General features: G+C 38.0%; 1 protein-coding gene across 1 annotated transcript; it reads left to right on the top strand.

The window, feature by feature from the left end:
* Positions 1-56,732: 56,732 nt before the first annotated feature.
* Positions 56,733-70,855, top strand: CA1 (carbonic anhydrase 1). The gene is made up of 7 exons (XM_015145666.3): positions 56,733-56,890; positions 60,269-60,466; positions 61,655-61,773; positions 65,361-65,456; positions 66,415-66,477; positions 69,114-69,269; positions 70,208-70,855. The coding sequence occupies exons 1-7, from the start codon at positions 56,854-56,856 to the stop codon at positions 70,322-70,324; spliced, it is 786 nt and encodes a 261-aa protein (XP_015001152.2). The 5' UTR covers positions 56,733-56,853; the 3' UTR covers positions 70,325-70,855.
* Positions 70,856-72,089: the final 1,234 nt, after the last annotated feature.

Below are 72,089 nucleotides of genomic sequence, written 5' to 3'. Positions count from 1 at the left end.
CACACACACACACACACACACACTCCACAACTCTCCTCCAACCAAACATAATCCATCCATCTGAGCTCCAAACCTCAATCTTACACACATACTTTTCTACGGTTTTCTTTTTATGTCTTAACAATTTCCTTTTCATCTATTTTCTCTCAGCAGGTAAACAAGCTTACTTCACTTACATCTGAAAACAAGAAGCCAAACAAAGGCCTACTATCAACCTGCCATAACTTTCTCTTTCCTTCTCTCTTCTTTCCTCTATAGCAGCAGTGGGTCTGTCCTGTTAACTCAACTTGCTCCCTTACCATCCAGTTTTCTGCACCCCTGTTTTCGACTTTTTTAAACTTTTGCAGCCCTACTCCTTTGAATTTGTGTTCTCTAAGGTCAACAGTTATCTACTAATAGCATAGACTAATGAACACTTTTCAGCTTTGCTCTGGCTCTCTTCCCATTATTTTGAGTGCTTATTTCGACTTATTTCCCAATTTTTACCCGCTCCTACCCTTTGATCTCATCTGCTGATTTGGCTCTCCCGGTTCCTATATATTTATGTACAGACTCTTCTCCTCTTGCTCTTTCTTCTCCTCCTCAAGGTTTCAAGACAGCTGCTTAGACCTAGCTATGGTCCTTTAGGATTGACCTACATAGCTGACCCTCCAGCCTAGCACACCCAAGCCCCACTGATGGGTGATAGGACACCTCAACTCTCTATTATCTCATCAGATTACTTCAACTCTCACTTACATACTAAAGAATCACAATTTTATGTCTCTAGCTGTCTCTTAGAAACATCCACCAGTATGTCCCACAAGAACTTCAAATTTCACACGTCCCAAACTGATCACCTCATGTTAACTCCATATGTGTGTGCCTCCACCAAAATTCTCTTTCTTTATAAATGGATTTCTTGTCATTCAAATCAGTTATGTTTTTGCTTCAGTACTGCTATGGTCTGAATGTATCCACTCAAAATTCCTATGTTGCAATTTAATTGCCAATGTGACAGTATTAAGAGGTGGGGCCTTCAGGAGGTGATTAAGGCATGAAGGTAGATCCTTCATGAATGTGATTAATGACCTTATAAAAGAGGTGCAAGGAAACTGTTAGTATCTTCAATCATGAGAGGACACAGAAAACGCACCCTCTGTGAGGAACAGGCCCTCACAAGACATTAAATCTGCTGGTACCTTGATTTTGGACTTTCTAGCCTCAGGAACTATAAGAAAATAAATTTCTGTTATTTGTAATTGCCTGGTCTAAGATATTTTGTTATAGTAGCAGGAAGAGACTAAGGCAAATAGTGTTAGTTCTATTACAATTGTCTCCTATGATTTTCTCTAAACTTAACCCTCCCCAATTCATCCCCTAATGCACTGCCAGTTGCACACTAACAAACAAATCTGATCGACACTTTCTTATTCAGAAATCTTTGCTAGCCCTCTGCTACCCAAGGAATAAAGCATACACTGCTTGAAGGAAAGCGAGTCCTCCATTATCTGGCCCTTCTCTGCCTCTCCAGCCAAGGTCACTTTCATACTTTATGCTCTAGAAATATTAAATTCTTTATAAATATGTGCTGTGGAGGGCATTTGTCATTTTGGAAGCTATATTATTCTAGATCTAATATGTTTAAACCATACTAATATTTTAACAGGAAGAATGTAACATAAGGAATTAGTTAAATGGGTGTTGGGGTCTAAAGAAAGCAAAGGTGACAACTCAGGTGACACAGAGATAAAAACTGTGGGGGCATCTGCCATCCCTGTGCTTGGAGCAGCAAAGAGAAGAGGTTGGCCTTATGAGAACCCGAAAGCTTAGGGAGAAGGTCCTGTAGAGTTGGGACCCAAACATCTTAGGAGAAAGGACAGCCCCCCTGGTATGTTAGTAGCTCAGAAGGGAGTCACCACTGAGCTAAGGCCCAGGTCACTGAAGATGGAGCACGGGCAGATTGGAGTTGGCCTCTCAGGGTAGGATGTGGGCAATTATGAGGTTGGTTCTTGGAATGTGGGAAGAAACTCAAAACTGGAATTGACTGCCTCAGACAGGGTGAATAATCATTCCTGGGGAGAGCCTGACAGGCGCAGGGAGCAAATGAAGAAGGAACAAGTTTCTTCCCCATCCCCTAGCCTTCTCATCTCCTTCTAGTGGTCCCTATTGGTAGAATCTGACAGGGGGCCAATTGGCAATGGAGGAATATGGTTCACACAGTTCCAGCCCCAGTGCCACTAAGAAGAGAGCAAAGAGACAATTGCTTAATAACTAGCATCCAGACAACTTTTGTATGTGAGGAAACATCAAGACTAGTAGAAAGTGGAGCCCTGCATCTCATCCTGAAAGACGAAGGAGGTGGGAGGCTGCTACGACCTTTCTGAGCTCCCTGTAGCTAGAGGACTTATGTTCAGCCAGAGGAAGGTCTCATCTGAGACATTATTCCTAGAGTGGATGATGCAATCAAGAGGGGACAGTGCAGAATTCATCAGTTGTGACTCTGGCAGCAGAAGAGTCCAATATTAAGGGGGAGTGGTTCCAGAACAGGCAGTAATGGTGACCAGCAACAGAGGGCCACTCGTGGCAGGACTGCCAGTGGCAGCAGCCAGGGTCCATCTCTACAAGCTCTGGCCATCCAGTCTGTCCTGGTTCTTCCTTTATTATGAGTTTCGTTCTTTAGATTTCCAGAGGGTTTGGGAGTTACACAGTATTCTTTCAATATATCACCTTTCTGCTTAACTAGCATCATTTTCTAGTGCTTGAATATACATTTATATAACTAACAATAGAGTGATCTGAAATGACTTTTCCCTTTTTCATCAGCCTCTATAATCCCAGGGTAGAGAAAAGGGTCTGTTCCGCAGGCCATTTATGGACACACTTCTGTGTAGTTAGCTGATCTCTCTCTGCCCCTCCTAACCTTCATAGTGCTATTATTGAATGCCCAATACAGGCTTTGGCAGCCAACCGTGGGTGGCTCTGGAACCTCTCCAGGGCTGGCAGCTTCCTTCTCTTTTTTACAAATCTGATTTCTCGAATCTCTATGACACCCCATGCGGGAGGCTTCCTAGAGTACAAAGCTGGTCTCTGTGCCAGAACATGCGAGCATGCTCTGCAGGCTACTTTAGAACAGAGCTTAAACCTCTGCGCATTGACACTTCTAAGCCAGTGGGTTGAGAAGACTGATAGCCTTTTAAAACGTCGTAACTCAGGAGAGAGTTCTAAGGAGCAAATGCCATAAGGACATTCACTGACCAAGTGCTTATTAAACATTTACTGTGGGCCCAGAACTCTGTCCCCTGCTCCCTATTTGAGTTTGAATATGCCTAATGGATTCACCACTCCCTTCTTACTGTGCTAGTCCTCTCTGCTTCTGGTTTCTCCAGGAAGAGCAGAGCCATCTATAAAGACTGGTCAGAAGTGAGTTAAAGTTCATTTTTGCCCCTTCCAATTATAGAATCTCTATCTAAGCTTACTGACCTTTGAGACGTTGAGAGTTTACCAGTCACAAAGAGACTCCAGAGGACTGAAACTAGAGAAATAAAGAAATTGTATGGGTTTTGGCAGATCTTCTAGTATAAATTTTGTAATTTTGTGAACAATAGTCAAAATCCTTCCAATATTATACTTTGGTGAATTTACATGGAATCCCATATAAACAGATGGTTACATTTACTATATAAGTCATTTGCATCAAAAATATTTCTAGTGTCCCAACCTATAATGAAGCATAGAGTTACAGGAAAAGTAGAGTTGACAACTTATTTATTTGTTCCCTTTGCTGTCTCTAGAGCAGGGCTCCACAATACATTTTTTCATAACTGAATTATAATAATGTATTTGCATTTTTGTCCCTTCTGCTTCTCTGCACCTCATTGAGGACCAACTCGGGGTCTGATTCACCTTCATGTATCGAGCACTTGGGCCAGTGCCTGGAATCTAGGAGACAATAAATGGTTTGTGAACACATGAATAAAAACATCTTGAGAAACAAAAGAGGTAAAGAGAGAACTACAGAAAGCTCACAAATGGTGCAATTGGGGAACTACTGTAAGGTGAGTAGTAATGTACAAGATGAGAGTCTGCTGTTTTTGAGCATGAGGGTTGGGGGAATTTCAGGTAAGAAAAATAGAAAACATTTAGGGTTAAAATTGTCTATGCAGGGTTTCATGGAAGCAAGTATTGAGGTGGACCTTAAGGGATAGGATTTGAAATGACAAAAGGAATAAAAACATTCTTAGTAGAAAGGCAATTTAAGACTGTAGAATGGAAATTTATAGGAGGTATCAATGATTGTATTATAAGTTTGCTGAGTAGAGTAGTGAATGAAAGGGGCTTTCTCTTGCTTGAAATCCCCCTCTACTCTTTTTTTTTTTTTTTGTAAATATTCCACCTTTTCTTCAAAGTAATGTTCGTAACTCAGTCTCTTTCCTCAGCTGACTCAGACTGACTCTTGTTACCTCCCATAAAATTATTCCTGCATGTTATTTTCTTGTCCCATTTGATACTTAAAGTATACTACAGTGAAGTGGTGAAAAGAAAGTCCCCAAAATGGACATTTCAATATTAGCTCTTCAACTGACTGGTTTGGTGACTTTGACTAATCATTAAGCCTCCCAAGGACTCTGCTATACAATTTGTAAGATCTTTTGCAAAATAAGAGTCTAAAATTTGTCTTTTTGGCCCTCTGGCATCAAAAGGAGAAAATATCAGACAGAGCCTTCAGTCTGACCAGTTTCAGAAACTCATATGCACTTTCTAACCCAATCCATGTCTTGTCCTGGGTAGGGGAGGTCCTCTTGGCCTTCTCTAGCTACACAAAGTATTCATATAGAAATTGACTCTCAAGACAGACTGCCTTGTTTTGAATTCAATGCTATTACTTTCTAAGTGTTTAATTTGGACAAACTGATTAACCTTATTATGCACAAAATAGGGCTATCAGAGTTCCTACTCCATAAGTTTGTAGCAAAGATTAAAAGAGATAATCCATGAATAACTTAGCACAATTATTCTCAGAGGAGAAGCAGAATGAAGTGATTTTCTTCCTCTCTTCCAGTTTGCTGAAACACTGCTCCAAGAATCATGGCTGCCCCTAGAAGCCATTTGAGCCATTAACATTGCTGTACCTGGCATGGTATAAGCTGATCTTGCCCACATTCTTGGTCCCTCACCTTCCAAGCTAATTTCTATGTGTCATTCAACAAGAAATGTTCAGCTTTCTCCACTGATGGTTCATCTTTCTCTTTCTGACTGATGGTCAGAAGAAATAAGATAAATATATATATATATATATTCAACCCCAGGTTCGAGTTCTCCCATCACTAAATGTAGGAGTGTTTCTGACATGTTCTAACGTTGTATTGCTCTATCTCTAAAGATCTTTGAGTTAATCAGTTTCTAATTAATGAGGCTGAGGAGTGGATCACTTAATTTTATAGGCAAAGAAAAAACTATACATTTCTTCAGAGACTAATGAACAAGGAAGTGATACTTCAAGACAAGTGAGCAGGCATTGTGCTACAAAAGGTCCTGAATCTGGGGAAAGAAGAGATTTTTGTTCCCAAATGTGTGTGTTCCTTATGGAAGTAAGATGTATTATATTTAGAAACACATTGGAAAAATAAGATCTCATCCAGGTGTCAAAATCTAGTTAATAGAGTTCTGCTCTCAGAAACAATTAGAAACAAAGGGAGGAATATACAGAAGGAGGGAGTTTCGGAAGGAGGGAAAGACCCAAAAGATGCTTGGTTTGTTTGTTTTTTGATTGAAAAAAAAAAAAAACCTATGTTGCTATAATTGCCTGAATAAAAGTTATAAACAGAAATGCTAGTTTCTGACTTAAACATATTTTAAATAATAAGATTTTCATGTATGCCTAGGTTCTAGAATCCACATTAGTGTTTTAAAATCTGTAGAGTGAGTTTTCAAATCACTGTTTTAATGGCATCTCACGTAAAGAGGAGTAAACAGACTGAAATTTTGAACCAGTATGTTTCATCTTCAGTAACTTGTCAAGGAGGCACCCAGTAGGTAACATGTATTCTGGAAACTAAAGCCAAAACTGAGTTGAATTTGGTAAGGAAAAACGTTCTTAGCAACTATCCAAAATGAGCAAAGTGAAGTTTCATTTTCCTCAACCAATAATGGGAAAATGAATAAAAATAAACCATTATGCAAAAAAGTTCTGGAAAATAATAAAGTCATTTTTTCCCAAATATAGTATGCTTTTAAAAAATTGAATTCACCCTTTGAAAAAATACACAGGCTGGGTGCAGTGGCTCACACCTGTAATCCCAGCACTTTGGGAGGCCGGGGCGGATGGATCACTTGAGCCCAGGAGTTTGAGACAAGCCTGGGCAACATGGCAAAACCCCATCTCTATGAAGAATGCAAAAAATCAGCCAGGCATGGTGATGCACACCTGTGGTCCCAGCTACTCAGGAGGATGAAGCAGGAGGATCACCTGAGCTCTGGAGGCTGAGGTTGCAGTGAGCCGAGATTGCACCACTGCACTCCAGCCAGGGCAACAGAGAGAGCTTCTATCTCAAAAAAATAAAAAATAAAGAAAACACACAACTTTAATTCCTGAAACTTCCCTAACCACCCTTCAATTCAACTGCATTCAACCGATCAAAGAATACAAGTTTTATTATTCATAAATTCAAGAATATATGTTGCTTTATTGTGGTTGTTTTTTCATAATTATAGTGAATTAAATGAGGAAATGTAGCTCTCTCTGGTGTTAAATATGAAATATTATTTTCATATTATATATGAAACATAAATTATCTTAATTCAACTCAGAATGAAGTGCACACTTAAATATGTACGATTTCACATATAGTCATTTTATTTTTAATAAGAATTTATATTCATATTTTACTTTTTATATCTAAAAGAAATATGAAGCTCTTTCTTTGTTTATGTCATCTCACAACTCAATATATGCATAGTTATAAATTATATTCCTTATTCACACTTTGTCTTTTCTTCTTCCCCTTGAGGAGAGATTGTATGAGAAGAAAGCATTCGAAGGAGAGAAGGAACAATGGCTTTTCAGGAAGAAGAGAAAGAAACTTGATGGTAAGAAAAAAGCCCAGGGTGGGCTGGTGCTCTCAGCCTCCCATTGGAGAGGCACAGCACTGATTTCTAAGAAGACTTTGAGAGAGGGCAATTGTCAGACAGAAATTCCTATAGCCCTATAAAATAACCTGACATACAAATGCTGCAAACATGTGTCAGAGTAATCATGTTGAGGTAAGCCAAACTTAAGATGAAAGATTCTGAAGAGGTGGTAGGTACAGTAAATAAAATAAGAATTTGCTTCCATAATTTCCCACTCAAACTGCTTTATTTTTATTGACATCTGTATTTCTTCCAATTTGCTATTTGGTTTTTGTACAATTCACTTATGGTGTTTTTGCCTTGACAGAATTTTTATGCAGTCAAATTTATCAATCTTTTCTTTTGAATATGGATTGCTAATCATAGTTTAAAAGTCTTTTCCTATACCTAGATTATAGAAGAATTCATCCATCCTTTAGTACTTTTATGGATTCTTTCTTTTTTTCTGTTTTTCATGTGTGAGAGGTGAGGAATTAATCTGACTGTATCTTTTGTCAAAAGACATAATTCTTCTATTCAAAATTTTTGATTAATTAATTAATTAATTAAAATTAATTAATTAATCTATTTATTTATTTTTGAGACAAAGTCTCACTCTGTAGCCCAGGCTGGAGTTCAGGGGCATGATCTTGGCTCAGTGCAACCTCAACCTTCTAGGCTCTAGGGATCCTCCCACCCTTGCCTCCAGAGTAGATGGGACTACAGGCGCATGCCACCACACCCAGCTAATTCTTTGTATTTTTTGTAGACACACGGCTTTGCCATGTTGCCCAAGCTGGTCTTAACTTCTGGGCTCAGGTGGTCTGCCTGCCTTGGCCTCTCAAAGTGCTGGGATTACAGGCATGAGCCACTGCACCCAGCCAACTTTCTTCTTTTCTCAGCAATTTAATAGAAGTCTATCTTTACTCCAGTAATTTGAGACATTACTTTCATTAATATTAAATTTTCATATATATTTGGATCTATTTCTAGACTTTCTATTCTATTTCACTAGTCTGTCTGCCTACTCATGTGACAGTACCACACTATGCTAATGATAGAGGCTTTCTAGTATGTTTTAATAGCTGGTAAAGAAAGTCTCCTCATAGCTTTTAATTTTTCCAGTATTTTACTGGCTACTCTGGTTCGTTGTTTTCTTTTTTTATGGGCATTTTGTTGTATTTAGTATTTTGTTAAGATTGCATTAGAGAGAAATGACATCTTTATGACTGAGTCATCTTACCCAAAATTAATGGCTATCTTTTCATTTGTTCAAGTCTGCTTTTGTGTCCTCCTCATAGAGAGTTTGCACATTTCTTGTTCTGTTCACTTTTAAGTATTTATCTTCTTTTGCTATGTAAATGAAGTTTTCTGTATCATTTTATCTTTTAGCTGGCTATTTTTATTTGGCATATAAATGCTATTTCTACATATTAATTTTATATCCTGCTACATTACTGAATTGTTTTATCATCTTAGTCCATGGACATTCATTTGAAAGCTACATACTGCACACATTCTGACAGATGACATTGCCTAATTGAGGATCCTGTACTTTGTTCAAGGGTATGTGATGTTATTTAGAGTTGAAGGAAAATAATCTACAACAATGTTGAGCCTTAAAAATCTATTTGTTTCAAGAAGAAATCAGCATACTTCCTGATTTCAAAATGGTCTATGAAGAAATGGTAATGAAAACAGTGTGATACTGCTACAAGAATAGACATCTATACCAAATAAATAGAATTGAGAGTCTAGATATAAAACCATACATTTACAGAACGGACATATGGAAGCCAGGGCCAGAAAGGAAATTATGATCTGCTGCATAGTTCTGACTTTCAGAAAGGAGCAAGCAAGTTGGCCAGGCGCGGTGGCCTACACCTGTAATCTCAACACTTTGGGAGACCGAGAGGGGGTGGATTACCTGAAGTCAGGAGTTCAAGACCAGCCTGGCCAACATGGCAAAATCCCATCTCTACTAAAAAATACACAAAATGAGCCAGGTGTGGTGGCCGGCGCCTGTAATCCCAGCTACTGGGGAGGCTGAGGCAGGAGAATCACTTGAACCTGGGAGGCAGGCTGCGGTGAGCCAAGATGGTGCCATTGTACTCCAGCCTGGGCAACAGGGCAAGACTCCATCACAAAAATAAAAATAAAAAAGGAAAGAGCAATTTGATCAGTTCCTGGCTACATAATCTTTTTATCTGCCAGTAAACTGAAAGTCTAAAATAAATTTTACAAAAAGAGCTATTGAAGAATTTAATATGAATATTCCATAATATGCATATTTATGGGAATACTTACAATTATAATTCTTCTAAATTACTTAAACTAGAAATATACAGTGCCTTATTAACATGTATTATATCAGATTTCAGGAGATTTTGTTGAAGGTAAGGAAAGAATTATGTGAGAATCACTAAATTTACAAACAAAATGAAAATTTGTAGGAGTTCTTTAATCTTTAAATGGGCTCTGGCCTCAAAATTGAGATTGTCTGTGAAAAACTACCATTCTTCATCAAATATTTGAGACAGAAAAACTAGTGAAGCACAAAAGTTATGCATGCAAACGTACAAAGTCTTCATATTTAAAAAAATAATAGTAGCCACAGTTTGTTGAGAACTTGCTAGGTTCTAAGTGTTGTGTTAGTACTTTAAAACATTGTATTACTGAAGTCTCACAAGCACCTAATGCAGTTGGTATTTAGAGTCAGTACTTTACAGATAAGGAAACTAAATGTGAGACACAGTGGGATCTTTGTCAATGGTCCACAACCACAGCTAGTCCATGGTTGAGCTTGCTACTTTAGCAAACGACTTGCTTTCACATAGCAGGGCTCCCAATAATTAATATTTCTCAACATGTTACCAATGAATAAAGTAACTAAAAATGTAAATTGTGTATACAAAAGAGAAACATTTTCACCATATTGTTTATCTTAGTTTGCTTTAATTTATTATCTTCTAAAAGATTTGACTGATCCTTTTACACCTGTCTCTCTTTTGTCAGAAGCAAACTCAGTGTTATATAAAAATATGATCACATTTCCCAAAAGGCAAGGTGGTCAGAGAAAGCCAGTGATGATGATATGATACTGGACATTAAATATAGCCTTAAGCCAGACTTAAATTTCAGGTGGAGTCACTTGTCTGCCGAGAGAAATGCCATCATCGCTGATAAGGATTTTCAGACTCTAGCTTCAGAGTTCTGAGTTCTGAGTGATAGTTCCAAATGGTCAGTTAAAATCTGAGATCACAGCCTAGTCTGAATTCCATCAAGTCATGGCACTGAGCCCAAGGGCAAGATTGATTGTACATTTGCAGACTTGGCAGCTTTGGAAATGATGATTTACGGTAATCAACTTTCACCTCTTCCTTTTCTCTGAGATTTATGAAGAACATATTTAGTTTTGGAGGTGTTTGTTGTTGTTGTTGTTTTTCTTACAGAAGAACGATGCTTAGCTTTAGTGACACTCTAACTTCAGAACTAATTCAGAAAATCACACTAAAGTCTTTAATGTGTTTGCATAATAACACATATTTAAAGCATTATAATTACGAATAAAGTAGGATAAATCACCTCCTGGGTATTTATAACCAACTTTAGACTAAAGTAAAAGCTGAACATAGAGTTTGCAAATTATTTAGATTCTGTGTTTCTTCTCCTATGGTTTCTGTCTGGCTTTCAGCTAGTTGTTAAAAGCTGCATAGAGTAAGAGAAAATAGCTTTGCAGGTATTATTTTTAAAAAGAAGACAACTTGAAGTTAACATGATTGCATTCCAATTATTCATGGATTAAATTTTCTATGTGCTGGTTGCCTATTCCTGTTAACCTCTGAAGTAGTTTAGACTTCTTTGAGCATGTATCTAAACTTGTGTCCTAAAATGTAAATAAATGTATGTAAAGATGCATTTTAGTGAGCACAGACATTCCCTTTAAGAAATCAACAGGGAAATAACTAAAATATATGGGAAAAAAATCATTGGATTGAGTCAGAGTCCTTTTTCATTTTTGGTGACAAATAGATCAGTAATCTAATTTCTCACCAGGAGATTTCAATCTGTGTATCAGTTAAAGTAAATTTGGAACTACTCTTCCACCCCATTGCTGACTCCTACTGTCTTGATGTTGAGCCTTTTCCTGTCCTTTGAATGTCTGCCTCAGTCCTAGATCAATGCATTGTCATTGCCCCTAACAAGTGCAGTTGTCTATGGCTCTCAAATATTGCCCAGGTCAAATTCTCTCAGCCTAGCTTGTGTCCTCTCTGGTGACCTTCAGCCAGCCTGGTCCTGGCATTTACATAAGAACAGGATATTAAAACATCCCTGTGCATGTTTGAAGTTGATACTCACTGCACAGTTATTTCAGAAACTTTTTAGAACAACTGCTCTATCTTTAAAATGTCTGCAGACAGGTGTCATAAATGGGCCATCCAAGAGTGTCAGAAACCATCAAAGCACTATTTGCAAAGTCAAAGTACTCTAGTGATGTTATTCATGGAACACAGTCTCAAAGCTTGCAGGTCATCTAGTCCAACTCTCTATCTAATTCAATAAATTTTTTCTCCAGCATTCGTGGAAGGGAGCCTGAGGGGAAAGAGCACACGATATTTGTGAAGTCAGAAGGCCTTGGCCTGAGTCCTAGCTCCAGTTCATTCTACCTCTGTGTAAGCAAAATACAAACACTCTGAACCTCAATTTGCACATGTTAAGTACTTGGATACATAGTAAATGCTTAATAAATAATTTTAAATGAATAAACATGACAACAACATCAGTCTCTCAGAGTTGCACTTGCAATTTTCCAAATCATTCTCTTCCTCTCAACTGTGCTGTTGCATATCTTATATTCTGCCTGGGATTGCCTTTGCACCATGTCACCTGGTTAACTAGTACCTGTCCAGAGAAATCTCTCCTGACAAGAGCCTCCTACCCTAGGCACCTGAAGTCTGTCTAGGTTACTCACTTTAAACATTCTGTGCTTACCGAATTAATCACGTGTTACAATCACATGTCTCTACCTACGTCTGCCTACCAAGCTGTGAGTTTCTTGAGGACAGGACATATTTAGTTTTGGAGGTGTTTGTTGTTATTGTTGTTGTTGTTTTTCTTACAGAAGAACGATGCTTAGCTTTAGTGACACTCTAACTTCAGAACTAATTCAGAAAATCACACTAAAGTCTTTAATGTGTTTGCATAATAACACATATTTAAAGCATTATAATTACGAATAAAGTAGGATAAATCACCTCCTGGGTATTTATAACCAACTTTAGACTAAAGTAAAAGCTGAACATAGAGTTTGCAAATTATCTAGATTCTGTGTTTCTAGTACTCCTCAAATATTGAGGACAGGCACTATGTTTTATTCCTTTAGTTCTGTACTTTCCACAGGTGTAGAAGGTCAAGTTAATCACATCTCTCAGTTCAGGGGAAATTGCCATTATTACTGTGAAAGCCCCTTTTTTCTTTTCCCTCTTTGTTACACTACTTTTTAACTTATTCTTTTTTATATCCCCATAACCATCTCCCATTTTTCTCCCCTGCACAAGTGTCCATCATAATGCAACTGTATGTATCTTTTTGTTTGCATGTATTTTCAAAATGAGCTATGTTGTTCTATATAGCTATGTCTTACTTAATTTTAATGAATTGACATACTTTTGTATCAACACTTATTTCCTGACTGGCACATCTTTAATTTTCAATAAATGTCTATGGAATTACAAAGGAATAAGTTAAAAATGTGGTCACTGAATTTACTGTGAATCCGGTTTGGAAAGAAAATTGTGAAATATAGTATGTGAAATTGATGTACAAATAGTCTATTACATTATAAGTGTTACTCGTAATTAGTAATCTTTTAGCTTTTTCTAATATAATTTGAATGGCAGGAAACTCACTAGTTCACAAGAGAGTACATGGTAATCTAAAATAGGGATCCTCAACCTTTTTGGCACCAGGGACTAGTTTCATGGAAGATAATTTTCCCATGGACTGACATGGGGGCGGGGATAATTTAGGAATGATTCAAGTGCATTACATTTATTGTGCACTTTATTTCTATTATTAGTATATTGTAATATATAATGAAATAATTGTACAACTCACTGTAATGTAGAATCAGAGGGAGCCCTGAGCTTGATTTCCTGCAACTAGAAGGTTTCAACTGGGGGTGAGGGCAGACAGTGACAGATCATCAGGCATTAGATTCTCATAAGGAGCACACAAACTAGATCCCTTGTATGCACATTTCTCAATAAGGTTCGTACTGCTATGAGAATCTAATGCTACTGCTGATCTGACATGAAGTGGAGCTCAGGCAGTAATGTGAATGACGGGGAGCAGCTGTAAATACAGATGAAGCTTCCCTCACTGGCCCGCCACTCACCTCCTGCTATGCGACCCTGTTTCTAAAAGGCCAGGGACCTGTACTGTGACCTGTTAGATCAGGGGACTCCTGATCTAAAACACAAAATTTGCGTCATTCGTTCTTAGTGAACCAATGCTGGCTCTCGGTGATTACCTCCATCTTTTGGTTTGTAATGTTTATGAGGGTATTTATGCACAGAAAGAGTCTCTTAGTCTACATTATAGGGTTTTCTTTTATTTTTTATTCTGTTTTTTGTTTGTTTGTTTGTTTGTCTTTGAAATTGTGCTGTCTTGACCCAGTTTGAGACCCTGGCTAAAGGCTGGTAAATCCCCTTTCTCCAGCAGCTGATTAAGTCCACACCTTGACGACTTTCCTTATCATGCTCTCACACTCACATCTGCCCTAATCTGCCCTGGGACCTAGCACCAAACAGCCAGGGATAGTCCCTAAGCCCCAGGGCCCACCAAAATTATTTAAATCATCCAATCCACAGACAGCCTATGAAACTGAGCTAGCCCCACCCTGTGCGCCATATGTAAGCTGCCCCCGATAGCTTGCAGTTACTCAGTTACTCAGTCCCTGATTCAACTCCTGTAAGTGTCCTCCATCAAAAGTCTTCAAATCTTATAAACAATTGGTGCTGTGAGCAGGAAGGTGTGGCCATGATTGTGGACTCTTGAGTAGCTCCTTGTGGGGACAGGGTGCAGGGTGTGAGGGTCTGCTCTTGGCTTACTCATTGGTTCCAGACCCACACCAGCACAACTAGGGATGCAACTGCTGCCTGTCGGTGAGCTGCACTTCAGCTGGTGCTGCTGTGCTGCCGGTGCTTGCCAAGTCTCTCCTTATCCACATTCCTGTGTTGGAACGTTAAAAATGAGCAGTGCTGACTGGCTAAACTCCAAAGCTATATACTAGTACAGCTGGGGCCCACCTTAGACCATTAGGAGTGATGAGCCACTTGAGCTGCACTTTGCAGGGTCTGCATTCCCCATGCTTCTGCTCATAGCCTGTGTTTGGCAGAAGCCTATTCCGGGAGTCTGTAACTTCTTTGGCAGCAGTGTTTCTTTTTTATTATGTGGGGCAGAATCCTGTTTGTCCGAGTGTTTCAGGTAAACTCTTGTGGAGGAAAGTGTTGGTTGGGCTCTCCCACAATACAGAAACGGCGCCAGGTCTCATTGTCAACTTGACCAATTTAACCAATTACGATAAAGGAACTATAAAGGAACATAGAAATTGGTTAAATTGGAGGGGTTCCTACAGACTAATACTGGAGTTCCAGCCCCAGCCATAGATATATTAATTGGCAAACAACCTGACACCCTAGTAACCATATGCACTCCAATCAGGCCATATGATTTAAAACCCATGTACAGCAGAACCCCTCTCTTCACACGTCTAGAAAAAAACAGGGACTGTTGAGAGCTTTTATATTCAGCTGCCTTTATTTTTATTAATTTTATTTTATTTTAAGTTCTGGGATACAGGTGCAGGATGTGCAGGTTTGTTACATAGGTAAACCAGTGCCATGGTGGTTTGCTGCACCTATCAACCCATCACCTAGGTATTAAGCCCCACATCCATTGGCTATTTATCCTGATGCTCTCCCTCCTCCTGCCATCACCCCAAGAAAGGCCCCAGTGTGTGTTGTTCCCCTCCCTGTGTCCACGTGTTCTCATTGTTCAGCTCCCACTTATAAGTGAGAACATGAGGTGTTTGGTTTTCTGTTCCTGTATTAGTTTGCTGAGGATAATGACTTTGAGCTCCAGGATACAAAACCAATCTGCAAAAATCACAAGCATTCCTATACACCAATGGCAGACAAGCAGAGAGTCAAATCATGAATGAACTCCCATTCACAATTGCTGCAAAGAGAATAAAATACCTAGGAATACAACTAACAAGGAAAGTGAAGGACCTCTTCAAGGAGAACTAAAAACCACTGCTCAATGAAACCAGAGAGGACACAAACAAATGGAAAAACATTCCATGCTCATGGATAGGAAGAATCAATATTGTGAAAATGGCCCAAAGACCCAAAGTAATTTATAGATTTAATGCTATTCCCATCAAGCTACCATTGACTTTCTTCACAGAACTAGAAAAAAACTACTTTAAAATTAATGTGGAACCAAAAAAGAGCCCATATAGCCAAGACAATCCTAAGCAAAAAGAACAAAGCTGGAGGCATTACATTACCCTACTTCAAACTATACTACCAGTTTACAGTAACCAAAACAGCAAGGTACTGGTACAAAAACAGACACAGACCAATGGAATAGAATAGAGATCTCAGAAATAAGACTGCACATCTATAGCCATCTGATCTTTGACAAACCTGACAAAAACAAGTAATGGGGAAAGGATTCCTTATTTAGTAAGTGTTGCTGGGAGGAGAACTGGCTAGCTATATGCAGAAAATTGAAACTGAACCCCTTCCTCACATCTTACACAAAAATTAACTCAAGATGGATTAAAGACTTAAATGCAAAACCCAAAAGTAAAAAACAAACAAACAAACAAACAAACAACAACAACAAAAAAACCCTAGAAGAAAATCCAGGCAATACCATTCATAACATAGGCATAGGCAAAGATTTCATGACAAAAATGTCAAAAGCAATTACAACAAAAGCAAAAGTTGACAAATGGGATCTAATTAAACTAAAGAGCTTCTGCACAGCAAAAGGAACTATCATTAGAGCAAACAGGCAACCTACAGAGTGGGAGAAAATTTTTGCAATCTCTCTATCTGACAAAGGTCTAATATCCAGAATCTTCAAGGAACTTAAACAAATTTATAAGAAAAAAAAATGAACAACCCCATTAAAAAGTGGGCAAATGCCATTAACAAACACTTCTCAAAAGAAGACATTTATGTGGCCAAGAAACATGTGAAAACAGCTCAACATCACTGATCATTACAGAAATACACATTAAAACCACAATGAGATATGATCTCACACCTGTCAGAATGGTGATTATTAAAAAGTCAAGAAAGAACAGATGCCGGCAAGCCTATGGAGAAATAGGAGTGCTTTTACACTGTTGGTGAGAATGTAAATTAGTTCCACCATTGTGGAAGACATTGTAGTGATTCATTAAAGACCTAGAACCAGAAATAGCATTTGACACAGCAATCTCATTACTGGGTATGTACCTAAAAGGATATAAATCATCCTGTTATAAAGATACATGCATATGTATGTTCATTGCAGCACTATTCACAATAACAGAGACATGGAATCAACCCAAATGCCCATCAATGACAGACTGGACAGAGAAAATGTGGTACATATACACCATGGAATACTATGCTACCGTAAAAAGGAACAAGATCCTGTCCTTTGTAGGGACATTTAGCTGCCTTTAATTGAGACTTTGATTGTACCGTTCAGATTCTGGCACTTTGGTCCAATTATAGCAGAATCCTAGATGCCAGCATCTTTGCTAGCTGTGCACCCACAAAGCCTTTGACTTAAAAGACAAGCAAATCAAGCTCCCAGGACCCAACATTGTATTCAAATTATATGAATGACTCAGCCTCATTATAACACCATAGAGCCACAAAAATATGACCCACATCAACCCTAGTGGGTATCCATGTGGGAAGGATACCCTAGTCCCACACTGCCCTAGCTCAAGACCATGCCATTAAAGATGGCATGCCCCCTGCCTCCCAACCAACTATGGGCAGTGCCAACTACACTGGCACATGGAATGTCTTGCCATTCATAGGAGACCAGAGGCTCTTGGTTTTCCAGTAGCTAGTTACACTGCTGGCTTCTGTTTTAAAAAGCGAGACCCACAAAACTGGAAGGACTTTTCAGACTTTACAGACACCTATAAAACTGTAAGTTCTGCTCCCTTTGATTGTAATTCCACTCTATACCAGGCTAAGCCCTCATGAGACCAAGTCCAGTGCCTCCTTAATGCTTCCAAGATTCAAGTTCCTGCTAAGCCCACCCACTTCTCCTGCCTAAAGGGTAATCTAACTGAAGTATCCACCCTGTGTGCTCTCCTAGGAGTAAAAGGAGCATCTGCTGGTCTCCCACTGCCAAACCATTCACTCCCTTCCATCGTCTTTCCCTTCCCGTTCTCATTGTCAGTATCCCTACTCCCACCCCCATCTCTTCTGTCCTAACAGCATCTTCTCCTCTTGCCCTCTAAAAGACTACATGAGTAAAATTCAAATCCACTGCCCCAGTTTCTCTGATATTTATACGGGCATCCAAAATACACACACATTTGACTGAAGTAGACTCTTCTGCAGTGACTATCCGTAACTCATCAGCCTGCTTCCACATATCCTACACCACACATTTACCCAACTGATAATTGCTCCAGAGATGAAAAATATTGAGAAATTAAAACCACTTCCAAACGGCCTCTTCTCCTGTATCGGGGTGCCCCCTCATGGCAAGTGGCAACTGCACTTGTGTTTTGTCAATACGTACCACAGGTGGGCTACCCAATGAACAACTGCATGCTCTCACCATATGCCCAACAAAAGCCACTGTCTTCCTCCAGTCCCATTCTTTAGTGATTTCCCTTTACCTAAATCAAGGTACAGTTTTCCAGTCTAAAGATAATGCCACAAAACTATATTGTGTCCCAACCAACAAAGGTGCTTATCCCTCTATTTTGCCCTTCCATTACCCTGAAACTGGAAGCCATGAGATGCATTCTGGCCTCTCTTGGCATTCCTATTTATGTAAATGTTAATTATTCTTTCCCCATCCAGCCAAACATCATTGATGTGCCACATTCGTACCTATAATACTGGGACTCACCCTTGCTCTAGGACTCACTGCGATGGCCACAAGGACCATTGCTTTAGTCCGAGAGTCAAAAATAATTGATGCTACCCTACAAATGTCCAAAACTCTAGTATATCATATTTCTAAATTACAGCAAATATTAGTCCTGCTAGACTGGGGAGCTTCGGCAAAAATGTTTTTTGACAATAAATTTGTCCTTGATTATATATTAACTAGTCAAAGAGGTGCTTGTAACATTATTAGAGCTTCTTGTTGTAGATGGGTTAACACCACCAATCAAGAGGTCACTAACAGAAAGCCTGGATCACAAAAACCATCACCCTAAAGAAAACATGCCTTACATGTTTAACGCACTCTGAAATTCAGTCAAAATATGACTAAAGGCCCTTGCCAAGACTGATGTATTCTCCTGGCCAACACCAAACAAATGGGAGCCTGGTTACAAGTCAGCCTTCCGGGACTTGTCACATTTCTACTTGGTTTCTTCCTTGTTACTGTCATAATAAAATGTTTTCCATGCTGTTTAGTGCAATTTAGGCCCTATTCTGTAGAAGTCTCCTCTACTGTTCAGGCCACTCAAATACCCCAAATAATTGAGTTCAAAATCAACATCAAGATAGAAAGGAATCAGTGACTAAATATATTTCATATATGGTATTTTTATTGATTATGGTGCTGTCTTGACCTAGTTTTGAGGCCTCGGCTAGAGGCTGGTCAGTTTCCTTTCTTGAGCAGCCGATTAAATCCACACCCCAACCACTTCCCTTATCAGGTTCTCACACTCCGGGGCCACTATGTACCCACTCTAATCACCACAGGGCCAGACATCAGACACTTAAGGACACAGCCCATGCACCAAAGCCCGCCAAAATTGTGCAAATTTTCAAAATTATTCAACCTAGCTAACCCCACCCTTTTTGCTATACATAAGCTGCCCTTTCCCCCTCCAGCTTGTGGTATCCAGTCCTCAGGTGCAACCCCCTGCGTGGTCCTCTGTGGCAGCCTTCTCTCATTCGGAAGTGTAAGTAACAAAGTTGAAGTGTTTTGTCTGACTGCTAAAGAATCTTTAAATCTTATAAAATACAGTCCTACCTACATCTTAATTACTATTCAATGAATGAAAGCTGCAAAGTTTTAAAAACCCTTACAGTTTTTCTAAACCTTCTATATTTGTCAAGCAGATCTCTGGAAATCTGGAAATATGAAAAGGATGATATAATATTCTGGCCTCTCTTATTTTTTTTTTTTTTTTTTTTTTGAGACAGAGTCTCATTCGGCCGCCTATACTAGAGTGCAGTGGCACTATCTCTGCTAACTACAACCTCTGCTTCCTGGGTTCAAGTGATTCTCCTGCCTCAGCCTCCCAAGTAGCTGGGATTACAGGCGTGTGCCACCACACCTGGCTAATTATTGTATTTTTAGTAGAGAGGGGGTTTCACTATGTTTGCAAGGCTGGTCTTGAACTCCTGACCTCAGGTGATCTGCCCTCCTCGGCCTCCCATAGGGCTGGGATTACAGGCATGAGCCACTGCGCCCGGCCAATATAAATTACCATTTAAACTTATTCCATGACTAATCTTCAATTTGAGGTTAATTCCCCTAAACAATTAATGCAATTGATAGATTTGGTTAATTAAGTTCTTTTAAATATCATATATTATATCAATTACAAATTCAGTCTACCTGAATCTCGCAAACATTTCAAATGCCTGACACATTAGTATCTTTTATACATCTTGCAAGTTTAAAAAAGGAGGGAGGGGGTTCTAATAATTAAAGCAATTCCAGTAAAAGTAATAATTCAAATGTATGCAGTAGTAAGTTATGTTCTCTTAAACATTCAAACACTGCATATAGACTGAAGAAAATGCTCTTGTACTTTAAAATTGAAATTATACGGTTCATATAACTGATTTTCTAATATATCAGGTTCTATCAAATGCTTCAAACAACTTAACAATCTATCATAGGTTATCCCAATGATTAAATAATTAAATTTCTAAAGTTAATACAAATATGTTAATATTGTGGATTTGACTAACTTCAACATTCTTATAGTTATTTCTTTCTTCTCCCAGTATTTTAAAGCCACTTATGCAAATAAAGAGAATAGATAGATGTATGATCTGACTGGGCCAAGGATACTGTATCAGAGAATCAAGTCCAGGGTTGAAGTGTCAGTTAAAGAATTTGAGAGAGGGGCAGGGACCTAATTAGGTACCACACATGCTCAGGGACCACACAACACAAAAGTCAATCTGCTGGACATCTCCTTGAGGTAACAGAGCTTTCCAAACTCACACCAGTTCATGCAGTCCGGTATATCATGTGTACCCTTACCTAGTTTTATTTATTTATTTATTTATTTATTTATTTATTTATTTATTTATTTTTGAGACAGTGTCTCACTCTGTAGCCAGGCTGGAGTGCAGTGGCGCGATCTCGGCTCACTGCAACCTCTGCCTCCCAGGTTCAAGCGATTCTCTTGCCTCAGTCTCCCGAGTAGCTGGGACTACAGGTGTGTGCCACCACACTCGGCTAGTTTTTGTATTTTTAGTAGAGACAGGGTTTCACCATGTTGGCCAGGATGGTCTCGATCTCTTGACCTCTGATGATCTATCTGCCCGCCTCAGCCTCCCAAAGTGCTGGGATTACAGGCGTCAGCCACCACGCCCAGCCCCCTTACCCAATTTTTAAAGTTACCTCTTTTACAACTTTTTTGTTTTTTTGAGACAGAATCTCACTGTTACCCAGGCTGGAGTGTAGTGGCATGATCTCTGCTCACTACAACCTTTGCCTTCCGGTTCAAGCAATTCTTGTGTCCCAGCCTCCCAAGTAGCTGGGATTACAAGTATGCCCAAGTAGCTGGGATTACAAGTATGCATCACCATGCCCGGCCAATTTTTGTATTTTTAGTAGAGAAGGGGTTTCACCATGTTGGCCAGGCTGGTCCAGAACTCCTGACCTCAAGCAGTCTGCCAGCCTGGACCTTCCAAAGTACTGGGATTAAAGGCATGAGCCACCATGCCTGGCTTCTTTTATAGCTTATAATTGTGTAATTTGATAGGTGAAATTCCCTCTACAGGATATTATTTACTACTCGACTGAATTTAATGTCTTTATTGCCTGATTGGAGTCAACTTGCTTTTTACATGTTTTATATCCAGTTCAATATCAATAATCCTATTATCATTTTATTGACTATTCCCTACGTGATTAACACTATCTACTGAATACTGTATCTTAGAATATTACCTACATTTGCATCAAGCTCATGATCTATAACTCACCTACATCCACCGTTCTAGTTTTGAAATTTGGGATAACACGTGCCAGGATATAGTTGTTCTGCCTGAGTCTTCGCTGCACCTCGAGTTATTCTGAGTTTCATCCATCTTATCTGAACATCTTCTGTGCTCTGGATTTTATTCCTCTCCAAGAGACACAAACTCATTTAGAGCATGTAGATCTTCCCTTGGGATGTTTCTATGTATTTTATTCCTTGTTTCTATCATGCCAACATTTGTTCGAAGCTTTCTATTTGTTCTAATTTTTTTTTTTCAAAAGAAAAGGAAAAAACCAGGACTTTTATGGCACCACTGGTCAGTGTAGGGCAGGTGGGTGGGACACAGCATTAGATGTGCTAGTTGGGCAGAACTGTGCTGTTACTTTTCTGAAAGGGGTAAAAAAATACATAAAATAAAACAGTGCAATGCCAGGACAGGCCAGCATGAGATAGGTGAGTTATTCCCTCCGTAGCCTTCCTTCCAGGTTGTTTTATGTGTCTTTCCTTAATGTGTCCTTACTGTCTAATTAGGTTTCTCTCATTGCCCTTATCTTAATGTTTTACAATTATCTAAGGTGGAATAACACAGTGGAGAGAAGCAAAAATGTTGGAGTGAGATAGACTTAGGCAGAGGTGGCAATATTATAAAAATAATGATGCTTAAGCTGCAAGACCATTCATTGGCTTGATTTACTTCCAAGATCCCAGAAGGGCACAAGAAATGTTTTATATAAAATTTGCAAAAGATATTTAACCACAATCAGTCAACCCCATTATCATTTTACTACAACTGTCCGGCATCATATTTCCTGTATCAGGTGTTGTTGGAGAGGCTGCGGGCATTTTTGAGACCGAAAGGGAGGATGTTGAATTGAGAATAATTTTAGTTTGGCTTTAGTGGGACATATTTATGTGGGTATCAGTCATTTCTGTATATTGATAGTTTATTACTAGCCATTCAGGGTAGCACCCACTATGCCAAAACAAATAATGCAGGTCCAGAAGTCACATCGAAAAGTGAAAGTGTGCTTCTTAATGGCTCCCAGGTTCAGAAATTTGTAGGTTATTGAAGAGAAACAGATGGTGAAATGCACAGAGGCAGAGCAAATCCAGGGAAAAAAATTTCAACCATCCAATGTGTAAAACTGTAAGCAGAGAATTCCTTTTTAGAATTTGACCAGAAAACCTAGTTAAGACAGGTTCTCTCAGGAATGTATCTGATAATGTCTTATGTACAATTAAAACCACATAATACGTTACAAAAGTTTTTTGATGAAAATAGTGCAAAATTAAAGAATCCTGTGTATTAAGACACAAACCTATAGCAGTACTTCAAATGTGTGTGAAGTTTTATGAATCCCAATATTAATAAGAACAAACACAAATTTTAATCAACCATGCTTGAAATAAGACTGAAATATCTTTCTATTCTCTCTACAGAAAATAATATAAAATTTTTGTCATATGAAGAGATAATTCGGAATCATGAAATTTAAATATAGATAAAAACTATTAGAGAATTGTGTCTGGCAGTGGCTGAATATAAAATTTTTTTCATTTTGTGATATTTTTGATATTTAACTTTGTAAAATATTTGATTTATTATAAATCATTTTCTTGTTCTATATAGATATTCACTTTAGTCACTAATTTTTATTATTAATTTTGTATTCTTTTTGTGGTGAAATTAAATTTACTACTTTAAACATTTTAAGGTATACAGGTCCGTGGCAGTAAGTACATTGACATTGCTGTGCAACCCCCATCGCGCTTCATCTTCATAACTTTCTCATCTTTCCAAACTGAAACTCCATATTCATTAAACAATAACACGCCACTCCTTCCTCCCCCGAGCTCTGGCAACAATTATTCTATTTTCTAACTCTATAAATTTGACTATTCTAGGTATCACATATAAGTGGAATTACACAGTATTTGTCCTTTTCTATCTGGCTTATTTCACTTAGCATAGTATCTTCAATCTTCATCCATATTGTAGCATGTATCATTTCTTTTTAAGGCTGAATAATATTTCCATGTATGAACAGTAGTACCCCTTATCTGCGAGGATACGTTACAATACCTGAAACCATGGATAGTACCGAATCCTATAAACACTATGTTTTTTTCCTTATATAAACACACCTATGACAAAGTTTAAATTTTAAATTAGGAATAGGAAGAGATTAACAACAATAACTAATAATAAAATAGAACAACTATCACAATATTTCATAATAAAAGTTATGTGAATATAGTCTCTCGCTCTCAAAATATCACATTGTACTGTACTCACTCTTCTTGTGATGGGAGATGTTGCAATGCCTCTGTGATGAGATGACATGAAGTGAATGATGTAAGCATTGTGATGTAGCCATAGCCTTTTAACCTTCTGTGTTCCTGAATCGGTGTAACCAGCCCTTACTTGTAGTAAGCGGCTTGGTGTCACTCATTTCTTGCTTGCTGAAGTCTTCGCAGATGCTCAGTGCTTTCTCTTGCAACAAGTTGTTATCAGAACATGTTTTCTAATTATGTCTTCCACCCACACATTTAATGCCTTTTCCATCTTAACTAAACACCCAGCATGTACCGTAGCTGTAACTTTTACAGTTTCAGTTGCAACAGCAACACTAGCACGAATTTCTTTTTCCTCCTTCACAATTGCCTGGATAGAAGATTTGATTTTACCATAGATCTTAGCAACCTCAGTATATGACTTTTTTCCTTCCCTTATTAAGTCAAGAGCTTTCACATTTTCACTTAAAGGGAGGACTGGTGGCTTCTCTTTGGCACATCCAAATTACCAGTGTCACAAGTCTTGGGCTTTGGGACCATTATGAAGTAAAATAAGGGTTTTACTTACACACAAGCACTGCAACATGGCAACAGCAAATCTGATAACCGAGAAGGTACTAAGTGACTCAGGGGAAGGCAGCGTGTACAGAGGCGATACGATGGGCAGAGGGGAGATTCACGGCACCACAAGGATGGAGTGGGATGCTGTGAGATGTCATCACACTACTCAGAATGGCATGCAATTGAAAATGTATTAATTGTTTATTTCTGGAAGTTTCCATTTAATAATTTTGGACTGTGGTGGATCATGTAACTGAAATGGAGGAAAGCAAAGCTTTGGTTAAGGGGGAAACTACTGTACACATAGTGCCATATTTTGTTTATTCATTGATCTGACCATAAACACTGGGTTTGTTTCCACCTTTGGACTATTGTGAATAATGCTGCTATGAACACAGCTGTACAAATATCTGTAGCAGCCCCTGTTCTCACTTCTTTCAGATATATACTCAGAAGTGGAATGCTGGACCGTAAGGTGGTTCTATGTTTAATTCTTTGAGGAATCACCATACTGCTTTCCACAATGGTGACAGCTCTTCACATTCCCACCAGAAATGCACAAGGGTTCTAATTTCTCCACATCATCACCAACACTTGTTTTCTGCGGTATTTTTGTCTGGTTGGCTTTTCTTTTTGTTTCATAGTAGCCATCTGATGAGTACAAAGTGCATTCTTTTTTAAAAAGGGCCTCCCAAAAACCTGGGTCTTCTCTGTGGTCGGGTCTGAACTTTAGTTCTACCATGGCATATGGTCCATCGTCCATGATTTTGTTTCCTGGCTTATAAAATGAGGATAAAAAAAACATGCCTCTAGGATTGTTTTAAAGATTTGGTGAAATAATATATGTGAAACCATTAGCATGGAATCTACACTTAAAAAGTAACAATCCCTTTCATTATTATTTACTTACACATCTTTCTCCTGTACAACATTTTGAGCTTCTCACTCTTTTTTTTTTTTTTTTTTTTTTTTTTTTTGGTCACAACACCCAGCTTAGGACCTGACATATACTTGGTGTTTAATGGATGTTTGATGGTTGAGCTTAAACTCATCCATAGAAGACAGGCCACAATTCTTTTAGTCACAATGCATATAGAAGTTCAAAAGTTCCTCAGTGAAGAGAAACTGGAAGCAAATATCAGAACCTTGCTGCTCTGTAATTCACTGAGTGCAATTAAGTCTTTATCAACACAGTACAATCTTTACTGTTCTCATTCTCTAAAGTAGCTTCACTCATGCTCAGTAGATGATTTTATTTTTCTCATTAAGTTGTAAATTATATTACCTCTCTAGGTATTGCTTTAGACAAATATTTGTATTGGGTGGATCCTACCTGACTACTGTTGACAAGATTCTGGTGCACCAAAGGGCAAGACAGCCTCAATGGCATGTGATTTAGGATGCTGCCTCAGCTGGGCTGATTTCTGCTTGGGTGTACTACACACGGCATTAAAGCCTGAAATATTCAGAGATCCCATTCTTTGGGGGTTGCCTTAGGATTCATGAAAGCCCAGCAACTGTATTCAAAATTGTGAGCATGTGTGTATATGCACACGTACCTGAGAATATGTGCACTTTCAAAGGAAACAAACCTAACTTTTATCATAATTTCAAAGGAATGCATGACCAAAAGAATTAAGATTAACAGACCTAGAAAGCCTAGGGCACCAGAATCATTACCGAGCCAGAGGCTTACCTTTAGGAAAAGAAACATGTCTTGAAACCATTTGTGGTATGAGTTCAGATCTTAGGGGAGATAGAACCCCCAATTACTAGGACCAAGGCACAGAATCAGCTAACCAAACTCCAGGGATGAAGAGTCATTGGAGTTGACAGGGTAATTTAAATCTCCTTTAAACTCCCTCTACCTGCACACAAGATAGATACAGAATCCGTGGATCCATCCCAAAGATGGCAGTAGTCATTACAGCTGGGAGCTATTCAGAGAGGCATTCAGATATCACACTGTGCCACATGTTAAATGCAGACAACCAAAGGTGATAGAAGAATTATGACATCAAATTTAAAATTCCTAGAAGTATCCAGAATAGTACGAAAATGTAAATTTAACACTTCTAAGATCCATTTAAACTTAACAATGGCAAGTTATATTTTAACCTATTTTGTGTCTTAATCTGATAAGAAGAAATTTGAAATTGTGCATCTTTTAATACAGGACTGATTAAAATAATTTCTGAGAAAAGTCAATAAAAATGAATATTAGCTAAGAAAAGAAAGTCTAAGACATAAATTTTAAATAGTGTATCTGTACATACTTATACTACACGTTGTCATAAATTTTGAGAGTACTTTTTATTTTTAGAAAATTGAAATTACTATTTACTCTCTGTAAATAAAAAGCATTTCTGCTGAGACATGGTTACTGAGTTGCATATTTACAGAAATGAGCTAGAATGTTTTACTCTCTAACTACAATAAAATCATCCAAGGTGATCATAAAGTTCCCATATCTCTTTCTAAAGAATAAAAATAAAATAGAACAAAGCTAAAAGATTTTTGAAGTTTTTTTTAAAAAAACTCCAAGGTTTTAGTACTATTAAAAATGCCTAAGTTTAGAGGGTTTTGATTCAATTTCCTCTGAATTTCACTCTTCCCATGATAACCAGTCACTACCATTTGTATCCCCAGAGGTCTGAATGAAGTCTGAACAAAGCTTACTTCAATTGATTTCCTGCCAATCTGAGATAGACTGAGACTGTCAAAGTGAAGGAAAACCAGTACAAATAAACATATAAAATACAAGAAGCATAAATCCTTATGGGCTTATAAATTACAGGTATTAATATATAACCATCACTAGTTCTCTAGAACAGTCCTAACCTATTCTATGGCTGTGCCATCCAGCCCTTAATGACGGGGTTCAGCTTCAAAGACAGCTGATTCAATTTCCCCCCATTTCGGTTGCTGGCCTAATTCTGAAAGGTTTGATGTCATGTTATTTCTCACTACAGAGGAAGTAGTTTGCTAGCCACATTAAACCCTATGTAGCCAGATTCTAAGGATCTTAACTTAGTTGGTCAGATATTACTTGGCTATTTGTCGAATTGTAATCCTATCCTCTACATGCAAGTCCAGGACTATAACAGTTTCTTAATCATAAGTAAAAGTAATTTCCAATTAATAAGAAACAGACTAACATGGGTAACAGGCATAAGGGATGAATGGAGAACATCAAGATTGACCCACCATAGTGCCAGGGTTCCCATTCATTTCCCTTTCAGGTAGCCATTTGCAGTATACTTTTAAAAGAGAACCCTGTTCACATGCTTTCTCTTAAGTACAACTTTTGCATCAACCAAAGATGAACTAGCTATTATGATACAAAGGACCAAGGGAAGCTGCTCTGGCTAAACATCTCCTTCTTGCTGGCCCTACCAGTCCATGGCATTTTATTGTTTAAAATGCATTTCTTTACTTAAGATCTTTAAAATCACCATGTAAAGCAGATGTGACTAGAAGTTACCACATTAAGCTATTTTCTGTCATTAATGCATTGATATGAATTTGTTTCAAGATGGTTAACTAGCCAAGGTTACTCATTGAATGTTGGAGAGATGCGTCCTAGGCAAGCCGGGGTGATCTCCAAAGTGGGGTAACCAAGAGCATTAGGAAACTGAAGTTGGAAAAGAGAGGGTAGCATGAAAGATGAAATGTGATGTAAATAAGGCTGTAGCAGGGCAAAGTCATTTCACAGATCTGTAAACAAACTGCAATGCTGACCTCTGGTTTCCCTAACATAAGAGCTTTCGCAAAGTAAACATCTTATTTAAAAATAATAGCTCAAATAGCCATGCAATTATGATGCACAGTTTAGCTGAGATGGAGAAGAATCTCAGAGGGAAGAACCCAGAGATTAGGGTTCAAGGCTGGGAGAGAAGTGACTACTTCCTTGGAAATGTTCCTAGGTGTCCTGATCTGCCACTGAGCTACTGCCTTCAAACTCAAACTGCAAGGGAAGCTTTTTTCTAGCTTCCCTGGAAAAAACCCATGACCCCAAAATCCTTCCCTTGAAGCTCTGTCCAGAGACTTGGTACCGCTTCAAGTAGAAAATCTGGGAAGGAGGACCTGCTGGAAAGTTATAAGACTGGCGTGACAGTGACGAGTCCGGAACCTCCTGGCTCTGATGCACAGTGCTTAAACTCCCTTAGAAATGAGGCATTGCCGCGAAGATAGTATAAGGTTATAATTATCTAAAGTTTTCTTTTTTTTTTTCCCATGTTTCTCTTTCCAAAAAAAAAAAAGTTTAAGAACAATGAAAAATCAATCTTGAACAATTATAGGGAAACTCAAAAGAGCACACTGTGCATTTCAGCTGCTTCAGTCACAATGAAACAATCATTAAAAAGATATTATGTTTGTTTCACACAAAGAAAATGTGAAAAGAACACCTCCGTATTTTTAAAGCAATCATGTACCACAACTAAAGACAGGTAAAACTTTTAAATGTTAAATTTGGCCAGGCTCGGTGGCTCACACCTGTAATCTCAGCACCTTGGGAGGCAGAGAAGGGTGGATCATGAGGTCAGGAGTTCAAGATCAGCCTGGCCAACATGGTGAAACCTTATCTCTACTAAAAATACAAAAAAATTACCTGGGCATGGTGGCACACGCCTGTAGTCCTAGCTACTCAGGAGGCTGAGGCAGGAGAATCACTTGAACCTGGGAGGCAGAGTTTGTGGTGAGCCGAGATTGCGCCACTGCACTCCAGCCTGGGCAACAGAGTGAGACTCTGCCTCAAAATAATAATTATTATTATTATTTTAAATTTAATTTAATTTTTTAATTTTAAAATTACAAATGATTCGTAAACATTCTGTCCTCTCTTCTTTCAATATTTTGTTTTTGTTTATTTTCTAATATGTATAACTAGCTGGAAACTTCTACAGTTCATATTCTTTTATAAGCAATAAAAAAATAAGTGAGATTTAATACATAGAAATAATTTTCTATTATTCTTAAATACTTTTGTTTTATTTAATGCTTTTGTTTTATACAACATACAAAATACTACCGCAGCACATGTAGTGTAATAGACAGCTTAGTCATAGTCTTACTTTTTAAAAAATTGTATATCATACATAATCTCAACCCCAGTATCAGATCTATCACTTGTGTACATCTTGCCTTTATTCCTATTCTTGCTTCTGGAAATCTTAGCCATTTCTGACAAAGGGTATACAAGGAATATTTCTAAAGCAGTGGCTCCCTAAGTGTGGTCCTCAGAGCAGCAGTATCAGCATCATCTGGGGCTTGCTAGAAATGCAAATTCTCAGCTTCCATTCCAGGCCCACTGAATCAGAAAGGTGAGGCTGGGCAATCTGTGTTTTAACAAAGCCCTCTGATGCACAGAAATGTTTGAGAACCGCTCGCTTAAAGGAACCACAAAGCAAAGATTTTTTAAAAAGGTTTCAGAACTTATCCCTAGCTTTGTTTTTCTCTTTCCAATCATTTAATTTAAAAGTTTTCTCTTATGCCACAGAGTTGAGTGAGATTCCCCTGACTCCCTTGGTTTTTTTCAAACAAGCGTATTTATTTTCCTCTTAGGAGTATAATCATCATGTAGATCGTACAAAATAAAATAACTTCTCCATGTGTTCATCTGGTTAGGAGATTTCCAATTTTATAAGGCAATAAAACAATATTCAAAAGGGAGCATAATAGCTATATTGACATGTCAGTAGACATGTAGAAACTACAGAAATGGTTCTTTTCCTCTTATAAACTTTTCTTATTGGTTAAAACAAGATTTTATTAAAATATTGACTCATTCTTAAGGCAAGAAATTTTTAATTTTTAAATTCTATAATCTGTCTCTGAAATTCTTCAGATTAATATCTCAAAATCTTATAAACTTTTAAATATGAGGTTAAGAAAAATTTAAACAATTTTATTACAAAAAGAATATATGTTATTTGCAACTATCAAACAATACAGATGTAAATCAAGTAAAAATTAACAATCTGTCCTCTTTTAGAGTCATGTTCTCTTCAAGGCAACAAATGTTAGTAGCCTGGTGTTTCTTTCTAATCTCTCTTCACTGAATGCATAAATGTGTAGATGCGAAAACATTTCATATGCAAAATCAGGATCATATTATGCCATTGCTCTTCAATTCACTTTTTACACTTAAAGTATCACAAAAGCACTTGTCTAGTATCACTATTCAATTCCATTCCCCCTTGAGGTTATTTTGAAATGCCTGCTCTTATAAACATTGATTCAGTTAGCATCCTTGCACATTTATTTCCAATTACTCTTGCTAATTTTTCAATTGCACAGACTCCTAAAAGTGAGATATTTGAATCTAACTCTATGTCCATTTATAATTTAAATAAGAGCTGCAAATGAATTATTGGAGCACTTTGTGTTTCCACAGGAATATTATCAGTCTTTTGAATTTTGTCTCCCACTCCCATGGTCTCTCATTGTTTTGATCTACATTTCTCTAAACAGTGGTCACATAGATTATCTCTTCTCACACTGTTGGCCATTGGCTATTTTGTGAGCAAAAGGTCAAAAGTCTTCCTTGGAGGCTAAGGGGGAAAAGTGACCTTTTGAAGCTCCAGGTGAGAAACAGCATGATGGGTGGCACACAGTAACTCACACCTGTAATCCTAACACTTTGGGAGGCCGAAGTGGAAGGATCACTTGAGCTCAGGAGTTCTAAACCAGCCTGGGCAACATAGTGGGACCTCATCTCTACAAAAATAAATAAGTAAATAAAAAGAAAAAAGAAGGAAGAAAGAGCATGGTGGGGCTTCTCCCCTCCTTAACTGTGTAGATTAACAATAGTTCCGCTCAAAGTTGCAGTTCCTCTCCATGGCCGCTACAGTTGGCCTGCAGACGCAAGCTGTACATAGGATATTGGCAAAGGGAATTTTTCTCCAAAGACCAAGAGACATCTACCAGGTTTCACTGATTGCACCCACTCAGGGAGCCAAGGGTTCTGAGTTCCTTATCCCAGGGCAAAACATCTATCCTGTACCTAGGGGAGCCACTGCCCTATGCCTGGGTCTATAGAAGCCTTCATTATTTTGGAGGTCCCTAGGCCTTGTGTATTCTACTGATTGATTCTTACCTGCAGGGCATTAACAAGAAGAGGGGGTCATGGATATGCAATGAAATTGTCATCTTTCCCAATATCTTGTATTTTCTTCATGTGTATGGCCACAGTTGTTCACCCTGAACTAAAAAATAAATTAACAAGCCAGGCTATATTGAAGATGAAGAGGGATTTAAAAATAAGATTTAAAGGGAATCAACCATTTATAAATTTATTTAGAATATAATACAAGCAAAGTGCATAAAATGATTTACCAGTTCTTCCAAATGCTCATTTTAAAGCAAAAGCCCTGTGTACGAACGGATGCAGAACACTGTGGCACAAAGTCCATATTTGGCTTCCCCAGCCTGCAATGTGAGAAATTCCTTTTACCATAATATCAGGGAGGCTCTGTCCAGCCAAGCAGGGTTCACTTTCTTAAGTCATAGAGGTTTATCATGTCAGACAAAGTTCAGAATCATTTAATCTCACCTTTCATCATCCATTATGGTAGAGACGGAGCTGCCTACTTCTAGATTTATGTGCCTGTAATTTTTTCATGTTGTTCTGAAATGAAGCGCCTGTTAAGTTTACTCCCCAGATAATCCTTTGTTTCTGGAAGTTCATAGAAGTTACCCTTTGTCATCACTAATGTAATATCATCTCACAAGCAGGTATTATAACTCAATTCTGAGATTCCCTCACCCTTTTATATACCGGTGATGCTATAACTAATTACTCTGCTTCATATAGGTCAGCTGTATCTCCAACCAGGGCCTGAGGCCTCCTCCTAAGCCCCTGCCCCATCTGACCACCCACATCCACATCTCATCCTGGACCTCTTGCCCACAGAGGGAGAGCAGATGGCTGCCTCCAGAGCCAAGCAGCAGCTGTTGCTGCCAATACCGTCTAGAAGCTGAGCACCCACACCCACACCCACCCTCAGCACCTTTCTCTCCACATGCCCCTCGGCTGGCACTGCAGGGTGGATAATGCTCAAGTTAATTTGATACTCCCAGCCCTGTCAGAGTTTATGAGCTATTAAAAATTGAAACTTATTTATTCTCCAGTTAGGTTTCACATTTCTGGTACTAAGACGAGGTCACGTCTTAGGGAAAGAAATGGTATCTCTTTCCTGAAAATAGTGTACTAAGATTCTGGCACCTTTTCCAGCATGAAATTTTTAATAGCTCAGTGTGTATTACAGTGTAGCTTGATTAAAAATGCTGTTACTCTAGCTCCAGATGGTTTTTGTTTTGGATGTGCTCAAAGTGTTTGTTCACCACATCACTAATGTTCTGTAGAAATAAATTAACAAAATCAACTCACTTGCTTATTCATTCCAATATTTAACAAAAGATTCTGATTATCTACTGAAGAGAATGGAAGAGTCCTAGGATTGATAAAATTCAGACTCTGATTTTGAGAGTCTTACTACCCACCTGGTGGAGAGACAAGTGTACACATAAATATAAACAAGGTTTGAATGTGAGTGCTGTCATAAGAAAGATGTAAAACAAACTCTAAGGCAATGCAAAGATGAAAGACTTTATTCAAGAAATACCTATCATTTGAGATGTACTTTTAATGATAGGTTAGATTTTCACAAGTGGATATGTGTGTTTGGGACAAGAGTTGGGCATTTCACATTAAAAAGCAGCACATCGCGAAGTCCGAAGGTAAAGAGAGAGAGACACAGAATAAACTTGGGGATAATAGCCAGGTGCAGTGGCTCATGCCTGTAACTCCAGCATTTTGGGAGGCCAAGGTGGGCAGATCCCTTGAGCCCAGGAGCTCAAGACCAGCCTGGGCAACATGGTGAGACCTTGTCTCTATTTAAAAAAAAAAGAAAAGAAAAGAAAAGGAAAGAAAGGAAAGAAAAGAAATTTGGGGACAACATATAGTTCTGTTTTACGGAAAAATAAAAAGGAAACTATTGAAATAAAAATCTGGAAAAGTAGATCTGAGGCCCTTGCCTGCTAGGTGGTGGTATTTGCCTTTTATGCAAAGCAGTGGGAAGCTGTTGAAAATTCCCTGACCGTGAATGAGCTGACTGGAACAGGGCTTCAGGGCTATCATTCTTGCAGTAGGTCTTTAGCTGGATATGAGAGAGCAAAGGCTTAGGCAATGAGGTCAGTTAGGATGTGATTTGATGTCAGCAGGTGAGAGGCAATGGTGATGAAAAGAGAAGGAAGGAAAGAACACCAGAGGGGTTGTGAAGATAGAATTGACAGCATTTACCACGAAAGCCTAAGGACAGGGAAGGAGACACAGATAACTCCAAGCCGGTGGGCCTGGACCCTTACCTTCGATAAAGATGGCAACAGTAACCAACACATTGGAGGCAGGAGGGGAACAATCACCAATTCATTTGGAGGCAGGAAGAGCTCAGAGTGTGGGCAAGTCACTCAGGGGGTGCTCCCTTTAGCAGAAAGGCTGTGTAGCTGAGTGTTTAGTTAAAGGACTGACATTTTCACAGATATGCCTTGAAAGTATGTAAATCTGTATTTCTTAAATGGTTAGCAAGCAGAGCCCTCAACAGCATTTATCACCTGCATGAACAGATTTATTGTGCTATGCTCCTGTAAATGGTATTCCAAGGATTGGAAAGATGCAGGCAAAATTTTGTCTTAAAATTCTCTCATTAGTAGTAAAAGCAACAAGGGGTTGCCTGAAGCAAAAGTGTTGAGAAAGAAACAAGTTCCCTTTACTTTTTCCTTAAATTGTAAGTGAATGGGATATGCCACAAAACAGCAACCATGATGACTAAGCAAACCTATTTAGACTTAACAGCCTTTATAAAATAAAACTCACAGCAATCTGACTTGCTTTAGTGCTATCGTGCCATAAGGGAATTGAAGGTAAGCAGTCTACATAAATGACTATATTGATAATCATTCTGCCAAACCACACATCTTTAGATCTTTTTAATTGCTTCTTCTCATGTATCTATTGCTAATATCAGCATTGATATTTCCATCAAAATAATATATGATAAGTTAACTACCTAAAAATTTGAATAGAATCAATAGAATCAATGAATGACCAATTAGAACTCTTTTCTGCTGCATCAACTACAGCCAATTGAATGATATCCATCAATATCCAGAGAATGATATGCTTTAGTAATGAAACTATTTGTACATTATATTATTTCAGCCATCACTAACTCCCCTTGCTCTCCCCCCGCCCACAATTATACTCCCAATTTTGCTTTTTAGAAAGCAAAATCCCTGGATCTTTTTCAGCCCTCAGTGAAGCTAATTTCCTTGAATCCCACCCCCTCAAAATATGCCAATTCAATTACACCCAGGGTCGAAAATCATCTTTTATTTCCCGTTTGGCCTGTTTCCTCCTCAGTACCCCAGCCACCACCACCTCCAAACTCCACCATCACTAAATGAGTCCTTGAGAAGTTTCCCCCTGCTTCCTACCTGTAGTAGGCTAAATAATTGACCCCAACGGTTTAATCCCCAGAATCTTTGAAAATGTTGTCTTACACAACACAAGGGACTTCACAGATGTGATTAAATGGAGGATCCTGAGATGGGAGATTATTCTGATTCATCTAGATGGGCCTGATACAATCACAAAGATTCTTATAAGAAGGAGGAAGAAAAGAGGAGGGAGAGAAGATTTTATACTGCTCGCTTTGAGGATGGAGAAGGGCTCATAAGCCAAGGAATGTAGGAGGCTTATAGAAACTGGAAAAGACAACAAAACAAATTCTCCCCTAGAGCCTGCAGAAGGAATGCAAACCTGCCAACCCCTTGATTTTAGCCCCAAAAATGTATTTTGGATTTGTGGCCTCTAGAAGTGTCAGGAGAATAAATTTGTGTTGTAAGAGGCTAAAATTTTGGTGATTTGTTTCAGCAGCAGTAGAAAACTACTATGTTAACTCTCTGTATGGTCTGCCATAAACTCAATACCATAAAGATGTGGATTGCCTGCCCAGAGAAGGTAACATGCATGATTAACATGTACCTTCAGATGATAGTAGCTGGTAAATTGGTGCTAATAGCGCTGGTTCAGTGAAGAAAGGATGAGGTGCAATCCAGACGGAGCTTCCACATAGTAAGTAAGCCCCACTGAGTGTTAGACATCAAGCTCGATACTTCACGTCTGTTATCTTTCTTTTTTTTTTTTTAGACAAAGTCTTGCTCTGTCACCTAGAGAGCATCTCACATTGCACCCAGGGAATGCAGTGGTGTGATCTCGGCTCACTGCAACCTCCGCCTCCTGGGTTCAAACGATTCTCCTGTCTCAGCCTCCCGAGTAGCTGGGATTAAAGGTGCTTGCCACCATGCCCAGCTAACTTGTGTATTTTTAGTAGAGACAGGGTTTCGTCACGTTAGCCAGGCTGGTCTCAAACTCCTGGCCTCAAGCAATCATACTGCTTCGGCCTCCCAAAGTACTGAGATTACAGGTGTGAGACATGGCGCCTGGTCACATCTGATATCTCTTTAACATTTTCTTCTTTATTACCTCTTTAAACATCTTTGACGTATACAGTGCTTATCTTATTGGTATCTGGTGGTTTTCATGAACTCATTATTTGATGATTTGGGAGAGTCCTAGATTCCTAAACTGGACAATCTTTCCTTAAAGAGATCAGTAGCCAGTGGTCATCAGCAACCATGAACCAGTTCAGCTTCCCAAGGAGAAGAGTCACAGATTCAGATTTCCCATCCCAGTGACCTGAGCCTCAGAGTTATTATTGGCATCCACTCTCAGGATGGGACAACATGTGCCTCTAAGGCCCAGCTCCAGTTTTGGGGGTTTTGCTTTGTGTTTAGAGGGAAAAGGTGCATTTCCTGAAGGTATCAATTACTTCTTGCAGAACCCACATTCTCTCCAGGAGTGTGGTCTCCCCAGGGCCTGGTGGTTCTGCAAGAGAAATGGTGATGGCAGGTGGTGGTGCAAAAAGAGACGATTTGAATTATGTTTAGGAGGAAGAAGCTATTAAACTTGCTGCTGATTTGATAAATAGATTTTGTGAAAGGAAATATTCAAAGAGGACTCCTAGGTTTCTTCCTTAAGAAATAGGGATGGTATAATGCCATTTACAGTTACCAGAGATGAGAAACAAGAGTTATGCCTGTATCATTTTAAATTATTTATTTATTTATTTATTTATTTAGAGACAAGGGGTGTTGCCCAGACTGGAGTGCAGTGCTGCAAACACAGCTCACTGCAGCTTCGACCTCCCAGGCTCAAGCAATCCTTCCGCCTCAGTCCCCCAAGTAACTGGGACTACAGGCACGTACCACCATGACTGGCTAATTTTTGTGTTTTTTAGTAGAGATGGGGTTTTGCCATGTCGCCCAGGCTGGTCTCAAATTCCTGAGTTCAAGTGATACTCCTGCCTTGGCCTCCCAAAGTGCTGGAATTACGGGCCTGAGCCACTGCGCCCAGCCAACGCTTGTATGGTTTTCTAAAAAGGCTTTACTGTTGAGTGCCCAGGCCACTTTGAATTTTTTTTTACCTTTTAGATTGACAAGGAAAGGTCAGCAGTGTCTTTAGTTTGCATTTAGGCCTACTTTCAGGGAAAACTGGTATTTCATCTTCTTATAAATAAAATCTGGCTGGTTTGATTTTTCTATTTAAGATATGAAAAATTACTAAGTATTTCAAGCAAGTTAGGGTTAGAGGAGGTAAAAGGCTAAAAAATCTCATATTTTGTCTCTCTAGAAGGATTTATGGAGGAAGGGCTATGGGATTTGTTCCCAAAGACTGGCTAACAAAGATTCAATGGGACTTGAACCCTTCTTTCTATATGTTCATAGCTTGCTTTTTCAGTGTCTTCTTTTTAAACAAGTGCTACAACCAGAAAACGTAATTTGTCTGATACATCAGCACATGTTTTGCATGTTCTTCCAGGGAATTTAGTCTCCTTATTGGTAAATCATACACAATACCAGGAAGTGGGTTTTACGCCCTGGGACTCAGGTTTCAGGGTATCTGGATGTCCCAGGGTATATTAAAGAGGCCAGTGCACAGAGATAAGATACATGCCCATATTTTTAGGGGCATTAGTGGAATAAGCCTTTGTTATAACCCCTACCACGTTATCAACAATATGTGAAAGACTGTTGCAAGCAGCTTCTTCGGGGCTCTTGCACAAACAAAGGTAAACAGAAGATAACCATTGATGAAACTGGTTGGTTGTTTCTCCAGCTGCCCCATCCTGCCTCACGTCATTTCCATGCAGGGCTTCCTTTTCATTCGAGGTTTAGTGTCTCTTCTTCTAAACCCTCTCCACCAATTAACACAAGAAAAGTCCTGATATCATCATTTACAAGTGGTTGAATCTTATTTTTCATTTGTTAGCAATTCCAGGTCTTTCTATTTTTAAGAGTTACTTGAATTTCCCTAGGACTCATCCACCGAATGAAGTCACTGACTCATAGATCTGGCCTGCAGGAATAGATTCTCCCCATACTCCACTCCAATCAAAACCCACCATGTTAATTCCTGGATGTTTCATGTGCTCAGAAACAAGTCTGTTCATGTTCTTCCATCTGGCCTTCCTGTTACGGCCTTTCTTGCCTCAAAAGCTATTTTTAAAAGGCACTTCCTCTCTACCTTGGCTTCTGAAAACCATTAAGAGAATGTGGCTTTGCTGAGTAGGGTACAGTGTGTGGGTGTCTTCCCAACTGCACAACATCAAGGTACAAAGTGACACTTCATTTCTTCCAGTTCTCACTGTGTTCAATGTCCTGTGTTGTACTTGGTGAACTAATGGGCTAAAATTTTTACAAATTGCCACCTAAGCCTTCACACAACTTTGCTTTGGCCTTTGATCTCACCAAAATCACCTTGAAAACAGTTCCTTTTCTTTCTACCTGCCATATTTGCTTCATTTAAAAATAATAATAAATTATTGATACCATTAAAGCTTTAATCTAGATTTCCCATTTTCTTTCTTTATTTTTTTCTTCCTGGAGGCAACTGTGATCACCTGAACAGGTAGTTACTTTTCTCAAGTGTATTGTTCATGTGACTGCTACCTAGTATGAATTTGTAAGTTACATGTTGCATTGCTATGCATATTTTTAAACATTATAAAATTGGTATTGTGCTATATACATTGTTCTCTAACTTTTCTTGATTATGTTTTTAAGAATTATGTACGTTGAGCATATAGTTCTGTTTATACTCTACTGTATAACAGTGGCACAATGTACTTGTCTGTTCTCCTGTTGGCTGATATGTAAGTGGTTTCTAGTTTTTAGCTACTAATGATTATGCTTCAAGAAGTATTTTTCCTTTTAAATGGATTTGAAGCAATAGTAAGTGTGGAAAACTTATTAGGTTGGTGCAAACATAATTATGGTTTTTGCCATTGAAAGTAATGGCAAAAACCGCAATTATCCTTGTACACCAACCAGATAGAATAAGGATGTATTGTTCTTCAGAGCTCATACTTAGTTGTGGTTGTCACAGAGGGTCATCTACAATTTGGGAAGAGTACTAAGAAGAAAAAGTTGCTTTCCTGGAATATCGCTTTCTTTCCTTCTATCTTCTCCTTAACTCTAATACAACTTTTCACCTACTCTCTTTCTGCCACCAAAACTCTCATATATTGCCAACCCATAGCCCATCCAGATCTTATATTGGCAATAGCTTGCTTTTGGAATTAGGAAGGCCTAAATTAAAATGCTGCCTCTACATCTGTGAAAGTTCAAACAAAGCTATATAGATTATTTGTACTTCATTTTTTCATCTGTAAAAATTTGAGTGATATTAATGACATTATAATATTATTGTGAGAATTAAGAGATAATATCTGGGAACTTATGGTGGACTGCACTCTTCCCATAGAAAGATGAGGTATATCTCCTCGTCTTGAATTTGGGGGCAGAGCAGGGTGAAGGGGTCTGTGACTAAGGGCCTCTCCAAGTAATTGCTCCAGCAGAGTAATTAGCTTTCTAAACAGATGCTCAGGCCTCCCAGAGAGTGTTCCTAAAGAAGGGAAGTAGAAGTTGCCAGTCTGATAAGGCCTAAGCCTGGGCACTGGCGTCTGGTCTTTTCCACCATATTCCATTACTCAAAGCAGTGAAAGATATCTGGAATAGCCTCCTAACTGATCTTTTCAGTAATAAGTCTTCCCTTCCTTCAAACCTGTTAATTTCCATTGCATTTAACATACAGTAATTTGACATGTGTAAGGTTCTGAATGATGGTTTTCCTTCCTAAACCATCTCACACTACCTTCGCCTGCTCACTATGCCTCAGCTCTGTTTCAGCTTTCTTGCACATAGCAGACCACCCAAAAACTCAGTGGCTTAGAATGACAACTTTTTTTTTTCTTCTCACTGTTACAGGGTGGATGGGTGGATCTTTCTATTGGTTTTGCCTGGACTTTATTCACTGAGCAAATTTCAGCTGGGTGACTGAATTTCAGCTGGGACAGCTGGAATGTCAGCACCTTGCACTCCAAGTGGTATTTCCTCTTGAAGGAGACCACACCAGGCAGGACTTTCTCACGTGGCTCATCTGTGTTCTAAACAAGCACTTATCAAGCCTTCGCTTGTGTTGTTTGCTGATGTCCCATTGGCCAAATAAGTCATGTGGCCACGCCCTGAGTCGGTATGGGAGGGGACTACATAAGGGCATGGATAGCAGGAGGCAGGATTCATTGGAGGCCATTATCATTAACAAGACCCAAATGCCTCGTTTTATTTCGTAGAATGCATCTAGCTTTTCTTTTGCTTTGAGGTCTTTGCGTAGTCTTCCTTTTAATCATTCAACAAATATTGAGCACCATCAGACACTGGAGAAAATGTTCAGAGCTCTCAAGAATCTCAAGTTCTGAGAAAATAAACTAGGATAATGGGGAGAAAGTGACCGGCGAAAGTGGAGAGTGAAATGAAGTTTAGCGAGGTCAAGAAGGCCTTCTGAGGGGATGGCACTCCATCTGAAAGCTGGTGATGAGAAGGCACAGCAGCGAGGTGTCACAGAGGAGGAGTGTTCTGGCCACACCTCAACCTCGGTCATGGCTGTCCTGTCTCCTCTTGCTTTCCTCTTTGTAAGTAGCCCATTCCTGCCCTTACCACTGCTCACCAAGTTTATCCCTTTAGAAAATTCACCACAATTTTGGGTGATTTGCTGTTGCTCCTTGTTTAAGTCCCTCTTAAACTATAATGCTAATGAAGATAGAGTTGTTTCTGTATGTTTCTTGGATATTTTCATAGATCTATGCTTAGTTGACATTCAAAAACAATTGCTGAATGAATAAATAAATGAATTAACATAGTCACTTGCACAGGTTGAACGCATGACCACAGATGCTCAGGGTGAGATAGGCCAATTCCTCATGAGCCCAGACTACATTTGCCCGTCTCTCAGTTGGGACCAACCCACTGTGCAAGTTCTTTCTACCCTCCTGGGGGTTTCATTTCAGGGGCTCTTTGGACTCTTTGGAACTTCCCTGACTCTGAGCTGAGGTCAGTTGCTATCCTGTCCAGCCTAATAGGTTTCAATAAATGTTAAGTCCCAGAGACAAAGCTTTGGGGCTTTGCCCCTTTTCCCTTTAGGAAGTCTGCTGGGATTCATACACAAAATTTCTACCCCTTTTCCCTGCTACTTTCAAATTTGAAATAATAAAAAAAAAAGATTTTATTCTATTTCATTAGATACTACCTCTCATGAACAATGATAGCAGCTATCAATCATACTGTAAGTGCCAGGTAACTAGACACCTGGCCTATATTATCATTAACCCTCACCACAATCCTGCAAGGTAGGATTCTTTTCCCCATTTTCAGATAAGGAAACAGAGGCCTATAGAGGTGAAGTAATTTCCACAATAAATCCGAGGAGTAAAAGGTAGATCAGGTGTTCAGGCCTACTTGAGTCCAGATCTGATGATCTTCCTACCAGACACATTGCCTTCGTGTTGACCTGTTCCACATTGGGGATAAAAATACAGCTCCACTGTCTCTTGTCTCCAGCTCTGAAATCCAAAAATTTCTGAAAACCGAAAGTATTCCTGAAAACACATGACCTGATTTGACCTGAACTCATCTGTGGCCTAACCTGACCTGACACAAAGCTATTTATAGTCTTTATTTATTGCATGCACCATGACTTTTCATACATTTGCTCCAAAAATAGTAACGTGTTCAATTACAAGGTGCTCCCCCAGACCCTGATAAGTGCATTCATATATAGTATTTGTGTTACATTGCTTTCAAAAAATCTGAGATATTCTGAATTCTGAAACACATGTGGCCCCAGGGTTTTCAGGTGTGCAACTGGGATTCTGTAATAATAAATTATGTTTGTGAATGGTTTTAGAGCTCACGAAGATTTTAAGGGTTGAGGAAATTTTATTTTGTTTTCCTCTAGTACACAAAGAAGAATTTAGGAGATTTATCTGTGCCTTATTTTCTTACTCTTCTATAAAGCAGTTTTATTCCTGATTTCAGGCTATTAATCATACTTGATCCCAACAGAACTTTTGAATTATTTCTTCTTGCAGAAAGACATTTAGTTTTAAGATTAAGTAAAATAAAAAAAAAAAAAAGGAAAGCACTTTTCAGAAGCATTGGTATTCACTTCAGTTAAACTACCTTAAAATTTTTAATTTCCTAAGATAATGGCTTAGAATAACACTAAAGTGAATATACTAAATGGATCCAACCATTAAAACGTATTCTAAAAATAGTGAATAAATATTTTTAAATGTAAGAAAATAATTATAACAAGAGTACCTTGCATTTATCAACTTGCAATTTATAAAACATTTTCACCTACCTGATCTCATATATAATAATAATAATAATTATTATTATAGGAAAGTTGCCATTCACTGAGTGCTATCTTTTCATGAAACACTTTATATACACTATTTACTCATCCTCACAACTGTGTAAGGTTATTATTATTTCTACCTCACAAACAAGAAAACTAAAGTCCAATGAGGCTAACACATTTGCTTCCAATTGCGCAAATAGAAGGTTAGAGTGAGTACATGAGAAAAGCTGTGTGTAGAAGGCATTTTCTTTTTGGTATTTTATTCTTACCAACATATGACAACATTCAATGTGTTTTTAATCTCAAGGTTCCTGATTGTCATGGAAAAACTCTTGGGCTGGAGGCACAAAAAGTGGGATCAAATATCAACACTGCCACCCTGACATGGGACTTCTGGCAAGTGACAAAATATTTCAACTTCAATCTCCTCATTTGTGAAATGAAGGACATTATATTCAGCCCACATGTTGTCATGGGAATTATGTCAAATACTAGAAGGATTAAATGCTAGTAAAGGAAGCCAAGAAAGTCATGGCAGGCTGAGGTTCTTGATCTTTCAATGAGAAGAAAAGAAAACTAGACCTGCAATTTATCACTGATCAAAATGGCTTGGTTCACACAGTAAGCTTAGCTTCAAGTTACATTAAAACAAAATAAATAAAATACACTTAATCACTTTTTAAAAATAAAAAGTATATACTTTTAAAAGTGAAAATTTAAACTTGGGCCAGGCATGGTGGCTCATGCCTATAATGCCCCTACTTGAGAGGCCGAGACAAGAGGATCCCTGGAGCCCAGGAGTTCAAGACTAGCCTGAGCAACATAGCAAGACTCTGACTCTACTAAAAGAAAACAAAAGGTAACTAGACATAGTGGCGTGTACCTGTAGTCCCAGCTGCTCGGGAGGCTGAGGCAGGAGGATCGCTAGAGCCCGGGACCTGGGTGCTGCATTGGTCGCGCCACTGCACTCCAGTCTGGGTGACAGAGCAAGACCCTGTCTTTTAAAAATTTGTTTTTAATTCTTAAATAAAAAAAATAAGTGCACAGGTATGTTTGGTTGCTTTCTCACTAAGCTTTAAAGTTTCTTTCTTTGTACACTCATCTTCATATTTCAGTTAGAGAAAAGCAATTTTGGGGTGATGTTTCTCAGTGTTCGTGTGTACCAGTTCTTCCTTTGCAGCTACAGTTTTTCTCGCACAGCAGTCAGTGATCTCAGTGCCCTGATTTGCTGCATTTCTCTCAGCCTCTGGTCCAAGCAGTCCCTTGAGCCTGAATTCAACTAGTGGCCAGTATCAGGCCATAAAACAGGGTGAGATAAGAGGGTCCTGTAGTAGAAGCTGGGCTGAGCTGGCAGGAAGGGAATGGGCAGAGCAGGGGCATGCATCCTGACACAGGCAGCAGTCAGTGGTGGTGATATAAGACCAACCACAGATCAAAGACAAGGTCACAGTCTAGATTGGAAGACCGGGGCTAAGGTCCAGGGAGCTGAGTTGCTCCGGATGGCACAGGACAGAATGGAAAGCAGACATACAGGTATAGGTTGGACATTCAAGCTAACCTAAATCTAGCTTCCAGAAAAGACAGGTTCACACAAGTCTATTCCAGGACGTAACTAAGGTATGCTCCATTGGTTTTAAGACTGTGCTCACAAAACTTGTTTTCTCTCTTTATATCAAACACAAAAGCTGTCCTGGAGAGCTACTTATAAGGACAATGAGACTGCTCCTGCCTCCCCACCACCACACACTCCCTTCAATCAGAAGCTGGTTCGCCACCTTGAAAGATCTCTCTTCTCTGTTGTCTCAATGACTTCCACGGGTGACTCCACCTTGAATCTGCTCTCAATCATGTAAAAGCCATCCTTGTTCTATAAGCTATTTGCTTTCCTTTACTTTGTATATATGTGAGGAAACAGATATTTTTTTAAAGAGCTCTAAAAACAGATCATCCCAACAAGATTTTGTCTTAGCACTTTTTCTGGAAGCACGAATGGACTTCCCTGCTAAAACGTGGTACTCCAAGGTGTATCTAAGAAATGAATTTCCTTCCATCCAACTTTCCCTTTAAAGAAAGCTGTCACCTTTGCCTCTCTTTATATACGTTTTTCCTTATGTTAAAAAAAAAAAAAAAGAAAGAAAGAAAGAAAAATGGGCCAGGCACAGTAGCTCACGCCTATAATCCCAGCACTTTGGGAGGCCGAGGTGGGCAGATCACTTGAGGTCAGGAGTTTGATACTAGCCTGGCCAACATGGTGAAATCCCGTCCCTACTAAAAATACACACACAAAAAAAAAATTAGCTGGGTGTGGCACAAGCCTGTAATCCCAGATACTCGGGAGGCTGAGCTGGGAGGATCTCTTGAACCCAGGAGGCAGAGTTTGCAGTGAGCTGAGATCCATGTCACTGCACTCCAGCCTAGGTGACAGAGTGAGACTCTGTCTCAAAAAATGAAAAGAAAAAAAAAAGTATGTATTACCTTTCCCTCCCTGTCAGGATAGTTATTAGAATCTAAATAGTGAGAAGTCATTGAGAAGAACAAAAATCTATGTATTTATTTACAAGGTATTGATATTACTAGACCCCTTTTCCTGTATCCAGTAGCAGTCCTCTCCATATACAAGGAAATGTACCATTCATTTCAGCATTGTTTATAACAATGAGAAATAACCTAAATGTCCATTGACTGAGGAATGGCTAAATAAACAATGGCAATCCATAAAACAGAACATTGCAAAGCCAAAAAAAAAAAAAATACTCTTTGTATAATGGCCAAATGCCAAGATAATGGGTTTCGGAGAAAAAGTAAAACAAAACATGTAAAACAGAAAGAAAAATAAAATTACTCTTTGTATAGTAATAGGGCCAAATTCTAATGTATAAGAGGAAAAAGTAAGGGACAAAAAAAGTGTATACAGTATGTATTATTTGTATTTTTTTCAAAAGAGCAAAATGATACATGCAGTTATACCCATGTATATGCATCCAATATCTCTTTAAATGTATGAAATAAATTGATAACTTTGGTTTTCTCTGGAACGGAAAATAGGAGAAGATTTTTTTAATTTTGTACCCTTTTATATCTTTGAATTTGAAACCACATGAACATAGTACCCGTCCAACAAAATTAAATTAAGATCATAAATAAAAATATCCCTGGGTGGTTTTTCACAATGTGTGAGAAACTCAAGATGCAAATGCTACCCAAGTGAGCTGAGTTGCAAGTCTATAGCCTCATGTTAGTTATTCGTGTGGCACAAGATTAATGGCTCATGTTCTTCTTGCTTTCACTTTTCTCCCATTTAAGCCAGATATTTCTGCTCAAATTTTTGACCACTGGAGAGCACACAGTGACCTTTGTTTCTGGCTCAAAACAGCCTGTACTCTCCCCTCTGGGTCTTGGGTGCCTCAGCAGTATTCTTCCCAAGCCTAAACTCTCAGCCTGTGGTCTAAGCAGTCACTTGAGCCTGAACTCAACTAGTGGTCAGCATCAGACCATAGAACAGGATGGTGTAAGAGGTCCTGGATTAGAAGCTAGGCTGAGTTTGTGACCAGTCTGTCCAACTTGGCAAAACCCCATCTCTACTAAAAATACAAAAATTAGCCAAGCATGGTGGCACATGCCTGTAGTCCCAGCTACTTGGAGGCTGAAGCACGAGAATCGTTTGAATCCGGGAGGCAGAGGCTGCAGTGAGCTGAGATCACACCACTGCACTCCAGCCTGGGCAACAGAGTGAGACTATGTCTCAAAAAAAAAAATGGAGCTGGGGGCTGAGCTGGCAGGAAGGCGATGGGCAGAGCAGGGGCATGCATCCTGACACAGGCAGCAGTCAGTGGCTATGATATAAGACCAACCACAGGTCAAAGGCAAGGTCACAGTCCAAATTGGAAAACTGGGGCTAAGGTCCAGAGAGCTGAGTTGCTCCAGATGGCACAGGACAGAATGGAAAGCAGGCATACAGGTATTGGTTGGACATTCAAGCTAACCTAAATCCAGCTTCCAGAAAAGACAGGTTCACACATGTCTATTCAGGATGTAACTAAGCTATGCCCCCTCAAATGGTTTTAAGCACTTTTCCTGCTGAGGATGTAGAGAGAGGGAGCCAGGATTCTGCAAGCGCCACTTGTAACATGTAGCGAGGCCAAATGTGATTCTCTCCCCTCCCACACTCAGTGCTGTCTAGCCCATATTTTACACCCTAAGAAGCCATGGGTCATTGAGTTCAAAACACACTTTCTCCATCCACCCCATGAGGTTAGGTTGAATGATTTGGGTGCAGACCTGGTGTTTAACGAGACAGGTTGGTGACATTAATGGTAATATGTAACTGTGAGTTACAAGATCAACCCACAGCTAATTTCAACAACCAGAAGTTGTGGTGCCTGAGACAGTGTCCAGCTGCCATGGTACCATTTGTTTTTGTTCCTTGTTCATATTATGATGAGGGGATTAAGTTGTGTTCAAATTAGCTTCATCTAGACACTGCAGTTCAAGTCTTTCGTCAGTAGCTGCATTTTAATCCTACTGGGTTTAATAACAATACTAAAAATCTTTATGGTATGTCATTTAATCATCGACCTTTGCATGACTTCAACAGCAGCCTTACAAGTAACAAAGAATAAATCCTGTGCTTGCCTCTAGGTTTTCTGCAGAGGTAGTGAAAAGAACTGGATTTTCAAGTTCACTTTGGAAGAGGCAAGTAGGAAGGAGACTGAAAGCTGCTCGTAAATCAGTAAATCAGTTGCTTTAGGCAGGACACCTGCCCTGTCAGTCTCAGCTACATCCAAATGGAAAAATGGGTGATCTAGGATTACCCTCAGGCAATGCCAATAGCCAAGGCACTAAAAGGTCACATCTATTATTGCTGGCATTTCTCTCCCCACTGGGCTGTTTTTTGAGTGGATGTCATACTCATCTCATACAGAAGGCATGTCCATCATGCTAGGGCAGTGCTGTCAATATTGGAGCTAATAAAATAAACCCTATTTTTCTTTTCCGCAAACTTCATTATACCTTATACCTAGCTGCTGCTAAAAGGTGATTCCTTTTTTCCTTACCACTCCAACATTACATTTTAGGGACATGAATCCTTAAGCAAAGTTTCATTTGCTGCCTCTGATTTTAAAGTCAAAATGAGTCTTTTAAAAACATTAGCCAAAATAAACGGCACAGTGAGTGCCATACTCAGAAGAGGCTACATAAAGCCACGACATGAACAGTCAATGCTCCCTTGGAAGAAGCCACTGGCCTTTACTAATAATATCATGTTCGCCAGCAAACAATTTGGCACTGTTTGCGTAGCATCAGAAGTTGGGGGAGGACTAGAAACACAATCTTAACACACAAAAATAAATGTGGATAAAAAAGTGTAGCGACAGCTGTTGCCAGCTGCAAGCAACCACGCAGTAAAATCCTGTCCAGCTCTGCAGAGGACTGTATGAGGACTCTTGGAGCCTGAGATAGGAGCGACAAAAGATTGCATTGTAAGAACATCGAACGTGAACCCTGGCTAGCAAGCACCCCTAGGAATTACCAACAGGAGGAATTGAGAGCATTGCCAAGAATTCATCTTGCCCAGATCGAATCACTGCGTAAAATCAGCCCTATTTATTCTAAGCAGTCCACATTAATAAGCTTCATTCTAACTGAGCGGTTCTTAGTCTATGAGGCCCGTAAGAACTCCTTTGGAGTCGGCGGATCTCCATTTTAAAAGCGTTATTGACACAAACCTGGGGAGGTGTTTTTCCTGGAGTTCTTTCTCACCAGACCGGTTCTGGCTGCCTCCTGGGTGATGATGGAAAACTGAGGCACTTGCCAACATGTCATCCCCTCATTTTGCAACCCTCAGGCAGTTGCACAAAGGCTATGTGGAACTTTACCAACTAGTTAAAGGCAGAGTCTGGGACAGTCTTAAAGGAATTAGGACGACTGCAATGTCCAGGTGGTGCATATTAAGGAACTCCATCACCGGGCCAGATAAACTAGGTGCAAGGGGATGCAATTAAGAGCCTTTCATTCAACACCTTTTCACTCATAACCCTGGGATTTTGAAACGCAGAGCTTTTCAAGTCACGCTTGAAAACTGTTGCCTAAGCAGCCTCTCCAGAGTTTTCTGATTCCAGAAGCTAAAAGAGCCCTAAGAAACCACAGGAGAAGCTGCCTTGCACTCTTTCTGTGGGAGTCACTGAGGACAGAGTTACATGGTATCAAAGATCTTTAAGAGGTCTGAAAAGTCTTCACTTACTTAGAGCTAAACCCATCTTAGAAATCTGCTTATTTAATATGTTTGGGTAACTGTCATTTGCCTGGAGCAACTTGAAAAAAAAAATGTTTAGAAAGTAAAACAGGAAATTCAGAATAAGACATGACCTTGACCAGCTAAATTAATTGCCCAAGTAATCTTTTGCATGAAGGAAACAGGATCGGGAAGGACTTTCATTCAAACCTTGCTATTTTGCCTTTAGCTAAGAGGACAGTATTCTTTTCTGAAATTTTGCTGTGAAGATCCTAATAAATAATTTTGCTTTTTTCTCCTTCCTATGCTAGAAATAGAAGGGAGGAGGATCTATTTTGTTCCATCCTGTGGGCTGATCCTTTACACCTAGGACTGGGAGAAATAAAGTAGATTTTTGTGGAAATGTAGAATATGCATTCACCAGCTACACTGGAATCAGCAAGCATAGATCACGAGTAGCTTGGTCTCTCCACACAAATGTGAGAATGGTAGGCCCTGAAAGAGCCTCAGTAGGGATGCATGTGATAGCCTCGTGGGCTGGGCAGGCTGGCTGTGGAGATGCAAAAACCGCAGCATGCAGCATGCATTCTCTCCAAAGATAATGATGGTCTATACCCCATCATCAGCCCCCATGGACAAAATCAAGCCAAAATTATAGGGTCTGTTTTAGGGAAACTACAATGATGTTGTGAGGTAATAGTTTCCCATATGACTAAACTCTTTTGTGATAACAAAGTAAAAAGTAATGAAAAAGTTATTGTTAGTTTGATTTTATAATTTACCATAGTGGGAAGAATTCTTGACCCAGAGTTTAAAGACTTGACATTCCACTTTTAACACTTCCATCTGACTTTGGACAAGTGGCTTAACTTTCTCATCTGTAAAAGCCTCTTTCTTCCTTTTGAAATGGAAATACTGATATTTGTTTTTCTCAGCCTCCAAACTTCTTAAAAGTTATACCTTAAGATCATGTGAGTAAAGAAATTACCGGAGTAAAATGGTCTCATTCTATTGGGTTACTCTAAAAAGAAACTATTTATATTTCTTTCTTTAAAAGCACCTGTTGTGTCCTTAGTGTAGAGGCTAAAAGTAAAAAGACTTTTTAAAAATCAGAAAGCACTTGTAATCATTCCATTTATTCCTTCCCCATTTATTAGAAAAACTCCAGGATGAGGGGGTCGGATTATGTCCCTTGATTTCAAGGCTGATCAGCTAATGTACCTCATCCAATCCTTGGAAGCTCAGACATAGCCTTGTGTCCTCCTTAACACCTGGCTGCATTTCAGTTTCAACCATAGCCCATAGTTTTCTATTAGTAGTAGTACACTCAGTAAAAAGTAAAAGCCATCTTTTACTGTGCATCTGCTATGTGCATTAATCGCTAATCCTCATTTAGAAAATATTTTTAGGTATTTTATACTTATTAACCCAGGTTTATCGTAAAGAAATAGCATTACTCAAAGAAATTGGGTTAGACAGATAAAAAAAATTTACAGTTAATACTAATGTAAAAATAATTGTGAAGCAAAAGACAGTCTAGAGACTAAAGGAGCATTGTAGATATTACGTCATCCTCATTGTATGTCTTTGTTTACTCTTTTAAGATCAGTAAAGAAGACCTCTGTAATGTACGTTTTCTGTGAACTCTGCCCTTGAGTAATGAGTCGTTCTGCAAATCATTAGTTCAACTAGTGCTCTTGCCACTTTTCTTTGATAGATCTACTAAGACAAAGATCAGATAAAAGTAAATTAAAAAGACAATCTTCTGCATGCAACAATTGATATTTCCAGTACTAGAGCGCATTTAGTTATTGTACCTGTCTTCACTTAATCATAGCTCTGACTTGAGCATTTGATTTAAAAACTACTGCAGAGCAAGTCACCACCCTGTATTTAGCATACTGACTCAATAGGTAAAAGGGCATCACAAAAAATGAATGAAAAAAAATTTCTTCACTGGAGTTAGGTACTAGTAAAAGCATTAAAAATTCAAGAAATTTTATGGGGAGAAATCTCATTTAGAAAAACAGTGAGTAGTTTTTGAAGTGGCTGTTGAAATGAATATTAATTCAGTATTCTTCCTAAAGGAGAAAGTAAGTCAAGAAAACAGCATTTAGGATTTTTAAAAATGTTTGTAAAAGTCTACAAATATGTTTTTAAAATATTACCCGGAAATGTTTGTTAAAAGCATAGATTCCCAGGTCTTGGATGCAGAGATTTTGATTCAGTAGTGTTATAATTATACATCACTTCAGTATAAATAACTTTTGTTCATATAATCTAATGCCTAATAGGAATGCTTGATAGTGTCCTAATCAGGACCTGCCCTCTTCAGAGGTGGCTACTTAGTTATTTGTAGTGAAATCAACACCTGAAGTTTTGTTATTTACCATAAAAGATGTTAGAAAGAATTTTGTACAATTAGTGGTATCAAGAGTACCTGAGAAGTAACTGAGAAGGAAAAATTTTCTGGACCCAGAAAATGTCTTGTATGAACATAGGAGTGGAGAAGCCCAGCACTCAAATGCCATTGATGGAGTATGTGAGGTCTAAGCCCCACTGAACCCAGCTCCCTGACCCAAAAGAGGTCTTGATGTCACTGACGTCTGTTTGGAGTGAGCTTTTCATGCAAGGTGCTTGTTGGTGAGCCTCACTTGCAGCCAGCCCACCTGAAACAACAGGCAAGTCATATGACTATTTTCTGGCTATTTGCTTATAATACATGTACACTTGGGAAACTTGCTTGTTGAAGACTTGCTTTCACTGAAATGTACCTCTTGGTAATTAGATTGTGGGGGTGGAGTCATCTAACTCCCAGATACCTCTAACAAAGCTACCAATACTTACTAAAAGAGCTTATTTGTTGATTGTCTAAACTGGCCAAGGCCGTTCACAAAAATAAAGGATTGGTTGAGACACACACATTGTATTTTAATATCACTTCAGGTGACTTCGAAGCAGGTGATTTACAAACCACACATTGGGAACCCACTGGATTAAGAAAAGACATGTCATTACACATGTATTTTAGAAATCTAGTCTTTGATAAGAGGATTTGAGACCTAACAAAGCTGATTTCAGGAGTAAGAAGACATTTTTTTTAAATCTTAAAAAGATTTTAGGTAGCTAGAATCCCCAAACAGATGCATGAAGGATGTTACAACAAGGTAACTAATAGAACTGACCTTCACCTCACTTAATATTACTTGAGAACTTATCTTTTTTCATATTTACATGTAGGATTTAGTCTAATATACAGCAAACAGGTATCTATGAAGCAAGTGTTTGAATTTCAGGCCACATGCAATATTTGAACTATTTTGTTTTATATCATCATCTATTTGCCTGAGAGTTAAAATCAAACTCTTTTTTTTTTTTTGAGGCTTATGTTGATCATTTATATTAGTGCAGAATTTTCTTATTTGTTTATTTAGAGATGGAGTTTCACTCTTGTTGCCCAGGCTGGAGTGCAGTGGCACGGTCTTGGCTCACTGCAACCACTGGCTCCTAGGTTCAAGGGATTCTCCTACCTCAGCCTCCCCGGTAGCTGGGATTACAGGTGCCCACCACTACGCCTGGCTAATTTTTTGTATTTTCAGTAGAGACGGGGTTTCATCATGTTGACCAGGCTGGTCTCAAACTCCTGACCTCAGGTGATCCACCTGCTTCAGCTTCCCAAGGTGCTGGGATTACAGGCACGAGCCACCACATCTGGCAGAAGTTTATGATTTACAAATCATTAATGCATGTTATTTTCTTTTTAGGTGAAAAATGATACTTAACAGTGTCATCATCTGTTCTATAAAGACTCATTTATTTCCCAAACAGTTATAGAAGATAAGGTACAATAGTATATTTTCAATATTAAAAATAAATTTGGGGATAGTACTATTAACCTGCCCAAGTTATCCTTCATTCAGTAGAAGAGATTCCTAATTATTAGCATAAAAGTTCACAAGACATTCTCTGAATGTGTGTGTCTTTCTAGCCAATAATTTCAGTAAGCATGACAGTCAATGAGATATACTTAAAACTTAGTATTTTCAAAAGCATGAAATTGTAAGACATTGTGAATGCCTCTATGCATGTATTAAAATGCTTACATATAAAGAGTTGACTTGGTTGTTAATAAAAAACACTCATTAGCAGAGTTAACAACTGCATTAAAAATAAAATGTTCTAAGACAGGAAATAAAAGGTTGAAACTTTTCTTTAGTTACAGTAATAAAAGCCATAAGAGTGATGGATTTTTGAAATTTATATGTCAAAAGTTCAAACTATATTTGAAGAGTTAGATTTTGACACTTACAAAGTGTCAAAAACTTGACACTTACAAAGATCAGTGTTCTCATTCTCCCAGTAATGACTGACAGACACAGACAGGTCACTTCATTCCTCCCATTAATAGAACTGAGAGGGGAAAGGCTTTTTCCTTAATCCAAAAACAAACATGAGTATAGCAAAGCTCATTCACATGCCCAAATATCAATGTACCACAGAACCTGAGTTCAGATCAGTGCACTTGGGTAAGCATAGTCCCTGATAAATATTCTATTCTTCTATATCTTTAAAAATATACAATAGTTTAAATTTAAAATGACCATTTAATTATCCTCTCTATAAGTGTTTATTGAGTACCACTGTTTTCCAGGCATGTTATAGGTGAAGAGAACATGGTGGTGAAAAAAAATGATCAAGGTTTTATCATATCATAGAGATGCCACTTTAGAGATGATTATAGACATTAAGTAAATTAATTTCATAATACAAGCAAGATAATTTCAAGATGTGACAAATGCGATGAAAGAAATAAGACAGAATGATATAATGGAGTGACTGGGAAAAGGGGGACATGTGAATTTGGAGTTCAGGAAAGTCATATCTAAGCAGGAGATATTTGAGGCCGTACAAAGGTCTGGGTACAGAGCAACCCAGACAGTAGGACAGCAAGCACAAAGGTCCTAAAATGGAAACAAGCTCGGTATGGATGGAGACAAATACAAACACTGGAAGGAATAAAGTTACCAACACAGCTTTGTTACTGGTGATGAGAAAGCCCAACTGAGAGAAAATGATAGCTGTGAAATCCAGATAACCCATCCTGCCACTTCAGTTGATTAATCAGAATGTCTAGTTGTCTCAATGCAGAAATGTCCAGGCTAATATCACCATTTTCCATGACCCACTTCTCCACTGGAAATAAGATTTATCTTGCCACCCCAAATGATACCATTTCTGGAGGGGCAGGGAATTTAGGAAGCAATGTGAAAGTCAGGCCTAATTTAATAGTCAACAATGACACTTATTTTCACAATATATATTTCCTCATTTTAGGGAAAATATGAATCCCAGGAAAGCCACTTATTGTTGTGGAACTCTAAGCATTGTAGAACAGCTATGGCTTTTTGGAATTTGGTCCTGCCAAGGTGTGGATTTTTCCTTTCAGTGGCATTTAGCAGATCTCACCCATAACTAGGCATAGATGACACTTTTTTTCACTTTTTGTTCCTTTTATACCAGAGAGTTATTTTCTAAGTACAAATTTAAATTTGAAACTCACCATAATTTATTTGCTTCCAGAAGAGTTCATGTTTTTAATTTTAAAATATTAAAATAAAAATTAGATGAAAAGTATCAAAGGAACTAGAAGAATAAAAGTTAAAATAAGAACTACTAAGGCTCTTAAATATAATTTAAAACTGACTTAAATATATACTTAAAAACACTGAAGAAATGCTTTTTTGAAACACATTTTAGGGTACTAAAAAATCTTTAGGTGAAATTAATTAGTGTTAATAAATAAATGTAATAATCTAATATATATTATATATGTATAAATTTAAATTATATTATATACTACATATTCTATATAATATATAATTAAATTATTTTATATATAAATTTAAATTATATATATATAATTTAAAAGTATATATATATATATATATATATTTTTTTTTTTTTTTAGTTTAGAAAAGCAGAGGCTGTGTAGATTAAACTCCTTCTTGGTAGGCAAAAGTAGCCCAAAGATCATCCTGGAAAAGTATACTGGGAGGAGACTGTTGGTGAAAGTGAAGTGAATACAAAATTAAACATCTTGAATTTGGCATAGATTCAGCTGAGAGAAGCAAAATTTGTAAGCAGAAAAAGAGGGATAAAGGTAAATGGGAAGGGTGTTTGGACTCATAAAAGCTCGTTAAACTTCATATCCTTTCTCTATATAATTTTCTGCCTGAGGCAGTACACTAGCACGCCCTGGGTACATAATAAAATAAAAGGTGATAATAGTTAGGGTCCAGTGTCATTCTGTACCTAAAACTTTAAATAAATTACCACTCCATATGGATGTTAAAGCATTCATGTAACAAATCATCACATAATCATGTAATGAAAGGGGGTTGCTGTTTTTCAAATTTGTTGATTAATAGAGCAGTTCAAGCTAAAGTTACTTTTCACAAGTATACAATATTAGGAGACAAATTACCTGGCAAAGGGTAGCCTGCTCCTGTCACTCCATGAGCTTCCAGAGTGAAGTGAGCCCAAGGATGAAGCCTGACTCTTGGTCATCTTGAGCCAAACCAAGCTACATCACCTAATTCAATCCTCCAGAAAACAGAATCAACTAGAGGTCAGCGGACAATTGTTGACAGTGGAAGGTTGAGAAAATGTATTAGCTTTGGAATTAGACAGATCTAGGTTTAAACCCTAGGCTTATGGGATATAAACAGCCACTTGCAAGCTTTGTAACCCTGAGGAGGTGTCTTCACCTCTGTAAGCCTCAATTTTTTTTAATATAAAACACAATTTTTATTTATTTATTTTTTTTTCCCAGAAACAGGGTATCACTATGTTGCCCAGGCTGATCTGGAACTCGTAGGCTCAAGAGATCCTCCCATCTCAGCCGAAAACACAGATTTTAATGCCCAATTTTGTTATAATAAGAATTAAATAAGTTGATGCACATAAAGTTTTTAGCACAGCAGTTGATCCCTATTGGGCCTTCAATAAACAGTACTTTGAAAAAAAAACAATTCCCTTTTAAACAATATCTTCTTATGCTTACTGAAGCCATAGAATGGGAGCTTGCGTCTCTTCCCACTCTGTGGATGTTCATGACCACATCCCACTCTGCCTATAAGACAATGCACCATCATTAACTGCAAAGGAGCAAACAACGTGTCTCCAGTCAGCCTTGGTGAAAATTGCCCTGATCCTTCTCTTCTTTTAAGGGTTGCAGCAGCTCCTTACAGTGTGAAACGAGGAATGACTATCATGGCATGAAAAAAGCATCACTATGGAAGCTTATTTTTCTGGTTGTCTTCTCTTTAAGCATGTTTAGAGCTTTGAATATGTAGAACTGGTCAGAGTCTGGCACATTCTAATCAGTTTTCTTTGCCTTCCTGAAAAGTCCTGTGTAGCTTCTCATCATTGAGTGGGCATCAGTTTTCATCTTGGTCCAGGCTTAACTTGGACTTAAGAGTATTGTGAGCATAGGAGGGGAATTAATTGTGGCATTTGGTGAAGGTAAGTGAAGAAGGCAACTGGATTAGGAGGCTGAAGTCTTGGCTTCTTGGCTTGTTGCAAGTTATGGCAAAGTACCTCAACATCTCTCAATTACAAAATGCTAATTCTTACTATATGGGATTTGTATGTATGTGTGATGGTGAAATAAAATAATAAGAAAGGGGTTTATAAATTATATAGAACTATTAAAAAGGAAGACTTTCATTCTAGTAGACCTATTTGATGTATCAAATAAATATTGGGCCATATTTAACTTTAATATTAATAAAATCTTCTCCATTTATGAATTCCAATATTGCTCCAAAAAGGACTTTATTCTTACCCTGTACATCTGTAAAATGTACCATTATAAATAGCATATATTACAAATGATTAGTAATTTAATTATCTGATTTTAAATTAACATTATGATACTAGTTCAGACCAGCCTGTAAACACACAAATTATTCTCCTGATAAATTACTTTTGCTTATATTGCTTAAGTAACTAACAAAGGTAGAGTTGGAAATCTTAAGTGTACAAAATATTTTCCATTTAGAAAATCTAAAGAATTATATGTGATAATATTAAGCCATATCTTCTACTAACATGAGTGAAACAGGACTTGGCTTTATAAAATCTAGGATTTGATCATTCTCTTTTACAATATAAGAAAATAAAGCAATTGAAACTAACATAGCCCTTGTAGAATTTTTTACAACACTTTTTTTAGATATGTGTACTTCCTGATAAGCAGAGATGATGAAATAATGGCCTATTAAGGGCAAACAAGTTTCTATAAAAATGCCCAAGCAGGGATTTAAGGCATCTCCTGCACGCACAGTTGCAGTTAGTTATTCCAGGTATTATTTTTGTTTTCAGGAAAAGAAAACTCAGTAGAAGACAATGGCAAGTCCAGACTGGGGATATGATGACAAAAATGGTAAGAGTTCTCCTGTTTATATAGATCAAAATGATAGCTTCTTCCCATTTCCAACAGAAGAGATATTAAGCATTTAAAATAACGGTACAGCCATAGGTTAATTGTTGAACTGGCTGCTTTAAATAATTATACTATCTTTGCATGTATTCTTAGCATTGTCTTTCGGGGCATGACTGACTACAAAATATGTTTGATATATGTACAGACATACCTCAGAGATACTGCAGGTTCAGGTTCAGACCCCTATCATTAAGCAAATATCACAAGAAAGCAAGTCATATAAAATTTGGAGTTTTCCAGGGCATTTAAAAGTTATGTTTACACTATGCTGTTGTCTATTATGTGCAATAGCATTATGTCCAAAAAATATACCTACCTTAATTAAAAATACTTTATTGCTACAATATGCTAGTGATCATCTGAACTTTCAGAAGTACTAATTTTTTTTTTCTTTAAGTCAGAGTCTCACTCTGTTGCCCAGGCTAGAGTGCAATGGCACGATCTAGGCTCACTGCAACCTCTGCCTCCCAGGTTCAAGTGATTCTCCCGCCTCAGCCTCCTGAGTAGCTGAGACTACAGGTGCCCACCACCACACCTAGCTAATTTTTTTGTATTTTTAGTAGAGATGGGGTTCCACCATGTTAGCCAGGATGGTCTCGATCCCGGGACCTCATAATCCACCCTCCTTGGCCTCCCAAAGTGCTGGGATTACAAGTGTGAGCCACCACGCCTAGCCAAGTATTAATCTTTTTGATGGAGAGGGTCTTGCCTCAATGTGGATGACTGCTGACTGATCAGGTGGTGGTTGCTGAAGGTTGGGAAAGCTCAAAGTTATCCATGACTTTGGAATCAACTTCTTCCAAACTCCTGTTAATGTTGATAACTTGACCTTCTCCCATGAATTATGAATGTCCATGCAGAATGGTGAATCCTTTCTAGACAACTTCAATTTCCTTTACTCAGATCCATCATAAAAAAATTATTATCTATGGGAACTACAGGCTTACAAAATGTATTCTTAAATAAGATTTGAAAGTTGAAATTTTTCCTTGATCCATAGACTGCAGAATAGATGCTGTGTTAGTAGGCATGAACATAACATCAATCTCCTTGTACATCTCCATCAGAGCTCCTGGGTGACCAGGTGCATTGCCAATGAGCAGTGATATTTTGAAAGGAATCTTCTTTTACAGAGGAGTAGAGCTCAACAGTGGGCTTCAAAATATTCAGTAAACCAGGCTGTAAACAGATGTGCTGTCATTCAGGCTTTGTTGTTCCTTTTAGAGAACACAGGCAGAGTAGATTGAGCATAATTCTTAACGGTCCTAGGATTTTCAGAATACTAAATGAGTGTTGGCTTCAACTTAAAGTCAACAACTGCATTTGACAAAAGAGTCAGGCTATTTTTTAAAACTTTGAAACCATGCATTGACTTCTCCTCTCTAGCTATGAAAGTCTTAGATGTTATCTTCTTCCAATAGAAGGCTGTTTTGTCTACTCTGAAAATCTGTTCTTGAGTGTAGTCACTTTCATTGGTTATCTTAGCTAGATCTTCTGCATAACTGTCTGCAGCTTCTGTATCAGCACTTGCCACTTCACCTCGCACTTTCATGTTATGGAGATGGCATCTTTCTTTAAATCTCATAAACCAACCTCCACTAGCTTCTAACTTTTCTTCTGCAGCTTTTTTGCCTTTCTCAGCCTTCACAGAATTAAAGAGAGCTGTAAGCTTGTGTAATTAGGATTTGGCTTAAGGGAATGTGGTTGTTGGTTTGATCTTCTATCCAGACTACTCAAACTTTCTCCATATCAGCAATAATGCTTCTTTGCTTTCTTATCATTTGTGTGTGCACTGGTGTAGCATGTTTAATTTTCTCTAGGAACTTTTCTTTTGCATTCACAACTTGGCTAACTGGTACAAAAAGTCTACCTTTTGGCCGGTCTCAACTCTTGACATGCCTTCCTCACTGGGCTTAATCATTTCTAGCTTTTGATTCAAAGTGAGAAACATGTGACTCTTCCTCTTACTGGAATACTTACAGGTCATTGTAGGGTTATTAATCAGATTAATTTCAATATTGTTGTCTCAGGGAATAGGAAGACTTATAGAGAGGGAGAGAGATGGGGAACAGCCAGTCAATAAAGTAGTTAAAACACACACAACATTTACAGGCTAAGTTCATCATCTTTTTTTTTTTTTTTTTTTTTTTTTTTTTTTGAGACGGAGTCTTGCTCTGTCGCCCAGGCTGGGGTGCAGTGGCCGGATCTCAGCTCACTGCAAGCTCCACCTCCCGGGTTTACGCCATTCTCCTGCCTCAGCCTCCTGAGTAGCTGGGACTACAGGCGCCCGCCACCTCGCCCGGCTAGTTTTTTGTATTTTTTAGTAGAGATGGGGTTTCACCATGTTAGCCAGGATGGTCTCGATCTCCTGACCTCGTGATCCACCCGTCTCGGCCTCCCAAAGTGCTGGGATTACAGGCTTGAGCCACCGCGCCCGGCCTAAGTTCATCATCTTACTTGGACATGGTTTATGGTGCCACAACACTATTACAATAGTAACATCAAAGATCACAATGATAGATATATGAACAATTTAAAAGTTTAAAATATTGTGAGAATGACCAAAATGTGACACAGAGACGTGAAGTAAACACATGCTGTTGAAAATATGCCCCTAATAAGCTTGCTTGATGCAAGATTGCTACAAATCTTCAGTTTATAAAAAATGCAATATCTGCAAAGCACAATAAAGTGAAATTCAATAAAATGAGGTATGCTTGTATTAGAAATCTATTGCTGATAACAAAATATGTATAGTCTAATCCTATATACTATGAGTATAGATCTATATTAGTAGTATTGACAAATACATTATTTTATAGTATAATATAGAAAAGAGACCAGGGCAGTGGCTCATGCCTGTAATCCCAGCACTTTGGGAGACAGAGGCGGGTGGATCACTTGAGGTCAGGAGTTCGAGACCAGCCTGGACAACATGATGAAACCCCATCTCTACTAAAAATACAAAAAAATTGGCCAGGTGTGGTGGCACATGCCTGTAATCCCAGACACTCGAGAAGCTGAGGCATGAGAATTGCTTGAGCTTGGGACACAGAGGTTGCAGTGAGCCGAGAGCACATCACTGCACTGCAGCCTGGGTGACAGAGCAAGACTCTGTCAAAAAAAAAAAAAAAAAAAAAAAAAAAAGAAAGAAAGAAAAGGGACATTTTCAAACACAGAATTTGTATTAATCTTAACAGAATATCATTTAATACACTTAAACCCTAATCTAGTAAGCAAACAGGTAACTACACTCCTAAAACTTGGAATCAAGCATTTGATAAAGTATTGATTTTACACATGTGTTTGTCCTTGTAGGTCCTGAACAATGGAGCAAGCTATATCCCATTGCCAATGGAAATAACCAGTCCCCTGTTGATATTAAAACCAGTGAAGCCAAACATGACACCTCTCTGAAACCTATTAGTGTCTCCTACAACCCAGCCACAGCCAAAGAAATTATCAATGTGGGACATTCCTTCCATGTAAATTTTGAGGACAACGATAACCGATCAGGTGAGCTGAAAGACCCTGCTGATATTTTTTTTCTTACAGTCTACTGGGGAAGTTTAAAAAATAGTACTCGAGAAACATGACACCCATTCTAAGTCTTTTGTGCTTGTGTGTAGCGTTACTGTAATCTAGTGAGGCATCTTGGACTTCTGGAAAATGCCCAGGTGGTAAAGACAATTTTTGGAATTCCCAGCTCTGTATTTTCAGTCTTTCTTCTCAAAGTCACCATCACATCTCTTCTGGTCATTCTGGTATCTGTGTGCTCACTTCACTCTCTCTGAATAAACAGTATTTATCCAGAAAGGTCTAGTGAACCAGTCATTACAAATATAACAACTGAAAAGAAAAATATTTTCTAATTGGGATGAAGATGAATGAGCACAGTAGAAAAGAAAAACAAAGCAGTGACTGAATTATCCTTATACTCCAGAATCTGGAACAAATTTTGCTACAGAGTTAGCTTTTCATGAAGGTTTATTGAATATTTTATTAAATGACAATTCCATAAAACAGTTCTACTGATTTAAAATGCTAAACTTGTTTGCGAGCTTCTGAAGCCTAAATTTTAAGTACTTTGGGGCTATGTCCATTATTAATATTAGATTAGGTCTGGTATGATGTGCATTTAGCTAATATTATCATTGGATAGGCTCTCCAAACAAAGTTTTAAAAGTGTCCCACTGCCCCACTGGTACTCTCTCTTGGTCCTTGGCCAGGGATTCTCAACAAAGCTGTCAATATACACTGTTGTGTCTTCATCAGTTGCAGAGTAGGTGATGAATGGTTCATTACTCAAAATAAACTACTAAAGATTTTTGATGCATATTGTCTATGTTGAAAGAATGAAGGAATAAATTTGCAAATAAAAGGAGATTCAAGGACAGCCCTGTAATGATATAATTCACTCACCTTGCAATATGCCTTCTAGGAGTTGGAAATAGGTAAAATTGTAGCTTGTGTGCTGGGAAATGTATATAACTCATGGAATATCTCATCAATGCCACAGTCAGGTGTGTACCATACATATGACTGTCATCCTCATAGATGTGGGGTAAAACAAGATGAAAGTGTAGGCACTAATGTTTGTTTTCACTTCTAGTCAACACAATTTAGTGTTGGTTTGTATTAAATGCAAAGATAAGCTAGAGTTTGCGGAGCATCAGACTAACAATCGGTTCCCTTTTCTTCCAGTGCTGAAAGGTGGTCCTTTCTCCGACAGCTATAGGCTCTTTCAGTTCCATTTTCACTGGGGCAGTTCAAATGAGTATGGTTCTGAACATACAGTGGATGGAGTGAAATATTCTAGCGAGGTAATGTAATTTAGTAAGTGAGAGATAATTACCCTGAGAGTACTCCCAGAAGCAGTTTCTCCCTTCTCTCCTAAAACAACATCATAACGACTCCAAAGGAATGAGTATTCCACTAATGAACTCCCAGGTTCCATTAAAATCAAGCACAGACACATAACGTTTGGCAAGAGAGTGAAATGTTTCATGTGGAAAGAGGCAGCTAAACTCCTGAGCCCAAGATTCACCTTTCCCTGAGAATGCCTCAAAAACTGTTACCTTAATATCATGGCTAGCTTCAAAGGGTGACACTGCTCTCCTTTAAAGCTCTAACCTCAAATGGAACACACAACCATTTCCTCTTTATTTAAGTGTTCAAGTTTGGACACACCAGCAGTATGGTTGTGACCAAGCTGGGACAATTCAATGAGACTCTACTATCAGCTCGAATTTAACCATAGCAATGGTCACAGAGAACAGCATACACCTAGATGAGGGTTTGAGCTTCCCTGGCTCTTAAACCGCTCTCACATGGAATTTGTGACTTATTTCAGGACATTATTACCTGTATATCCAAAGAAAAATTGAAGACATGTACACCAAACTGTCAATAGAGGGTCTGGGAGATTAAAATGGGAGAAATTTTGCTCTTTACTTTAGATGTGTGAATTATATAATACATGTGTACCCATACACGCAGGTTGACTCTTTAATTTTGCTTTCATCAAAGTGAATTCTATAATATACATAATTTTGCAACCTGCTTTTTTCTATTTACCCATTTATCACGATAATTTTTAAAAATCAGAAGAATGGGCCGGGCACGGTGACTCAAGCCTGTAATCCCAGCACTTTGGGAGGCCGAGGCAGGCGGATCACGAGGTCAGGAGATCGAGACCATCCTGGCTAACACAGTGAAACCCCGTCTCTACTAAAAATACAAAAAGAAATTAGCCGGGCGTGGTGGAGGGCGCCTGTAGTCCCAGCTACTCCGGAGGCTGAGGCAGGAGAATGGCGTGAACCCGGGAGGCGGAGCTTGCAGTGAGCCGAGATCGCGCCACTGCACTCCAGTCTGGGCGACAGAGCGAGACTCCGTCTCAAAAAAAAAAAAAAAAAAAAAAAAAAAAAAGAAGAATGAATTTCACCTCACTTTTTTACTTTCTGTATAGTATTTCATTTGGGTGAATACATCATAATTTATTTAACTGCCTTCTATTGATGAACAATCACAACATATGATTTTTGTTTAATTGGTTTCTTTTCCTTTTATTAAAAAATGCTTCAGTAAATATATCTGTACATATATATTGTACACTAATGAAAGTAATTATGTAGGATAGATTTTTACAGGGCAGATTGCCAAGTTACAAAGTATATGTATCTTTTATTCTGATAGAATATCAGTGATTGTGTACAAATAAAACTTGCTTTACCTTGTGTTGTAAAGCACGACTAACACCTTTCAATGCTGCGAGAATCTGTTAATTGGATTTTCCCCTCCATAAAATTGAAGATAGATTAAAATTAAATGGACTAACAGCCTAAATTAGTATTATCTTTTTGGAAAGACAGTTGGTAGTATCCAAGAAAACTAAATTAGTGACTCTCTCACCTAAATTGAGAAAAATCAATATAACCCATGCTAGATATGAGAGACACTTAGCCACAAAGTTTAGCATGTGATTAAATTCAATTCAATAAACCTTCTTGGGATAGCTATAAGACACTAGATTTGAGAGACAGGGCAGCCTGTTGCCTAAGAATGCAAGTACCCAGCTGACTGCCAGGGTTTGAATCAAAGCTCGACCACGTACTAGCTATACAATTTCGAACGAATCACTCTATGCTCCAATATTCCTATATAGCGAATCTAGATAATATAACATTAGTATCCATCTCAATGATTGTTAACAGCATGAAAAGAGTAAACCCATACAGAGCACACTTAGACCAGCACCTTTCATGTTGCATGTGCTGAATAATGTTACTTAACATTTCCATAGAGACACAAGCAAGCCCTTTTCAAGCAGGGAAGTGTAGGCATAAATTATTGTGATTAAATAAATATAGTAGTAAATGGCAGTATGACTATTCACAAAGAAGCACAGGAATACAGATGTAAGAATAATTAATTACAAGTAGGGACAGAATCTAGACTGGCATGGTCAGAGGAAATTGCAATAAGTGATCTCTCTGAATATACTGTCTTAATCATTCTTTTTTCATTCAACAAATATTCATTGAACACCTACAATATGCCAGATACTCTCTTTATTTATTTTTGGTTTGTATTTATTTATTTATTTTTGAGAAAGAGTCTTGCTCTCTCACCCAGGCTGGAGTCCAGAGGTGCAATCTCGGCTCACTGTAACCTCCTTCTCTCAGGTTCAAGTGATTCTCCTGTCTCGGCCTCCTGAGTAGCTGGGATTACAAGCATGTGCCACCATACCTGGCTAATTTTGTATTTTTAGTAGAAACGGAGTTTCACCACGTTGGTCAGGCTGATCTCGAACTCCTGACCTCGTGATCCACCCTCCTCGGCCTCCCAAAGTGCTGAAATTACAGGCGTGAGATACTGTTTTTAAAAAGTACTTGTGATCAGAACTTGCATTTGATAGGGAAAATAAAAATTTCAGAGGAAGGAAGGGAAGAAGGAAGGGAGGGAGGGAGGGAGGAGAATAGGAAGAAGAGAGATTAAATAAGCGATATGGATAGAATTGTTTTGATTTGTGGTGGTTACTTTATGTTGGATGATCAGAAAAGAATTGTTTAAGGAGTGGCATTTGAGTTCAACCCTAACTCAAGACAAAAGTCTGCCACTTGAAGATCATGGGGAAGGAAATTCCAGAGAATATTAGAAGCTAATGCAAAGACTCAAAGTTGTGATGAAGTATAATCTGTAAGATGTGAATGTTGATAGGTGGGGAAAGTAAGAAATGAATGATAATTGTTGTACTTATTGATTCAGCAATTAAAAAACCTTATCCTAGGAAGGTAAATTTAAGCAGGTTTGGCAAGAAGGAAATCTAGAGTTCTATTTTGGCCAGATTAAGTTTGAAACATCTATTAGACATCCATGTAGAGATATCAAGAATACATACATACATACTTGGATATACAAATCTAGAGTTTGCAGAGACATTAAACTGCAGATATTTGAGAGGCGTCTCAAAAGGGCACTAATGTGCTTGAAAGAATCCGTTCTTGGCCGAGACTCCCAGATACTCCAGGAACCCTTTCTCACGAATTTACTACAAAGTACCTCATGTGAGAGAAAATTACTTCAATCATTTTCCCAAAAACTAGTTAGTCATGTTTCCTGATCCTTTCATAACAAAGAGAGATACATTTAAAGGAGTAATATTAAATAACAATATTGTAGGAAAGGACATTTTGCTTACTGGTTCCAGGTTTTGCAATCTCTACTTGGCACACAGATAACCCTTCCTAAGAGTAACAAGGTAACTCCTCTAATCCACTGGATAAAGGTTCACATAAGTTTTATGTATCTAAGCCAAGATACATCATCATATGGTAACAAGTTAACTTATAACTTACCTTTTGTCATCATACTGGTATAAATAATTAATTAACCAGAGTATCATTTTTAGCTTCATATAGTTCACTGGAATTCTGCAAAATACTCCAGCCTTGCTGAAGCTGTCTCAAAGGCTGATGGTTTGGCAGTTATTGGCGTTTTGATGAAGGTGAGTTACAGGTAGTTAAGTTACACAGCTCTGCTTCCAATTAGACCTCAAAATAGAAGGAAATAAGGCAACATATATTTTAGAATTTCTTATTTTAAAGTTCCCATTCAACCGATGACTACAGGTGAAAAAATAGTTCCCTAGGATTTTATTGCTTGGTTTTATCTCTGCTTTTCCCTCTGAGAGAAATGAGTTTCAGGTGCAGGTGAGATAGAAAGGTGTTCATAGGGAAAAAGGAATTTCTATTTCCCAGCTCTTCCAAATTCCCCTTCCTCTAAAATTCCTACCTCATAGACTCTGAAATTTATTAATTTAATATTTCATCAGGAAAGAAATATTATTAAATATTAATAAGGAAACCTGAAACCATAGATTCAGAAATTTATCAATTTAAAATCTCATTAGGAAAGAAATAAAGAGAATTTTTTCTTACAAAGAACATTCAGTTGATTTTTTTAAATGGGAGATGTTGCTCAAATACTCTATAGAAGAATCCCTGAAAAGTTCTACAAAAAAGTTATTATTAAATTGGGTATGCCTGGGTAACTAAGTAACTCTGGAAATTATAGCATCTCTACTTAACCTTTACTGAGCACTTACAATATGCCAAAAACTGTAGTAATGATAAGTAACATAACAGACCAAAATAAGAGATTTGTTTTCATGTCAGTTTTGATAAATTTCTAGATTTTGCCCTGTAAAACTTTGAACATATTGCCAACAATCAAGTTTAATCAAGTTTTTTGTTTGCTACTTTATCCGTAGGTACATATTATAAACAATTTATAGAGTACAAAGGCTCTCAAAGACATACAGCTTGAAAAACTTCTCCTTCTAAAGCAGAGAGAAAATACCTTATCTCTCGTCAGTTGCTAATTGAAAAAAAATTGAAGCTTAGCTAAGCAGTGTTTGATTGACAATAATCTTTATCTCATACTTTATTTTCTTAAATCTCCAGGTTGCTGAGGCCAACCCAAAGCTGCAGAAAGTACTTGATGCCCTCCATGCAATTAAAACCAAGGTAAATACACTAAATAAGTAGTTTAAATCAGAGAACAAGAATTTACAAGTCTATGGAAATCATTTAATGAAGTATTAAAACCGGGAAGTAGGAAGGCGATAGCAAAAGCTACCAACTAAAAATCAAGGTGCTACTTCAACATTGCCTACCTCTGAGAAAGTCTCTAATGCAGGGGATTGTTTTGGTTTTTTGTTTTTCATAGTTATGGTTTATTTATTTCAGCAGAATATGGCCTGTAGAAAAGCAGATTACATAGCCATTTAAATTTGCTTGAAAAACTGTATCTAACAAAATTGTGATTTTCCATTTGACAAATAAAGATATCTCTAGTTTTTTAGCAGTACAAATATTCAGAAGTAAAGGGCATTCTTTTGAGATACGATTGATATACAATCTTTGATAACCATAACTCTCATTAGTCAACTCAAAAAATGGATTTTTTGATATACACAAACTTAGCTTTATTGTTTTAATGGTAAGTAGTTAAAACATAAATCAGAGATTTGTCATTTTTTGCAGCATGGAGAACTGTCATATTTTTGTGTAAAATAAATATGACTTATGCTGATTCTAGAAAAGATTAAACTTAAGTGAGTGTCTTATAAAGTATAAATGACAGAAGATAAAAAATAAGCCCTCAACTCAAGAGTTATCAAAAAAATATGAAAAGAAAATAGAAGGAAATAATTAGTGAAGATAAAAGCAGAAAAGAATAAAATAAGAAAGAAAATTTATGGCCGGGTGTGGTGGCTCATGCCTGCAATCCCTGCACTTTGGGAGGCCGAGGCGGGCAGATTGCCTGAGGTTTCAGGATTGAGATTGCAGGAGTTCAAGACCAGCCTGACCAACATAGTGAAATCCCATCTATACCAAAAATACAAAAAATTAGCCAGGCATGGTGGCGCACGCATGTAGTCCTAGCTACTCAGGAGGTTGAGGCGGGAGAATCGCTTGAACCTGGGAGGTGGAGGCTGCAGTGAGCCGAGATTTTGCCACTGCACTCTAGCCTGGGTAACAGAGCAAGACTCTATCTTAAATAAATAAATTTTAAAAAGAAAAATGATGACTAAGTAAGGGGTAAAATTTCATCAATAAATTGAAAAGTTGATTCTTTCGAAGAACAACAAAAAAGTCAGAATATGGGGAAGCTGGATAAAGAGAAAAAAAGCCATACATATAAAACTTTATTAGAAATAAATGGGTTATGACTAAAGATATAGAAGAAAATTTTAAGAGACAAAATTTTTTATAACATTATGCCAATAAATTTGAAAATTTAGATAAAATGGATAATTTTCCAAGAAAATGTGAAGTAAGGGAATTGACTCACAAGGAGTTAGAATACCTAAATAGACTGAGAACCTAAAAGTAAATGTAAACAATAGTCAAAATGTATCTATTAAACGAAAAGACTAGGCCCAGACCATTTCATGGAAAAGGGTTACTCAACTTTTAAGAAACAATCATGCCAGTGTTAACTAACCTGCCCAGATGAAGGAACAGACAGAAAACTTCCTATCAATTTAATGGAATCGATACCAAAACCGGGTATGAAAACTACAAAACACACAAAACAGAAACATAGCATAAACTTTCTTAGGAATATAGCTAAAGGAAATCCTAACATTTATTATAACAAATCAAATTCAACAGTGTATTAAAAGAGTAGTTTCTGAATTAGTAGCGTATATCCCAAAAATACAAGAATGACTCAATATTAGAAAATCTTAAATTAATTCATTATATTAACTAAAGATGAAGAAAACCTCATGATCAACTTGTTAAGTGCTTAAAAATCATTTTATAAAAGTTAATGCCCTTTCTTTAGGATGAAACAAAATGAAAGAAAACTGCCTGAAAACTTCTTGAATTTGATAAAGAATTTTACCTAGAAACTTGTATCAACATTTAACTTCATAGTGAAACACCTGAAGCATTTTCATTTGAATCAGGCACAAGACCAAGCTGCCACTGTGACCATCACAATTGAAAATTATAATAAGGGTCCTAATCAGTGCAACGAAATAATGAAAGAGTACATACTATGACAGATATTGAAATAGCAAAAGCAAAACTATCATTACGTGCAGTTGATATCATCATTAACATCCACCTGAACACTCCAGAAGAATCATCTAAAATACAGAATGCATAAAAGATTAGCATACAAATGTCAGTACATTTCCTATACACCAGTAATAATCAGAAAAGATGATAGGAATAAATAGAATAAAACTAAAACAACCAATATGCATGTCAATAAAGATCTTTGCCATTGAAATAGAATCTGGCATCATTCCTAGAGAAAAAATAAAAGCGTTATACTAGAAGTTAAATATCTTTTAAAGATACAGATTGTAAAAACGTTTTTTGCATCTTTGCTTATCTGCAACCAAATGAAGAAGGAAGAAGATGTCTTGGTCAAAAACTTACATGTAACACATTTTTCATCTTTTTTCTTCTGTTGATATTATTGTTTATACCCACAAACACACCAGTCAAGAAATACTAAATAGTAGAAAAATCAATGACTCTTAGCTAAAATGTCTACATAATGTATAACAAGATAATATAGCATATATATATTCATATAAGTATTTTATATCATGCTGTAATGATGTATTATTTTCTTCCAGGGCAAACGAGCCCCGTTCACAAATTTTGACCCCTCTACTCTCCTTCCTTCATCCCTGGATTTCTGGACCTACTCTGGCTCTCTGACTCATCCTCCTCTTTATGAGAGTGTAACCTGGATCATCTGTAAGGAGAGCATCAGTGTCAGCTCAGAGCAGGTAGAGTTGTGAATGAATGGGAACTGGGAATATGTAGCAGGAATATTACTTTAATTGGTAGTATCAGTGAGAGAGATTATTATTTCAGTCAGCTTTGTGAGAAGTTCATTTTTCCTCCCAACTTAAAAATATTAATTCAGGGACATCGGTTTATTAAACTATCCAAAACTGCATTATAATACAATTTTTTTGACCTTTATACAGAAAAAAAATGACTCCCACTACTCTTTCCTCCTTAATAAGGAAATGTCCGACCTGTTAAATATCTTCTTAAGCATTTCAGAAATAAAAGAAAAACTGTGTGGACATTTCAATAAGATTTTGGGGAACTGTGGCTGTAAGCTGGCATACCTTGATAGTTGGCAAAATATTTTTGTTCCTTTTGTGGAGCTTAAACTTTGAAATATTCAGCAAAATATCTCATTAACTGTTGTGTATAATTGTGATTACAGTAAGTATCATTGGTTGCTCAACCACTTTTATTATGTGCCTTACATATGTTTTGGTAGCCAATTCTCATAACAAACCTACAGGACAAGCATTGTAGCCTGCTGCTAACTGACATTTGTTGAGCACATGCTGTATGTCAAGCATCATTCTAAGGGCTTTGCATGTATTAACCCGTTTAATCTTCACAACAACACAGTGAAGTAAGTACTATATGGAAACTAAGGTACCAAGCTAATACATCACTCGCCCAACATACCCCAGCTGAAATTAAAAAGTTGATACTTTAACCCAGTCATCAATAATTAAAGCAAAATGCCTGGTTCAAAGGAATGAATGTAATGGATTTAGGGCTTTCTCTCTTCCTATTAGTGATATCGCTGCAATTTCTAACTCAGTTTTCTAAATATCAGTGCATTAGTAATACTGTAAATAAAACGCTTTATGCATCTTTAAAAACTTTTTATTTTTAAAATATTTCATCCTTCCAGCTGGCACAATTCCGCAGTCTTCTATCAAATGTTGAAGGTGATAACCCTGTCCCCATTCAGCGCAACAACCGCCCAACCCAGCCTCTGAAGGGCAGAACAGTGAGAGCTTCATTTTGATGAGTCGGAGAAGAAACTTGTCCTTCCTCAAGAACACAGCCCTGCTTCTGACATAATCCAATAAAATAGTAATTTTTAAGAAACAAATGTATTTCAATATTAGCAAGATAGCACGCCTTCAAATTAACCCGTAAAACTAAGAAACTTAAATTTTAGTTCTTACTGCTTAATTCAAGTAATCATTAGTAAGCTAGCAAATAGTAATCTGTAAGCATAAGCTTCTGCTTAAATTCAAGTTTAGTTTGAGGAATTCTTTAAAATTACAACTGAGTGATTTGTATGTCTATTCTTTTCAGTTTATTTGAACTAATAATGTTATCTCTTTCTATTGTGCATTCAGTTTCTAAAACCACTAAGTTTCTACTCCATTTACATTCAAAAATCTTACTTTACTTGCAAGAGTATTTTGCCTCAAATGTAACAACCTAAGAGCAACTGAAGATAAAATACTGAGAAATTCATTTGCTTACTCCTGAAGACAAAAATACAGCTGAGATGACAACTGGATTTAATATAATTATGCTGGCCCAACATTGCTACCATTTGTGTTGTCTGTGATCAAAAAGATTATCTTTTATATAGGAGGATGATGCTTCTGGATATTGCTTTCACTTCTTCTCCCCACGTTAGCAAGGACAATGCTTCTCTGCCATTATTACAACTAGTTAGTTTGCATGGAGAATCTTTACTTTAAAATTGGAAGGAAAGTCACAAGTGAGTGGTTTATAAAAATGCTAAAGAAGTCAGCCGGGCACGGTAGCTCACGCCTGTAATCCCAGCACTTTGGAAGGCTGAGGCGGGCGGATCACAAGGTCAGGAGATTGAGATCATCCTGGCTAACACGGTGAAACCCTGTCTCTACTAAACAAAACACAAAAAATTAGCAGGGCGTGTTGGCGGGCCCCTGTAGTCCCAGCTACTCTGGAGGCTGAGGCAGGAGAATGGCCTGAACCCGGGAGGCGGAGCTTGCAATGAGCCGAGATCGCGCCACTGCACTCCAGCCTGGGCAACATAGCGAGACTCCGCCTCAAAAAAAAAAAAAAAAAAAAAAAAGCTAAAGAAGTCATTTGTGCTTAGAATCATATAGAAACATCATGCAATCTTTTAATCAGATGTGCACTTCACCTTATGCTGTTTTTATCTTTAATTGACACACAATAATTGTACATATTTATGGAGTACAATGTGGTGTTTTTGTTTGTTTTTTGAGACAAGGTCTCACTCTGCCAGCCAGGGTGGAGTGTGATGGTGTGATCATAGCTCACTGCAGCCTCAAACCCCTGGACTCAAGAATCCACCCACCTCAGCCTCTTGAGTAGTTGGGACTACAGATGCATGTCACCATGCCAGCTTAATTTTTTAATTTTTTTTTGTAGAGACATGGCGTCTCTATGTTGCCCAGGCAAGCAGTGTGATATTTTGATTCATGTATACAATGTGTAATGATCAAATCAGGGTAATTAGCATATCCATTACCTCAAACATTTATCATTTCTTTGTGTTGAGAATATTCAAAATCCTTTCCTCTAGCTATTTTAAAATATACAATAAATTATTGTTCATCATAGTCACCCTATTATGCTGTAAAACACTAGAACTTATTCCTCCGATATTGCCGAAGCCATATCTACATCCAGAATTCTACAAATCCTGTGTCCAGTGTTTCATCTTGTTATTTACTTTAGTTATCTCATTTGAAGTAGTAGAGACCAAGCCCAATTGTTCATTTCTGTAAATTTTAGTAAAATTACTTAAAAAACCATAA

Source organism: Macaca mulatta, chromosome 8 (genome assembly GCF_049350105.2).
Source record: "Macaca mulatta isolate MMU2019108-1 chromosome 8, T2T-MMU8v2.0, whole genome shotgun sequence".
Taxonomy (NCBI): Eukaryota; Metazoa; Chordata; class Mammalia; order Primates; family Cercopithecidae; genus Macaca; species Macaca mulatta.
Note: the sequence above shows the minus strand (reverse complement) of the source record. Positions and strands in the feature narration are given on the sequence as shown.

What these genes read in the sequence shown, in the direction of transcription:
- CA1 (XM_015145666.3), top strand. Translation starts at nt 56,854, where the DNA reads ATGGCAAGTCCAGACTGGGGATATGATGACAAAAATG. An exon ending in GGACAACGATAACCGATCAG is followed by an intron (nt 60,467 to 61,654) that starts GTGAGCTGAAAG and finishes CTTTTCTTCCAG; the next exon opens with TGCTGAAAGGTGGTCCTTTC. An exon ending in TCAGTGTCAGCTCAGAGCAG is followed by an intron (nt 69,270 to 70,207) that starts GTAGAGTTGTGA and finishes TCATCCTTCCAG; the next exon opens with CTGGCACAATTCCGCAGTCT.